Source organism: Primulina huaijiensis, chromosome 6, assembly GCF_012295235.1.
Source record: "Primulina huaijiensis isolate GDHJ02 chromosome 6, ASM1229523v2, whole genome shotgun sequence".
Taxonomy (NCBI): Eukaryota; Viridiplantae; Streptophyta; class Magnoliopsida; order Lamiales; family Gesneriaceae; genus Primulina; species Primulina huaijiensis.
This window is the reverse complement of record NC_133311.1, coordinates 11,739,416-11,811,036: the sequence shown is the minus strand read 5'-3', so window position 1 is coordinate 11,811,036 and position 71,621 is coordinate 11,739,416. Positions and strand designations below refer to the sequence as shown.

Below are 71,621 nucleotides of genomic sequence, written 5' to 3'. Positions count from 1 at the left end.
TTTTGCAGATCTGTGCTGTCCTGTATCCGGGGGATGCTACAGAAGATGGAAAACTATTAAGACTCAAGCAACAGTTTTTCCTGTGCAGTGCGTCACTTCAGGTTTCTTTATCTTGTTCTCAATTTAGTCTGAACTTCCCTCTCTTCACTGCACTAGTCATTCATCTGATGTTTAAATAATCAAAAATTTCCCCCGTTCACTTCAAGAAACTTGAAAAACAAATTTAGATGGGCTCTTTGTGATTATGAAAGAAAGTTATAGTTTAGAAAATTTTTACTAGCTGGGTGCTTCCTTTGATAACATGTGCTGAAAATACTAAAAAAGATCATTGTTACCATACAATTCCAGTACTGCCGTTAGGGACAAAGTTCAACTTGTTTTGTGATACTTAGGTTGGGGGGATGTGGCATCTTTGCAGACTACAGATAGACCTTTGACATTTGGTGGAAGGATTTGAGCTCTTTGATATAGCAAATCTCATCTTATTCACACAGAATGCCTGGCAATTTAGAACTCGATGATATTTATTCTGCTATTACTTCCTGTACCATAGTGTTTGGCATGTGAGTCAAAACTTACCAGTTATATTTTTGTACCAAAATTCCAGGATATTATATCCAGATTCAAGGAGAGGGAAAACGAAAAGAGTGAGATTCAGTGGTCTGAATTTCCGGCTAAGGTTGCAGTACAACTGAATGATACACATCCCACTCTTGCGATACCGGAGCTGATGCGTCTGTTAATGGATGATGAAGGGCTTGGATGGGATGAATCTTGGGATATCACCACAAGGTGCTCTCTTTGCTAGATTACTACAGATTTTCTCTGTGACGATGATTTTATTTCTTGCTGTGTGGATTAGCCAATTTGAAGATTTGATGTTCATTCTACCAGGACCATAGCTTATACAAACCACACGGTCCTTCCTGAAGCCCTGGAAAAATGGTCACAAGCTGTCATGTGGAAGCTCCTTCCACGTCATATGGAAATCATTACAGAAATCGACAAGAGGGTAAACTCGCCCACTTACTTTGGTTTTCATATACTTTGCATTAAAAGAACTCCACACGATTAATTGTCCAGCACTGTGCAGTTCATTGCAATGATAAATTCCACAAAACCTGATCTTGAGGGAAACCTTCCTGCCCTGCGCATTTTGGATGATAACCCACAAAAGGCAGTAGTACGGATGGCCAATCTGTGTGTAGTGTCCTCTCACACGGTAAAAAATTTCTGCAAATTCAAGCATGTTAAATGTTGATCGTTGTTGACTACATGGGAAACAGTTTCAGAGAGTTGAATGATAGATTTCATTTATACAAAAAAATTGTTCTGTCAGATTCTAATGGCCCCTTAAATGCATTAAGAGAGCAAGAAGATAACCTTTCTGTTCATTCAGAACTCATTTAAAAACTTCCAGTTCAGTTTTCATAGAACTGATAGCATTCTGAAGTTAGTAACTGATGAAGTTTGACATTTTATTTGTTGCTGTTGTTTGCTCGTAGTGACATTTTTAGCAAATTCAAAATTTGCCAATTATCTGTGACGACGAAACTGTTATCTGCATAAAAATTTATACGATAACTCATCTTCCACGCTCATATTCACTCATGACGTAAAATCCGTCGTCGTATTTTGCCAGCAATTTTTATAGTTTGATCTAGAGCTGGTTAAGAATATCTATTACATTGAACCTCTAGCATCTGTGTAGTTCACTTCATTGTCTGATTTCTTTACTTCAGATTTTCGATTGAGAAGATTTTAGAAAGCTAACATTCTTCACCTTTTTCCTGCAGGTCAATGGTGTTGCTCAGCTACACAGTGATATCTTGAAGGCTGAGTTATTCTCTGATTATGTCTCTATATGGCCTGCCAAATTTCAAAACAAGACCAATGGCATAACCCCTCGTCGATGGCTCAGGTTTTGCAATCCTGATCTTAGTCAGATTATATCCAAATGGTTAAAAACAGATCAATGGGTGACTAATCTCGACTTACTCACAAATCTTCGCCAAGTATGTATGATGTTTTTTTTATTGACACAATCTCTATTGTTTACCCGGAGTAATAGACTCTATTCCCCCCTAGTTTGCTGATAATGCAGATTTCCATGCTGAGTGGGAATCAGCGAAGTTTGCCAGCAAAGAGCGTTTGGCACAATATGTACTGCAGGTTACTGGCGTGAGCATTGACCCAAATACACTCTTTGATATACAAGTCAAACGAATCCATGAATACAAAAGGCAGCTATTAAACATTTTGGGTGTTGTCTACAGGTACAAGAAATTGAAGGTGAGGAAAACTATATTTGTGGTACTTATCTAATGCTGTTTAATCAATTTGATTCTATGTTTCTCCTTGTCAAAACCTCAGCACATTGCAACTGTATCTCATTGATTAGTTTTCACATCATAAAGTATGGCTTCATCTTCAACGATAACCTTGTAATTGTGATAACATTGTAATTGTGTTGTTATTGTCCCTTTTAGATAAGAAACAATAGTAATTGGTGATAATATGAATGCATTGTAAATACTTCATGGGCATCCCATCTATTGGTCCTATACATAACCCATAAACTGTCAATGAAATATTTATTTAAAACTAATATAGGTCATCATCCAATTAACAATGATTTAAACTTGGTTCATTTAAGGTTTTCGTTCACTGGCCTTGCGACTTACTACTTCATATTCTGACATAATCGGTTCTCTTTTTCTTGTACTCCTTCAAAAGCTCTTACTTTCTCTTCATATCATCCAATAGCTTGCAGTAACACTGTCCTTCATAATTTTCTGCTTTTTCTATCTTCCAAACATTTAGTTTTGATTTCCCCTTTTTGAGTTGCTCATTCTTTATTTTCTCTGGATAATAATGCAGGCGATGAAGCCTGAGGATCGTAAAAATACGACATCTCGCACCATCATGATCGGAGGAAAAGCGTTTGCTACGTATACAAATGCTAAAAGAATAGTTAAGCTTGTAAATGATGTAGGTGCTGTTGTAAACACCGATCCTGAGGTCAATAGCTTCTTAAAGGTAAAGTATAGATATAGCTTACCTTTTTTGAGTCTGTGATTCCAATCTCAACTTCTAAATGACTGAACCACGAACAAGGTTTTCTAGTGCCCAATTAGCCATTGGCGAAATTTTAGCTCATATATCCTTAGCCATAAAGTGAGTTATGCTAACTGGCGCAACCAGTTGTTTGCAATATTTACAAAGTGAAGAAAAGAAAAAAGGAAAATTTTTCTTGTTTTTGAATATCTGTTTTCTCAGCAGGTCCTGTTAATTTAATGAATACTGTATAGCAGTTTTGGGTTTAACTATCATATAGGTAGATTTCCAAAAAAGAATCAACTATGCTATGACTATCCTTGGAAAAAAATAGGGAAACTCGATTACTATTAAATGCATACCTCTGTTAATATAACCTTTTCTTTTATCCCTGCTACTGACATAAGTCAACTGTCAAATTTTTCTTCACCACCAAACAAAAAATGATGCCATTATTTAACATATCAGGATTTCATATCAACTTCATTGTTATTTTCCAATGTTTCAGGTTGTTTTTGTCCCCAATTATAATGTGTCTGTGGCAGAGATTCTTATTCCTGGAAGTGAGTTGTCACAGCATATCAGTACGGCAGGCATGGAGGCAAGTGGCACGAGTAACATGAAGTTTGCACTTAATGGATGCCTCATTATTGGAACACTAGATGGGGCAAATGTTGAGATCAGAGAAGAAATTGGGGAAACAAATTTCTTTCTTTTTGGAGCTACAGCAGATGAAGTTCCTGGCTTGCGTAAAGATAGAGAGAAAGGACTGGTAAATCCTGCTATTTACAATAAACTTAATCTTATAAATCTAGGTAGGTCATTTGTTACCTCAATTACAAAGCATAATCCTCTAGCACGTGATTCAGTCATAAGTTCTGTCTAAACCACTAAGCATCGTGAACTTTTATAGCATGATACCTGTTCAGCTTTCATACTTGACCGTGCATCTTGAGTAAAAAGTGAAGGACTTCTAGGTATGGTGCAGGAGTTCAATTTAAAAAAAAAAAAAACTGAAAGTGTACCTAACTTGAGGTATTGTAACCAAATGCCTAAGCAAAAGAAACTGTTGGTTTAGGTTTTGATTACATCTTTTAGTAATTTAATTAATTAAAATATCTGTTTCATCGGATTTGTGAAGGAAAAGAATGTGGATAGACAGGGAGCTAGAAATTTACCTGCATTCAATCTGTTATTGATAATTAGGAAGTTAAAAGCTTAAATAATTGTTAGTTGTTGAAAATGGAACAGGCAGTCTTCACTTTCTCTGGACTCGTTTATGATTCTAAATAACAATGAAAAGAAAAATATTCCTTTGTCTCAGAAATGAAAAGTTTGGTGAAGAACCAGATCATTCGTGGTCCACTGGACTAAATTCATTTTCAAATTTGAATATCATGTTTCATGTATCCAAATGAGTACATATCCCCATTTTAACATGTGTCATTGACATGCACTTGAGGGAATTTTGTGTCATTTACGGATTTACCTACATATATGGAACTTAAAAGATATGGAGTTATAAATAAAGTAGGAGGATAAACAACTGCAGTGAATATGCAAATGTAATACCATTTACCCATCCACAAGACTTGTTTAGTGTGGCATCGTACTAGGCATACTGAATTCATTTCTCTATGTTCGTTCCTCTTCTGAGCTATTTCTGGTTATACATAGAAATAGCTTTCTTCTAAGATAGCAGAATTTTAATTTTCTGTTATTATGCAGTTTAAACCTGACCCTCGGTTTGAAGAGGCCAAACAATTTATAAGATCTGGGGCTTTTGGAAGCTATGATTATAATCCACTTCTTGAGTCACTCGAGGGAAATTCTGGCTATGGACGTGGCGATTATTTTCTTGTTGGTCATGACTTCCCAAGCTACATGGATGCTCAAGAAAAAGTGGATGAAGCATACAAGTAAGTCTACAGCATCCTCAATTTTCCCACCCTTGGTACTGCAGTTACTATACTCTACACTGTAATATAAACTGGAAAATTTTCCTTTGTCATCTCCCTATTGATTTTTTTTTGGTGACACATTATATATGTCAAAAACCCAAAAGATTGATGCCTTTCTTGTCAAACAAGCTGAGTTTGGCCTTTCATGGAAGTTGCTACAGTATGTAATAAGTAATAACAGTTTCTGAGCTAATTTGACCCTACAAGTCTGATTATTTTTGTTTCCATAGAAATTCAATTTGGCTGGGCATTGTTATTCAGTGTTATGGAATTAAAAACGTGAGTACTAAATATTGTAAAATATACAATTATTTGCTCATATTTTGGTCGATTACATGAAGATATTTTAGGCACTTATTCATGATTTGATCTCAGGCATATTTTTGTATAGAGATCTTTTTTGATGTCACGTTTATCAAAATCTAGCACATTTTCACATCTCTTAGAACATGAAATTAATGGAATGGGAAATAGACTATTCTTCACTACCCTCGGAGATGTTGGTTGCCTGGAACCTTTTTCCCCCCTTTGCATAACATTCTTTTCTTTTGTAATTTCTCAACTGTTTACTCGGTTATGCACTCTTTATCAATCCTGCTTTATACTTCTAATACTAGAGCCCCTGAGACAATGGTATGTCTTCTCCGTCTATCCAAGTACCAGTTTATGAATTCATTTACTACTTCATGCTTATTACACCAACAGAATTATGCTAATTTTATTAACTTACATTGGTTCAATTTACTTGGTTTATCTTTCCTGAGTTTAATCTCACAAAGCCTCATGGTATAGCATTTGCGACCACTAATTCTCGTGTTATTATTATGCAAGAATACACATTGAAAAACACACTAAATGGCGATTGACATTTATTCTAATGATATACTTTCAGGGACAGGAAGAGATGGATAAAGATGTCCATTCTTAGCACCGCTGGTAGTGGAAAATTTAGCAGCGACCGCACAATTTCCCAGTATGCAACTGAAATTTGGAACATAAAGGAGTGCCCATGCCCGGGATCAGTAGCCTAAAATCTTTATCAGATTTCTGTACTTCTCAGTGAGCATGATAAAGCAAGTACTTCTATCATGTATGTAGGATATGAATATAGCTTCCATGCCATTGTAATAAGCATTCTACTAATAAAAGATCGGTATGTCTCCTATACAATTATCGATCTATCTATCCACAGCATACTTTCCTCCTTTACATGTTATTTCAGGACTGTGTTCTGTAATGAGAATTGAAGACCCATACACTTAATGCTAATGTGATTGTTAAAAGTAGCATTTTGCATTTTGTATATAATTTCTTGTAGTGGATGTGATTATGGATGTAAAGGAACCAAAATTTTTAGACCCCGTATTGGCTTGGCTCTAATTCGGTTTGAAAGTTGAGCTTGAAATATTTGAACATGAGATGCTTATACAGTTAAACTGATCGTTTTTGCTCGGCCGATCACACGATCCTTTTTTCAATTTTGATATTTCATTATTTCTTTCCCACTTTTTCTCGACCGGCCCATCATTTTAATTACAAGAAATCTTAAATTTAAAAATTTTATTTTGTAAAAAAAATCAAAATTAAACCAATAATTTAAAAAATAAAAATATATTATGTATAAACACAAAACCAGTACACGTAAAAAACGTCAATCTGTAGTACACAAAAATCAGTATACTTAAATTTCATGTATGGTTGAAATAAATTTTTTTTTAATTAATATTTTAGGTGATGCATGCCATGTGTTGAATTATTTTTAAGGCATATATATTTATTTTATCTTTATGCAAATTAAAAATTTTCTCGAGTTTTATTTTTCAGGAGAATATTCGATGTCGAACCGAGCAAAGAGACCGGAGACGATTAAGGCGTTTAATTTTAGGGATGTATGAATTTTAGCATTTAAGGGTTACGTTTAATTTATCGGGAGAAATAAAAGTGTTGGAACATTTCATTTCGCAATCTTGATTTTGATGTTAACAAAACTTGTTTTTTTGTTTCTAACATGTTTACCTAAGTGCGAAGAAAGTTGAAACTAATCAGACTTCAAACTGATTGGTTTACGAGCCAAAACTGAAGCTATCAAGACGCAAACTGAAAGTACCAACTGATTGTCCGAACTGAACCAGTTCAACTGATTGTTCAGATGATAGGTGACTCAGCAGAAGACCTTCAGAAGCCCGACCAGCTGATGAAGAGTTCAACTGATCAATAGACGAAACCCAACTACCAGCTCAAAATGCTGGATGGTTAAATGCTTAATCATCAGCAGTAAATCGCCGCTTCATTGCCATATCAGATCAAAGTAGATGATCAATGCGTTTCAGCATCAGTTGAGTCCAGTTTGCATCAGCTAGACCAGTTAGCCAGCACAGAGATCAAGTTCAAGGCAATTAACTGTATAAACTGACTGATATTAGATGTTGTTTAAAATTTGTTATTGTAGTAGCAATTCCATTATACGTGTTGGTATGCTTGAATGAATGATACAAGGAACAATTATTTGATTAAATAGACATCATGTTTATCCAGGTTTTTTCTATGTGACTGAACTGCTTCAATGTTAAAAGTTGTTAAAAACTGTTTTAATCGCTTAATTGATTATATTTTTAAGGAGGAGCTTTTAATTCAGTTCTTGAGGGGGATTTTAAAATTATTTTTAACAGTATATCTCTCGAAATTGAAAATTTCCTTTTAGCTTAAATCTTTTAAATATTTTTTATTCTCACAAAAGAGGAGAATTAATAAATGTTTAAAGGCTTTATTTTAATCCTTTTAATTGCTCAAGTTTTGTGATAATAAAAAAAGAAAGATTGTTGGAACATTTCATATTCGCAATCTTGATTTTGATGTTAACAAAACTTGTTATTTTGTTTCCAACAAGTTTACCTAAGTGCGCAGAAAGCTGATACTAATCACAATTCGAACTGATCAGTATACGAGCCAAAACCGAAGCTATCGAGACGCAAACTGAAAGTACCAACTGATTGTCCAAAATTAGTTTAACTGATTGTTCAGCTGATAGGTGGCTCAGCAGAAGACCTTCAGAAGTCCGGCCAACTGATGAAGCGTTCAACTGATGAAAAGCCCAACTGACTCAATGAAATCAGTTCAACTGACGAGCCAACTGATTTCACCGCACCATTTCAAAACCAGTTCAATTGACCAGTTTAGAGCATTATTTAGGAGCCGACCAGTTTGCAGAATAAGACAAGTTTATCTAAGTGGAATCCAGTTGTGCGCATTAGGGAAAGCAAATGTCCGATCAAAGGACAATAAATAAGCGTTGCACCAGAGCTTAAAGTCAATATGTTCTAGAACGAATGTCATAAAGTACAAGACACAAATTTTGAGGAACAGATTCAAACTGCAACGAACATATTTGATGAGTCTTGATTTACGGTTACATTGCCCCTATATATACAAGATCAAGATCATCAACAAACAAGTGTGGAAGAAGATAGGGCACGCATAATACATATCAGCTTACAAGAAGCAACCAGATCAGTTTTGAGGGAACACTTCATAGTGTTATCAGCTTAGATTAGAAGCACAATTCCTTCAGTATGTGAGAACACTTTCGTGTTGTATTAATATATCAGTTCTCACACACGCACACACAATCACTCACATATACACAGAGAATTGAGCTTATTGAATAGTTGAGTGAGTCTTGCACAAAGACATTAAACTTGTGTATGTTGTTTTTAACACATAGACGTTAAATAAGTGTTGGCTGGAAGGTACTGCCTTTAGTATAGACTAGGAGTTCAGTTAGGCACTAGCGTAAGTACTAAGCTGAGTGGGTTTGTACAATGTGTTGTATAAATCAAAGTTTTCTAGTGAATCCTTCCCAAGGTGGAAGAAAGAGTGACGTAATAGCATTTGAAGTCTCCTAACATCCATAAACATATCTCGTGTCTTTAACTGTTTAACTATTGCTTTGAAACTGATTTGATCAGTTAAGCTGATATCAGTTCAGTTCTCAACATAACTGAACTGATACAAGCTCGAACTGATCTCCTTTATTTCAGTTATTCAGTTCACACAAGTTAAAAGTTTTAAGTTGTTCAGTTTTCTTAACGAAGGATTATTTTGAGTATTTTTTCGATTGGTTTAAAACCAAACCCGATTTAATTCATCGGTGTTTACATTCTTAGAACACGAGTTATTGCAGCTCATTGAGAATATTGTGTTTGAAACACATTGGCTGGTGTCAAAACCGATCCTATCAAAAAGTATGTTAAGCATTTAATTAGCAAATTTCGAAAAAAAAATAAGAAATTTAAATAGTTCCACTCGAAATACAATATTTTAATAATTATTTTATGTCATAATTAATTAAATTAGGTAATAATTAACTTATGGGTAGAATTAAAATTTTAAGGACACTTAATTTGATAAATTTCAAAAGTTAGAGGACATAATTATAATTTAAAACTTTGATTAATTTAACCTAAACACCTATCTAATGTTTTATTAAATATAAGAAGAAGAGTCCTACCATAGAATCCTTACACATCATGCCACACACACATACATACCAAGAACACACACTAAACTCACATACACATATCTCGGTCGAATTTTTCAACTAGGGTTGGAGGATTTTTTTCGATTCTTCTTCAAATAGCAGCTTTAGCTGATCATCACACTACGTTTCTTGAATATTTTAGTCACTTTAAATATTCACTTTTTAAGCAATAAAATGCAACAAACCGTCTCTAGCCTCCGTTTTTCCTCACATTCGTTGTTGATATTTCACGTGTTTATAACATGAAGGTATGTCTAAACCTTTCTTGAACCATCGATCATGTTATAAACTATATTTTGATACAAATTATGCATGAAAACTCGTTGGTTTGATGGCATGAATGCTAGAACGTTACAGGAAATTTTTTTCGATATATATTACGCAAGTAACTTCCACGTTTTTCTCGAGTTTGGATCGTAGGCTTCGCTCGACAGAACCTATGGCTTGCTGCTACATATAGTTATGTTATAGAGTGTTTTTAGATGTTATTAGGTGGTCTGGGATAGGGTAAGAGGCTGCTGGTGCAGTAGAAAATGAAAAGAGCGTAGTCGCGCGCATGAGGGACAGTTGTGGCTTGGCGGCGTGCAGTTGGTGGGGTAGGTTGGACCAGGGCTCGTGGCTAGGGTCTAGGCGGGGTCTTAGGGTCCCTGGGTAAGCCTGGTATGGGTTGTTTAGGGACTGGTTGGGCAGCAAGAGGGCTGGAGCAGAATCCTTGTGTTGCACGTGTGGGGGACGCCGTGCGATTTAGGGCTTATGGGTTTGGTGGTTTAAGGGGCTGTGCATATGTCTTGCGCTAGAACGGGTCAAACCAGGGGCTTAAGCGATGTCTAAGAGTCGATTCTAGGTCTTGGTTTGAGTTGGAATCGATAGGAAGTCGTATGGAACGCATAAGTGCTATAGTGTCGTTCTTTGGGCAGCTTATGTCTTCATGGTTCATTGTGCATGGTACGGGTTCGGGCATGGTTTGGGGCTGGTTTAGGGCCTTGGGCAGTAGGTTGGGATGTGTTTTACGTGTAGGTTGAGTCCCGAGTCGATTGGTATGTCCTAAGTGGTTCTATTAATTCGGGAGTCATATGTGTCTGAATGCACTTTAGGGGCTGTTTTGGGTTATTATTTTAGGATGTGGTGGCAGCATGTCCGAGGATGATCCAACGAGGTTCACGATGTTCGTAAGTATGTATGACGTGCAAAATAATTATTTTTAAAGTATGTGATTTATCTTGTGGCCAATTATGTTACGCGTTTGGAGGCCAGCGAATGTGTCCGGGGACCTCTCCAACTTCTTCAGAGGAATTATCTTATGTTAGGGAGTGGACATCCAGTCCAAGGGCTGTGATGATCCCTGTCAGCCTAGTACTGTGGTTAGTTTGATCAAACGATTTATGTTATGGTCATTTGCATTGAACAGAACTCTTCGCAAAATGATTTACAATTACGATTACTATGATGAGCATGAAAATGTGATTTTATGAAAATGTTTATGCAGAAAAGTCGTGTGATACATATTTATGTTTATATTATGCTATGTACGATCTATGTTTAATTTGCATGAATTTTTATTACGTATTATTTTTTATTCACGGTTTATGCATGCTGAGTCATTAGACTCACTAGACTTGATCAATGCAGATGGTGTAGATAAGGAGGCTGGAGTTGGTGACCCGTGAACAGACTCGGACTAGTGGCTGTGCAAACCCTAGGATCTTGTAGTTCACGAGATTATTATGCACGTTTAAAAACTATTTACTCTGATGTTAATGCATTTTTTTGGTGACTAGTAAGTTGAGAATTTTTATATTATGTTAGACTTTTTCAAATTATGATGATTGTTTTTAACTTGGAATTTTATGGGTGTGGTATTTAAAATTGTGGAGTTTTAATATTAACTTTATTTTAGCATGAGTGGCCTTTATTTTATTTTATGAGTTATGTTTATAATAAATTATTTAATAATAAAATTTCAAATTTTTCCGCAAATATTAAAGTAATAGTATTTTAAGTAACGAGTCGTCACAATTGGTATCAGAGCGCAAGGTGTCCTGATAGAGGGTTGTGCCTACTGCCCGTTGCGAGAAGCTCAAAAAGTCACGGTTCAAGTCTGTAAGTTTTTACGATTTTAAATGCATTAAGTTTTAAGTACGAGTGTCTTTAACTGCATATTTAAGTTTTGAAATCATTTTTAGCATGTTATATGAGTAGTTCGGTTATTCATGTTGGTTATGTGTTGGGTTAAATTGTGAAACAATATGCCTTCTAGACGTTTGGCTGACCGTGAGGGCCGCGAGGCTCATGAGGAGGGGAGAGCTTCCCCTCCACGTCCACCACCAGACCTTCAAGCTCAGATACTTGCGGGCATGATCCAGTTCTTTGCGTATTTTTCCAGGAACAATGCTTAGGTGGATATGAAGACATGACTTGAGGCAGTATATGAGCGATTCCGTAAATGAACCCTAAGGATTTTGGGGGTACGATTGATCCTGTGGTGGCTGAAGGATGGATTAAGTCAATAGAGATTATATTTACCTTTATGGATTTGCAAGATACTGATAGAGTTAGGTGCGTCACTTATTTACTGAAGGACGATGCTCAGTTATGGTGGGAAAGAGTATCAGTATCAGTGAACCTGCAGACCCTTACTTGGGAAGGCTTCAAGGAGGTATTCTAATCCAAGTACTTCACTGATGTGGTACGATCCCGACTGACTAGGGAGTTTATGACGTCGAGGCAGGGAGACAGCAATGTGACGGAGTTCGTGAGGAATTTTGAGTAGGGGTGTCACTTCATGCCCTTGATAGCTAATGACACCAAGGAGAAATTGAGTCACTTTATTGATGGTTTACGGCCGATCTTACGCCATGATGTTCACATAGTTGGCTCTACTACTTATGCAGTTGTAGTGACCAAAGCTTTGGCAGCTGAGCAGGATCAGAAAGATACCGAGAATGACAGGCATGGCAAGAGGCCCTTCCTTGCGCGTCATCGACATTTTCAGCAGCCATCTAAGAAGTTATTTCAAGGAAATAACAAAGGCAAGGGATGGCAACCACAGAAGAAGGCTACTCAGAAGCCTACTGACTATCCGGTGTGCCCAAAGTGCAGTCGCAGACATGAAGGAGAGTGTTTATAGGGTTCTGGCAAGTGCTTCAAGTGTGGATCCACTAATCACATGCTAAAGAATTTTCCACATTGGAAGCAGCTGACTCAGGGCATAGTCTTTGTGATGCATGCTGAGGAGGCGGACCCAGATACTACACTCTTGACAGGTAATATAATTTATTCTGCACCGTATTATTTATTAGAATTTATTATGCATGGTTCGAAATTTTGGATATATTGGTAGGCTAATTTTTGAAATTTATTAGGATAATGGATTCATCATGTGCATGAGATTAAGTTTAATATTTTTTTAGAATTGTTGAGTTGAGTGTATGTTAATAGTATCTCAGTGAGGATCTATATAGCAGGAGTAACCACAAATGCTCTATTAGATTATCTGAGGCTACTCATTCTTTTATGTCAGACGGATTTGTGAGTTATTTGGGCGTCAATCCCACTAGGTTGGATGTGAGTTATTCTGTGATTGTTCCATCTGGGGAGGAACTGTCTACTTCTAGTGTGGTCAGAAACTTGAGTCTCGAGCTACAGGGCCACACAGGCTACACTGACCTTATTGTACTGCCCATGCCCGAGTTTTACATCATTCTGAGAATGGATTGGTTGTCAAAGAATGGAGTGTCAATCGATTTCCAACAAAAATCAGTGAGGGTCAGACCATTAGGCGAGGAGGAATTTGTTTCGAGCCAAGTGGACGCAACAGCGCACCTCAGATGATATCATGCCTTCAAGCGAGGAATCTCATACATAAGGGGTGCCAGACGTTTTTGGCAAGTATTATTTCAGCCCCTGTTACTATCAATCATACAGTAACAAACGTTCCGGTTGTCAGATATTTTCCGGACATATTTCCTGACGACATTCCGAACTAAGCGCAAGGTGGAGTTTTTTATTGATCTTATGCCAGGTACCGTGCCAATCTCCAAGACATCATATCGTTTAGCGCCTAAAGAGATAAAAGAGCTCAAATAGTAGATTCAAGAGCTACTAGATAAAAGATTCATACGCCTTAGTTGTTCACCTTGGGGCGCACCAGTACTCTTCGTGAAGAATAAAGATGGCAGCATGAGACTTTGCATCGACTATTGAGAGTTGAATAAAGTTACCATGAATAATAAGTACTCGTTGCCAAAGATCGAGGACCTATTCGATCAATTTCAAGGAGCTTATGTGTTTTCCAATATAAACTCCGGGTATCATCATCTGAGAGTGAAGGAAGAAGATATGCACAAGACAGCCTTTAGAACTCATTATGGGCATTATGAGTTCCTAGTGATGCTGTTTTGATTGACAAATGGTCCAAAGATCTTCATGGATCTCATAAATTGCGTATTTCAGCCTTACTTAGATCATTTTGTCATCGTATTCATAGATGTCATCCTCATTTATTCGAAGAACCAAGAGGAGCATAGCCAGCATCTTCGTACATTGTTGCAAGTATTGCAGGATCGTAAGTTGTTCGCAGAGTTCAACAAGTGTGAATTTTGATTGGAGAAAATAGTATTTTTGGGACATGTTATCTCTAGCAGTGACATTGAGGTTGACCTGTCCAAAGTAGAAACAGTTAAGGAATGGGTTGAGCTGAAGAATGCATCTGAGATCCCTAGTTTCTTGTGCTAAGCGAGTTACTACAGAAAATTCATTCAAGAATTTTCTTCAATTTCAGTGCCACTCATCTCGTTGACGAAGACGAATGCCAAGTTTGTATGAAGTGCTGACTGCCAGAAGAGCTTCAACATTTTGAAGCAAGATCTCATAACGTTGCCAGTATTAGCCATGACATCAGGGCAAGGCAACTTTGTGCTGTACACCGATGCTTCTAAGCTCAGATTAGGCACCGTATTAATGCAGCATGGCCAAGTCATCGTGTATGCCTCCAGACAGTGGAAGGTGCATGAAAAGAATTATCCAACTCATGATCTAGAGTTTGATGCCACAGTTTTTGCCTTGGAGATATGGAGACATTACTTGTATGGTGAGAAATGTCAACTATTTACCGACTAAAAGAGTCTCAAATATTTCTTTACTCAGAAGGAGTTGAACATGCGACAGAGACGGTGGCTAGAGTTGGTGAAGGATTGTGATTGTGATATCAGCTATCATCCGAGAAAAACCAATGTAGTCACGGATGTCTTGAGTAGGAATGTAGGAGTTATGTCGCAGCTGTAAGTACAGAGACTTCTAAAGCTAGAGATGCAGTAGTTCGATCTCGAGGTTTATCCTAGGGGTAGAGCTCCTAGATTATCTACCTTGACAATGCAGTCCAATTTGATAGACCGTACCCGTAGTGGATAGTCATCTGATGAGAAATTGTAGAAATGATGATCGAAATATGAATATAAGGATCGAAAGTTTATACATTGAGTGATGGGATTGTAAGGTATAGACGGAGAATTTGGGTGCCTAGAGACGATTCGATTCGAGAAGATATATTTTCAGAAGCGCATACAACACCACATTCTATTCATCTATGGGTACCAAGATGTATAAAGATTCGCAGATGTTATATTGGTGGACAGGAATGAAACGAGACATTCGACGCTTTGTATTTGAATGTCTAACTTGCCAGCAGGTGAAAGCAAAGTATCAGAGACCAGCAGGGATGCTCAAGCCTCTTCCTATCCCCGAGAGGAAATGAGAGAATGTTACTATGGACTTCGTACTTGGAATTCCGAGGTCAGTCAGAGGATCTAACGTCATCTGGCTAATTGTTGATCGTTTCACTAATTCGGCGCACTTCTTGATAATAAAGACGACCTTTTCTATGACGCAATATGCAGATCCGTGAGATAGTCAGATTGCAAGGAATCCCAGTTACCATCGTTTCTGACAAAGACCCGAGATTCATGTCGTCCTTTTGGGAGACCTTGCATTCCGCAATGGGGATGAAATTGCTATTCAATACATCATTCCATCCTCAGACAAATGGTCAGTCTGAGAGGGTTATACAAATTTCGAAATAATTACTGCGTGCATGCGTGAACGATTTCCATGAGAATTGGGAATGGAAGTTACCTCTAGTAGAGTTCACATATAACAACAGCTTTCAGTCATCTATATGTATGGCTCCCTACGAGGCATTGTATAGAAGGAAATGCAGATCACCAATATATTGGGATGAGGTTGGCGAGATATCAGAACTTGGTCCAAAAATTGTTCAGCAGACCGTGGATGTAGTAGACAAAATTTGGGATAGGATGAAGACTGCTCATATTTGTCAGAAGAGCTACGCTTGCAAGAGAAGGAGGGACCTTGAGTTTGCCGTAACATATGAAGGGTGTTATGAGATTTGAGAAAAAAAAAATTAAGCCCGAGATTCATAGAACCATTCGAGATCCTCGAGAAGGTGGGAACACTTGCCTATCATGTAACACTGCTGCCTAATCTAGCAGGAGTACACAATGTGTTCCACGTTTCTATGGTGATAGGATCGATTTGGGGGAAAATCGTTAAGCTACAATAGCTCGATTCATGAAAAATTAAACACCGGTGAATTAAATTGAGTTTGTTTTTCAAACCAAGAGGAAGACACTCAAAATAATCCTTTATAGAAATCGATTATACATTTTGTAAAGCATTGAAAATATATGCAAGTTGAATGAGTAAAAATATTTTGGTTTGAATCATTTTGTCAAACACTTGATATGCAATATTTTGATATCTGAAGAACACATAAGTGCTTCAACAATGCATTTTTAAAACATTAGAAATGATAGTTAAATGCAATAAATAAATTGACACAAATTTGTTTATGGATGTTCGGAGATTAATAGCTCATACGTCACTCCTTCTTTCCCTTGGGAAGATTCAATAAAAGACTTTGATTCATACAACTTTTTGTACAAACCCGATCTAGAAGGGTAGCACCCAACTAGAACTCCTAGCACTCAATATTGCATGTAGAACCTCACAATCAGCATATTGTTTAATGTCTCAAATGCAAAGACTACAAACACATTGATTTACATCTTTGTATGAAGACTCACTCAACTAATCTATGAAGTTCAACTCTCTCGTATACGTATGAGTGATTGTGTGCGAGAAATTTATCTTTTACAGTGTACATCTCAAATGTATCCTCACACAAGGTCTAGTACTCTCATCTACCAGATTTATTCATGCTAACTGCCTATACTTTGAATCTCCTTCAGAAGATTTTGTTTGATCTTCAAGATGTTATCCAACAATGATATATACGTTAGACACAAGAATATGATCATTTAAAAAGTTTTTGTAGTGTTTCTGAAATTGCAACGGTCAAATTTTTCTTTCTAGAGATTTTCCCGAGCCTAAACCAGCCAACTGGTTCAGTTTGGTCAACGGGTCAACTGGTTCAATTCAGTTCCGGTCTGCTCAATTGATCCAGTTCATTTCTGGTCTGCACAACTAGTCGCTCAACTGGTTTAGTTCTGGTCTGCTCAATTGGTTTAGTTCAGTTCTGGTCTGCTCAATTGAACTAAACTAATGGGGTATGCTGAAATCAATCTGGCTGATTTCAGCCTAAGCAGAACCAGTATTTTCGTCATCATTTATCAGCATCTTAAACTCAGATTCAGACTTTGACTTGTGAATATGATTTCTAGATCTTCATCTTAGCTTTGTAACGCATATTGAATCGTTTCATTTAGATAACCGAGCTGATCAGGCTGACCAAAATACCGCAACTGCTCATGTCCAACTGATTGATGTTTTCGTGCAATCAGTTTGGTTTTTCAACTATCAGTTTGGCTTAGATAAAATTCGATTTAGCCCAACTGACGTGAAATACGACTTGTCCCAAATTTAGTTTTCTATCCAGCCATTTTAATAACTAGTCATTTGGATTAAGGAGCTGTGAGATATTACCAAAATACCAAAGCTTGCCAGATTTTCAGTTTGGCTAATTTCGAGTTTCGGCTTCTATTTTCAGTTAATAATTTCACACTTGAGTAAATATATTAGAAACACAATAACAAGTTTTGTTATCATCAAAATCAAGATTGTTAGAGTTCCTATACCCAACATATGCTAACAAAGTACATGCGAATCCTTCACATGTACTAAGATTTGAGCCGCTACATCTATCATCGAAACTGTCATACTAGGAAAGGCCTACTCAGATTCTAGACCGACTGGAGAGGAGACTACGAAACAAAGTTACCAAGTTGGTCAAGTTCAAGTTGTTGAACCATTCCGATGAGGAAGCTACTTGGAAAACCGAAGCCGACATGAGGAGTTGCTACCCAAAGTTGCTTGGTAAGCCTTAATTTCGAGGACGAAATTTATTTAAGGGAGGAAGGAAGTGTAGTGTCCAAAAACCAATACACGTAAATCTCATGCATGGTTGAAATAATTTATTTATTTAATTAATAATTTAGGATATGCATGCTATGTGTTAAATTATTTTAAAAGCATATATATTTATTTTATCTTTATGAAAATTAAAATAGTTTCTCGAGTTTTAGTTTTCAAGTGAATATTCGACGATGAACCGGAAAAAAAGACCGAAAACTATTAAGCCTCTTAAAACTTAAAGTTATATTTTATTTTAAATCAAGGAATTACGCATTTTAGGGATGTATAAATTTTAGAATTTAAGGGCTGAGTTTAATTTATCGGGTGAAATAAAAGTATGTTAAGCATTTAATTAGCAAATTTCAAAAAAATAAGAAATTTAAAAGCTTTCACTCGAAATACAATATTTTAATAACTATTTTATATAATTAATTAAATTAGGTAATAAGTAACTTATGGATTGAATTAAAATTTTAAAGACTCTTAATTTGACAATTTTCAAAAGTTGGAGGACGTAATTATGATTTAAAACTTTGATTAATTTATCCTAAGCACCTAGCTAATGTTTTATTAAATATAAGAGGAAGATTCTTGCCATAAAATCCTCACACATCACGTCACACACACAAACACACCAAGAACACACACTAAACTCACACACACATATCTCGGACGAATTCTTCAACTAGAGTTGGAGGATTTTTTTTATTCTTCGTCCAACAGTAGCTTTAGCCGATCATCACACTACGTTTCCTGAATATTTTAGTCACTTTTGAAGTAATAAAACGCAGCAAACCGTCTCCGGCCTCCGTTTTCCCTCGCGTTCGTTTTCGATATTTCGTGTGTTTATAACGTAAATGCATGTCTAAACCTTTTTTTGACGCATCGATCATGTTATATAATGTATTTTGATACAAATTATGCATGAAAATTTGTTTGATTGTATGAATGCTAGAACGTTAAAAAAAAAATTTTGATATATATTACGTAAGTAACTTCCATGTTTTTCTCGAGTTTGGATCGTAGCCTTCGCTGGACAGAACCTAGGGCTTGCTGCTACATATGTTTACATTATAGGATGTTTTTAGACATTAGGTGGTCCGGATAGGGTAAGAGAATGTTGGTGCAACAAAAATGAAAAGAGCGCAGTCGCGCGCATGAGGGACGGTCGCGGCTTGGTGGCGTGCGGCTGGTGAGGTAGGCTGGACCAAGGCTCATGGCTAGGGTCTATGTGACACCCTAAACACAAAGGTGCATAAATGCATTTTAAAGTTTATTAGTATAATTAAATCTTATTATTTTCATTTTAGAATTTTTACCACATTATTTTTTGGTACAAATTTTATTTGTCCAAAATAACTAGAAATACATTAAAATACATCACAATACACTTAAAAATTCATCAAGTACTATAATGTTCTCATTCCAAGACCAAATACCCAAAATATTATAATTAAGCTCAACATATATGTTAAGTAATTAAGTACAATGTATATAATCATTAGGTTCAATGTAAGATAATTTATAATTAGATTCAATATATATAATCATCAAGTACAATGTATTCTAACTAAATACAAAGTATTTAAATGTATGTAAGTATATAATAATATTAAGTTTTGGATAAACATCAACTTTTCCATTTAATAAATAATAAAATAAATATGGATAATTATGAATTCCTAGGCTATATATACCTAAACTCCTCTCTCATTTTCAATTCACAATCAACCGAGAGAGAGAAGAAATGAACGAAAGAGGGAAGAAGAAAGGAAGGAGGAAAAGAGAAAAATATAGAAGAAAAATCTATAACCCTTTCCAAAAAATTCCAATAAATCACCAACTATTCACCTCATATCTTAAAGCAATGTAGCACTGGAGGTGATGTAAAAGGATCAATCAAGAACAAGAAAATCAAACCAAGATATTCCGAAAAACGGCAACGGAATCCCGTTTCAAGCTAAGTAATCTACGCTCATCTTTCTTATAGCTACACACCAAACTAGAGGTTGACTTGAACACAAAAGTTGTACCCCTTGTTGCATATTAAGGTACATACCGTCCGTCGTCCCAAAATATTGACGGAATTAACATTTTCGGAAAGCCGAAATACCTTAATTCTTCATAAGACGATATTTAAATCTGATATTGATCGGACAGGAATTTGAAAATACTTTCAACATAAGAAATTAAGGTCTTACAAAGTTACATAAGCTAGAAAAAACCCGACCGCGCATGGCCTCCGGAAGGCCAGCCACGCGCCGGAACCGTCGGCGCGTGTACCTCACGCACCGCCGTATCACCGTTTTTCCGGTGGCCGAACTTTCCTGGTGATGTTTCCGACTTTTTGGCCAACTTTCGTAATGTTTAGAGATATTTTCTAATTAATGTGAATTTTATGAACTTAAATAAAATCAACAAGGTTAAATTTTGAACAAAAAATAATCTGGAAATGATCATCTATTTACTTAAAACTCTAACATATAAATATTATTCATAATATATTTTTAGGACTTGCTCCGACAATTCGGATTACTAATCAAGCCTAAGCTGTAAGTTATCAGGTGAGAAAATTACTATTCATTCTTCCATTAAAGCCTTGGGCATTTGGCCTGGAAATTTCAATAGCATTTATTTAATATTCAAATATCATCCACAGTTCATTTCGATTACTGATATATTTTCTTGCATATTTATGAATGGATTGATATATCATTAATGAATAGAGTCATGGACAACGGATTTCGGTCCGGAAATTGAGTCCACTGGACAACGTGGCTTCGGCCCGGAAAGTGAGCCCAATGAACAATGGGTCAAAAGTCCCGGGTATATGGTTCATCTAAACAACGCGCACCGAATATTTCGGTCCGGAGTATGGTTCACCCGGCTCTAGGGGTGTCAAAATGCGACACGATCCGTCAACCCGACACGACCCAACACGAAAAAAATCAGGTTCAGGTTGGGGTTTTTCGGGTTCGGGTTGGGTGGATTCGGGTTAGTGCCATGTTAGGCGGGTTTCGGGTTGGGTCGACCCGCAAACTTTTTTTTTTGAAAATATTACCTATATTTTTATATANCGGGTTAGGCGGATTAGACGGGTTGAGTCGGGTTACACGGGTTCGTGTTCGGGTTGGGGGTTTTCGGGTTGCTTCGGGTTCGGGTTCGGGTTCGGGTTGAAAAAAAAATCCGCGGGTTGACCCGAAACCCGACCCAACCCACCCGATTGACACCCCTACCCGGCTCGTAAAAAGATCTTATAAGTGCTCAATTAGAGCCACCAATTTTAATTTATGAAATTTTCATTTATCTATTATTCTTAGTAATTTTAACATTGCATAGCTTTCATAACATCTAATTTGTTATGCCTATTACTTCATGCATAATTATGATGAAGCGCTATTTTAACTTATTTAAAAGTTATATACTAATTTAAACTCACTAAGTTCTCAAAAACTTAACCCTCTGTTTCTTTTCGTCTACTGTAATTTCCAGACACATGAATTCCAGAATTGGAACAGGAGGAAAATAACTGAAGCTGAAATAAGAGCATTTGAAAGTTGTGATGATCTGTTTATAAATAAATGTTAAACTTCCGCTGTAAAATAATTGTACATATTTGAAATAAGAATGTAAATATTTGTATATAATCTTTTAATAATAGTAGAAAATATTTTAATTTTTATCTACAATATTTTTTTTATAATGACAAAAATAAAGATAGCAGTTCAATAAAAAAATATTGTTAAAATGTGGCACTTAGTAAGGAAATAATTATGAATTCCTAAACCGGGCGCCACAGTCTAGGTAGGGTCTTAGGTCTCGAGGTAAGCTTGGTATGGGTTGGTTATGGACTGGTTGGGCAGCAAGAGGGCTAGAGCCTAATCCTTGTGCTGCACGCATGGGAGAGGCCGCACGATTTAGGGCTTACGGGTTTGGTGGTTTAAGGGGCTGTGCATGTGTCTTATGCTAGAATGGGTCAAACCAGGGGCTTAAGCGATGTCTAAGGGTTGAGTCTATGGCTTGGTTTGGGCTTGGTTCAAGTTGGAATCGATAAAAAGTGGTACGGAACACATAAGTGTCATAGTGTCGTTCTTTGGGCAGCTTTTGTCTTCATGATTCGTTTTGCATGGTACAGGATTCGAGCAGGGTTCGGGGCTGGTTTATGGCCTTGGCGAGTAGGTTGGGATGTGTTTTACTTGTGGGATGAGTCCCGAGTTGATCGGTACGTCCTGAGTGGTTCTATTTAATTCGGGAGTCGTAATTGTCTAAATGCACTTTAGGGGCTGTTTTGGGTTATTATTTTAGGATGTGGTGGCAACATGTTCTAGGACGATCCAACGAGGTTCACGATGTTCGTAAGTATGTATGACGTGCAAAATATTTATTTTTGAGGTATGCAATTTGTCTTGTGGCCAATTGCGTTACGGGTTTGGAAGCAGGAGAATGTGTCTGAGGATCTCTCCAACCTTTTCGGAGGAATTATGTTATGTTAGGGAGTGGACATCTATTCCAAGAGCTGTGGCGATCTCTGTCAGCCCAGTACTATGGTTAGTTTAATCAAATTATTTATGGTATGAGCCATTTACATTGAACAGAACTCTACGCAAAATGATTTACGATTACTTTGTTGAGCATGAAAATGTGATTTTATGAAAATGATTATGCAGGAAAGTCACGTGATACATATTTATGCTTATATTATGCTATGTCCGAGCTATGTTTAAATTGCACGAATTTTTATTACGTATTATTTTTTATTCACGGTTTATCCATGCCGAGTCATTAGACTCACTAGACTTGATCGATGCAGATGGTGTAGATGAGGAGGCTGGAGTTGGTGACCAGTGAACAGGCTCGGACTAGTGGCACTGCAAACTCGAGAACCTTGTAGTTCACGAGATTTATTATGCACATTTAAAAACTATTACCTCTGACGTTAATGCACTGGTTTTGGTGACTAGTAAGTTGAGACTTTTTATATTATGTTAGACTTTTTCAAATTATGGTGATTGTTTTTAACTTAGAATTTTATAGGTGTGGTATTTAATTGATGTAGTTTTAATATTAACTTTATTTTAATTTGAGTGATGACCGTTATTTTATTTTATTTTATTTTATAATAAATTATTTTATAAGAAAATTTCAAATTTTTCCGTAAATATTAAAGTAGTAGTATTTTAAGTAATGGATCATCACAGAACCACTTTAAACAACTTTGATATTTGGTAAAACTCTTTTCCCATCTAAGTTTATTGTTTAGAGCGGGAAATATATTTTTTTTTCTACAGCTTTTTTTGTTAAATACTTCACTCTTATCACGTCATCCTCGTATGATAGCATCAACCATGAGCTTTAAAATTTGTTGTTCTCTTCAGTCATCTATATATTATACTTTGCTTGTGAATCTCTCATTAATAGCATTACTTTAATAAACATAAGATAGACAATAAATACATTATATTAAGAAGAAAACAAGCATGTAAATTTTACGAATCATTGACTAAAAAGATAAGAAACATAGTATGGTAAGAGTTGATGAAAATTAAAGATCATGAAAAGTTTCACACTTCACAAAGAAATAAAACCAATACTACACTTAAATACCAAGGTAAAGTTACTAGTGAAGGTATGTTGTCGTAACATGTACGAGGGTGGTCGTGTGTCTTTTGGGAAAGGTGGTGATTGAAAATAATTAAAAATTGAGACCGGGCTTGTAGTCCAGTGGTCTCACCTCCTGTCGGAATAGCTGGTTTTATCGGGTTCGATCCTCCTTCCTCGCGTGAGTTGTAATAAAAAAAAATCATTAAAAATCTTTTTAAAAAAAATCACTACTATTTGTCTATTTTCAAATCGGAAGACCAAAGAGAATTGGCTCTATTTTCAAGAAGCAAGAGTCAGTTTTCAAAACCAAGTGGTTGTATTTCGACATGTAACTTGTTTGGGTGATGTCATTTTTCTCCAGTAGCTCACCTATATTATGTCTATTCTATTTTATTAAAATTGAGGATATGATAGTAATCATCTAGGAAGAACACTAATTTTTTCTTCTAACTTTACTCTTATATGATATTAATATTATATTTTTTTAAAAAAATTTCAACTCACACTTTTATTTTTATTTTTTTATTTCAATAATTCAAATATCAATTTAGTCTCTCCATAATTTATCAAATTTTATTTTAGTCCATCGATAATGATAAAAAAAGCCTACACACGCATCGCGTGTGCAAAGTAAATAGTGTATAGAAAGTAGGGAAAGGTCAGCAAGAAATTATTTGTTAAATCAAATAATAGGGTAATAATTAGAAATTAGAAACAAAAAATATAGAACACGCATAAACATAATATTTTATTGAAAAATAAACCAATCATACCTAAAATTGATCGGAGAAAAAAAGCCTTCAATTTCACTGTGCCGTCCTTTGAGTGAAAATGTGAGGTTTGGGCTAAAAGAATATTAATTAATTAATTAAAATTCACCGCAAATCTCTAGGTTGGGAGGAAGACGGTTTTCTCCTTTCATATTTGTACCTATGGCTTTATTGTTTGTACATAAAGAATTCCATACGAATCATGTAGGAATATATCATTATATTGGAATTTTGAAGATTTATAGATTTCTATAGAGTTCAAAAAATCAAGTTTGAATATCATTTTATTTTTAAAAAAAATTACAAAAATTTATTTTTTGGGTACCACTAGATTTCCATGGAGTAAATAAAAGTATAGATTAGGTATCTCTAAATTTTTACAAACTATAAAAATCACTAAGGTTGCATTTGGGGAGAAAAATTTGAAATTCATGGATTTCGATTATAGTTTTATTGCTAACAATGAAATATCAGATGAAATCTTAAATTCATACATTACTTATTTACACATTTATTACACAAAATAGAATAAATTTCGGATGTTTCTATTATTACGTGAACTTGAAATACATCCTAATTAACATGAAACGATATATAAATATACAAGAAGTGAATTTGAAATTTTTGGTATTGTTTATCTAAAACATCAAAAATATATTTGAAATCCATAAATTTCAAATTGACTCTTCCAGATTTATATAGTGTTTTATATGAATTACGATAGATTTCAAATTCACCCAATAATAAACTCAATTAAAATTGAGTAGGTCTCTTGTGAAACGGTCTCATGAATTTTTATCTGTGATACGGGTCAACCCTACCAATATTCACAACAAAAAGTAATACTCTTAGCATAAAAAGTAATATTGTTTCATGGATGACCCGAATAAGATATTCGTCTCATAAAAACGACCCGTGAGATCTTCTCACACAAGTTTTTGTCATTAAAATTCATTATATTTTGTGTGATTAATATATAAATAAATACGTTATGTATTTGAAATTGTATTTATTATTTTATTATTAACTATAAAAATATAATCGAAAGGATTTTAAATCTATATGTCAAATGCAACAAAGTAGTTGATTTTCCTAGATTGAATATAAACCTCGCAAGTTTTTATAAGGTTTTGTTTGATCACGAGTGGCCTTTAGAAGAAGAGGTTGCCTAACCCTAATTTCGTGGGATCGATTTATATGAAATACCCTGAATTCGCGATTTATTGCTCTCATTTACTCGCCGATAGTAACAAGATCTTTTAATCGTGGAATTAATGCCCAAAACTACGTCCTTCTCGACCGATGTCTTGAAGTCAAGCCTCAAATTACATGCTGGAGATTGTTGAGTAACTTAATGCGGGGAAAATCATTCTCGAGTTTATCGTCGGGTAAATTATGCTGCTTGTGTTTCGTGTTTTGAGGTATAATTACGAATCCTATATATCGATCTTGGGTTGTTCTGAATTTTGATTTCTGTTATATACTCTGAGCAAAAGAATTAGTTAACAAAGGAAATAGTTTAACTTGTGGTATGTTTTTTCTAACAGCGTTGGAATTTGATAAAATGGGAAAAAGGTTGGATCTTTTAGGTACATTCTTGCAAATGAGAATATGAGAACTCCAGGAAAGAGTGTTTTGGGCTAAAAAAGTACCAACTTCAGAACCCTTGTCCTGAAACCCTATAGAAGCCTTACTCTGTTTTGATGGGTGATTTGAGCGATAATTCTTCTGTGGAAGGGGATCTGAAGGCTTGTGGTAATAATGGCATTCTGGCTGACAAGGCCGAGGAGGAGGACGTGGATAAGAAGGCCGACTTGAACCCTCACATGTCGGATTCACCGGCAAAGATAGAGGTTTCCGAGAATTGTATCAATTTATTTGTGGAAGTTTTTGGTCCCTTGGACGAAATTGATGAAGGTTATGATGATTTGAACAGCAGAAGGGAACTTTTAATCACAGGGTCGCGTGAATCTGACCAAGAAAGTGAACGGAAAGAAAATGGAACTATGTCAGATGATGATATAATGGCAAGCTTCAAGAACGAAGATGAATGTTCGTTTAACGTGAGTGATTTGGTTTGGGTTAAAGCTAGGACACAGACATGGTGGCCAGGAACAGTATGCGATCCTTCTTCTGATGCTGCTAAGGATGCAACAAAGGCAGATAAAAAAGGTCCTCTTCTTGTCAAATATTTTGGGAATCCGTATTTTACTTGGTGTTCCAATTCGGACTTGCGGCCTTTTGTGGAGTACTTTGAACAGCTGTCCCGGCAAAATGACTCGAGAAACTTTCTTGGCTCGGTGGATAAGGCTGTAGGTGAGATTGGTCGGCAGGTAAAGTCAAAGATGACCTGCAGTTGTTTTCTGAAAGAAAGTCACACGCATCCTGCCCATTTTTCTTCAGAAGACGCTGAAAAATGTCAAAGACCAATGGATAACAAAAGTAAATTTGACGATCTTAACCTGTCTCAGTTCAAACCCGTAAGTTTTTGCTCATACATCAGAAATATTGCTAGTGGCTCTTCTGTACCAAATAAAGTTGAGTTAATAGTGGCCAAGAATCGTCTGTCAGCATTTTATTGTTCTATCGGGCATTGCCAGTTGCCTTTGCAGTTACTCAGGCAGAGTTGTGATACTCCCCAGAATACCCAGGATAAATTAAAGTCAAAAGCAATTACTGAAGGCCAAAATACTTCTGGAAGTGTCGAAGGATTTGAGAAAATTGAATGTGACAATGATTTAATGTCAACTGGGAGGAAGAGGAGGAAGAATCGTAGTGATGGTAAATTAACTTCATCTGGTAAAGAATCTGAATTAAGGGAAAGGAAGAAGAGCAAGTATTTATCCTATCCTTATGTAGAAGGTGATCAGAATGGTGCAGTTTCATCAATCGGGGGAGAAAGTACAAGTGATGATCCGAAGAACCTCTCCTGTGGATCTGGACAATCCACTCCGTCGAGTAAACTAACAGGAAAGAATTTGCGAGGAAAGGGATCAAGAAACTCATTCAAGGGGCGCCTCATAGTTAGTAAAGCTGACAATAGCGTTGCATGTTCTGCTCAATTGCTATCCGAACTCAATTCATTTGCTCGTGGTTGTTTTTATCCCAGCAGAAGTAAGTATTCTGATTCCCTGAAGCAATTTTATTGTAGTTTTAGAACATTTGCATTTTTAGATTTTGAGATGGCCCATGGGATTCTTAAGAGTCAGAAAGTGCCTACTGGTGCTGTGGCCAAAGTGCAGAAGAAAGGAAAGGGAAATGTGAAAGAATCTGGTAAAAATCAGGGAATCAACGGCGAATCTGTTATAGATATTGCAAGTAAAAAAGCACCCGAAAAAGATAATCAACACGAAAAAGGGCGCAGTAAACATGTGAAGGTTAAAAAGGAGGAAGTATCATTGTCAGCAGGCATGGAGCCTCCTGGTAATCTATCGAACATAAGTGACACCACCACTGTAAATAAAACTGCCAAGAAGAGAAAGAAAGGGGAAGCAAGTCCAACGCATCTTCAGTTAGAAACCGATGGCAAAGATATCCTGAAAAATAAAACTCCCAAGAAGAGAAAGAAAGGGGGAGCAAGTCCAACGCTTCTTCAGTTGGAAATCGAGGGCTCTGATATCCCGAAAAATGAAACTCCTGAGAAGAAAAAGAAAGGGGAAGCTAGTCCAACAAATCTTTTCTTAGAAACGCAGTGCTCTGATATCCCAAAAAATATAACTGCCGAGAAGAGAGAGGAAGAGGGAGCAAGTCCAACGTGTCTTGAGTTAGAAACTCAGGGCGCTGAAATTCCGAAAAATAACACTCCGGAGAAGAAAAAGAAAGGAGAGGCAGGTCCAACGCTTCTTCTGTTTGAAGTGCAGGACTCTGATATCCAGAAAAGTTTAACTCCTGAGAAGGAAAAGACAGAGGAAGCAAGTCCAACACATCTTCAGTTTGAAACACAGGACTCTGATATCCAGAAAAATACAACTCTGGAGGAGGAAAAGAAAGGGGAAGCAAGTTCAACGCATCTTCGGTTTGAAACAACTGCTAGATTACCTGACTTGAATGGAAACATTTTAAGCATTTCAGTTGGAAATATGTCGTTTGGAATATCTGCTATGATCCAAGATACACAAAACACAAAAGGCACAGAGCAATCTTCGAGTTCAGGATATACAGCTACAGAATCGACCCCAAATTTGATACATAATGCAGTAGACTTGTCTTTCCATAACTCGCTGCAGAAGATACTTCTACCTTCTAACAGAAAGCCAGAGCGCAAGAAATGGAAAAGAAAGAAGGAGACTAGTCAAGTTACTTCTGTCATACCAGACTTGAATGGAACAGCGTTGGATTCCCCATCATTGGAAAAGATTCCACCTGTAGAAGACCATATATCTCCAGAAGGTGACCATCCTCGAAAGAAGAGGAGAATATCACGTCCAAATGAAGATCTTGGTGCCATGCTTCTCTTGAACTTTGCTCTGGAACACGCTCTGCCTTCCAAAGAGACGTTGGTTGCGACTTTCTCTAGATTTGGGTTGTTGAAGGAGTCAGAAACTCAATTTCTGGATGATTCAAGTGTCCAGATTTTCTATGAAAGGACTACTGATGCTCAATTTGCAATCAGAAGATTGGAGAAAAACAACCCTTTCGGAGAATCACTTATCAGTTTCAAATTCCATCCAGTGGCAGTTGCTTCGACTATGGAGATGAAGGAATCAACTACAGAAAAGGTCACTTCAACCGCAGGCAAAAATCATAAGAAACTACATTTGCCACAGCCCTTTCCACCTGCAGATAAAATCAAGATTCCTTCACCCCAAAGAGGCGACACACCAAATCTTACGTTCATAAAGAAGAATGTGGAGATGATGCAAATGACACTGGAAAAGGCAGGTGACAATCTTTCGCCAGAGATGAGAGCCAAGTTGGAGAATGAGATCAAAGGTCTTTTAAACAAAATTGCCTCGATGGAAAGCACCTTTTCGTCTTAGTCACAGGCCGAACTATCTTTTGCTGGTGCTGGTGCTGGTGCTGGTGCTGGTGCTGGTGCTTGTGAGGGTATCCTAACTCCAAGTTCATTTTTCTGTATTTTGCTGCTTTCCTCCATTCATAAACCGGATGAAAACTGATCTACTATTGATCACTTCATCCCATTGAGACCGTGTCTTTTGCTGGTCTTGCAGAACTTGGACCCTCTTTGGTGCAATTCTTTTTTTCTTTGGTGCAATTCTTGGGTCTAAATTTTCTATCTAGTTATTTTGAAAATTACTTTGGGAATACTTTTTTCACCTTTTGATAAATTCATCGAAGTAATTTTACCTGTAGATGCTATGAGTGAAATTTGTTTTTACTTCTTTGAAGGAGAGCAAAGGTCCAAATGCTTCCATTTTATATTTTAAAGCTTTTTTAAGCCTTCTTTAAAAGTTCTTTTTAACACAATATTAACTCTTCTGTAAAATTATGTGAAAATTACACTAGTATGTACATCCCAAAATTGATACGTGAAATTCGACAAAAGAATATTTTGGGATTTGTGAAATTCGACCAAAAAAAATTTTCTTCGGTTACTTTTTCGATTTGAATTCGACAGAAAATATCCGTTATATAGTGTTTGCAAATTTCCAAAAACCCATTTTATTATTCTTCTTTTTCCTGATAGAAACTATAATTTAAAATTTTAAAACACCAAAAAATGCTCCGTCAGTTTGAAATTCGGTAATCTTTCTTCAGTCACTTCAAATTTGACATTTTTTGTTTCGATTTAAACCAATCTAAGCATCTCTCAAATTGTGACGATAATGGAAATTCGGATTTTTTTTTGGAGGTTGCAAACATTCAGCGTAACTAATTTTATGATGATTGTTTGGAACCTTATAGGATGGCAACTTTCCCCACGGGTTTGGGGTCTCACGGAAAAAACTCTAAATGGGGATGAGAATCTTCGATTTTTTCGGGTTTGGGGCCTCACGTGAAAAACCCGAAATAGGGATGAGAATCCTCGATTTTTTCGGGTTCGGGGATTTTTTTAAATCCCCGATGTAGTTCTGGCGGATATGGGATTACTATCCCCATCCCCGAACCCGCCCCGAAAATAATATCAATAATAAAATAATAGTATTATTAGTATTAATAATATTATTATTTTTTAAAATATTAATAATATTATTATTATTAATATTATCACTAATAATAATAATAGATAATAATATGTTTTGGTTTGAAAAAATCTCCGAATCCGTCATCGTCTTGCCATATTAATATTTTTGAAACGGAGATGGAGACGGGGATGAGAATTTGATCCCCGAAATTTCAGGTTTGGGGATTCCCCGAACCCGAAAAAAGGGATCGGGACAGGTATGGGGATGGTGATCTTACGGTAATTTTGGGCTGATCAACCGAGATTAGCTTTCTTTTAAAAATAATCGAAAATACTGAAAATTTCCCTCAATAGCACTCAAATGGTGTGAAAAATCTATCTCATTCTAGATTATTACAAGTTGTCAAAACTAGACTCTACCAACGGTAACTAAATTGCATCAACACTCTTCATAAAAACTAGCAAAAAATAGCACGCGTTGCGTGTGTTATTATTATTTTTAATTTGATCAAATAATACTAAACAATTAACACGAAATTATTTTCAATTTAGGAGGGTATATTCAAGTAGGGTATTTATTGACTTTTAATGAGTTTTGTAGATTTTAAAAGTCTAGATGTATTTAATTAAGACTTTTGCATACTCTATAGAAATTTAGTGGTATTCGAAATAGACTTTCATAGAGTTTTAAAAAGTCAAGTGGTATTCAACATTGACTTTTAAAAACTCTATAAAAGTATTTTCAATAGACTTTTAATAACTTTATGGAATTCATTAATATACAAACATTAAAGTCTAAGATACAACTATAAATTGTCAAAAATTGTATTTGGTTCAACCCAAAGATTTTGATGGATTTTTAAAACTTTTAACTCATACACAAACTATTTATTTCTCTCTGTAGAGCCCAAAATCAGTACGCCTAAATCGCATGCATTTATTTAATTGTTAAATCATTTATTTAATTTTAAGATGATTTAGCAATGCATGTTTTATGAAATTACATTATTTTAAATTATTGATGTTTATGTGATGTACGTTAAAATATTTTCTTGAGTTTCATGTTTCAGGCGATTATTCGATGTGGGATCGAGGAAAAGAAACCGGCGACGATATTGGCAATTTTTAAAGTGTGGTATTTTATTTTAAGTTAGAATTGTGGCATTTTAAATGATTTATTAATTTAAGTATTTTTAAAACCTAATTTAATTTATTAGGTGGTTTTGAGATTTTTAAACTTTTAAAGTTTAAAGCGTGTGCATTTTATTCCAAATTTAGGAATGCTAGTAATTTAGTGGAGAATGTGTAATGCCCGAGATTTTTAGCCTGTTAATCTGAGATGATTAATTGATATGAGTATAGACGGACCACTTCGCGATTGGATTTTGAATTATGTGAGTTGGCATGTGGGTGCTTAAAAAGTGAGGCCAGAGATTCTGGCGCATATGCGCGGAAGTGGTGCGCGCATATGCGCCAGTTGCTCGGGAAAAGTATGTGCGAGACAGAACTTCTCGCACATATGTGCAAGAGGCTGGATTTCAGAATGTTGATTCCAGAGATTGTGGCGTATGTGCGCCGAGAGAGTGCGCGCATATGCGCGAGTGGATAAATTCAGAACTGCCGGGCAGAAAGCCAGGCGCATATGCGCAGACCTTGTGCGCGCGGCATGCAGCATGGGAATGACCACTTGTCTTCAGCATGCAACGTGTAAGTATATATATATATATATATATCACAAGCCTTCATTCTTCAGAATTAGAAGAAGGAAAGAAACGAGAAAGCTCCAAAACCTTACGCCTTTTCCTACTTTAGAATTCGATTTGTTCAAGATCCGCACGTCCGATTGTAAATCCGACTTCAGTACCGTGCCCCTATTGACGACAGCTACAACAGGACGTAAGTTGTATCGAATTCTGATATCGTTTGAATTTATGATATTGAGGGAATTGTGATTTGACTGATGTTATGTGTTCTAGACATACTGATCAGTATATAATCGAAGTCAGATTGAAGAACAGATTGTTTATGTAATTGTTATGATTTTCGGAGTTGATTTGATCGAGATTCGATATCAGATTTGTATTATCTTTGAGATTATGAGTTCTGGTATTATATGTGTGATGTTGAGATTGACAGGGTTATTGAAATTGTATTATTATGCCGTCGAAACATCAGTAGATTGTTATTGATCAGATTCAGTATTGATTGAGATTATATTGTTGTACTGTATGTCGGTTGACATTGATCAGATCGTGTTTGATTTGAGTATTGATCAGAACAGGCCTTAAATTGAGTTGTACATTGATATTGTGCATATTGATATTGTCATTGTCAGATTTGGGTATGGACAGATTGGAGTGCAAGACTTCGTCTTCGTCAGACCGAGAAGACAAAGGTATAAATCAATGTGAATCGGCAGATCGACTTAAGTCAGATTGGACTTGAGTTTCCCTAAATCACATACTTGTATGTTATCGCTTTTCATACATTTATATCGTTTGAATGAATATGCTTTGTTTATTGATTTATAGAAAATCATAGAGTAGTAGATAGCTATTGAGTGAGAGTCACTGACAGAAGGGCCAGATTAGGACAGAGTTGTTAATGGCTCATTGCACATTGTCATAGTTAGAGTTCATGTAGATATACCTAGTCTTTGGCAGAACAGCCAAGACACCGGACGTTTGGTCATATCGATGTGCTTAGAAGAAGAGCGACTTCTATTGTAGATAATCGATATAGAGAGGACCAAAGTCCGTAAATAAGGACGTACCACCACCACGATCGGGAGAGTAGGTGGGAGATTGTTGCGTTCTTATTCAGATCGGGATCCCTAGATTAGAAATTTGTCGAGTTTGAGTCTGAGAGTCACAGAGTGTGATTCCTTATTTGATATTGAATTATATTCCTGATTTTGGTATTTGTTTAGAGTATTGATTCATGTCTTGATTGAGATACATGTATGTATATCTGATGCATGCTTTTATATTGTTTATATGAATGCATGTATACTTGGTTTATACTGGGAATTTAATTCTCACCAGAGTTATCCGACTGTTGTCTTGTTTGTATGTGTGCGTGACAACAGGTGGGACAGGATCAGGGTCATGAAGAGAACGAGACAGGACTAGTTAGCGTGGAGATCCGGGCTCAGAAGTAAATTAGGATTCATCACTGATATGTCGTTGAACCTAGTTGAATTATTATAGACAATACAAGATTTGTAGGTTTATGTTTAATATGTCTTTCGGATTGATTTACATTACGTTTCCGCTTTGTATTTTAAAAAAAAAATTTAGACCATGTTTATTAGAATTGATTAAATTGTCCCAATGATGATTAAGAACATGATTAGCGTCCGGTTCCCACAGAATGAGTATTTTAATTATCATGAAAATTACTTAATATTTATTTAATTAAGCTAATTATCCCCTTAATTAATCACACACACACAAGTTACACACACTCACACACAATTACATGTTTTTACACATACCATCAGCACATACATGTCATTCCATCTTCTTTCAATTCCTTGAGAGCAAAATTTAGGGTTCTAAGAACCAAGAGCAGCCGTCACACTCTCTGAAAATTTTCCTGCAAGTTTTCGTCGCTTTTCTTCAAGGAAAATAGTGCCACGTTCGTCTCGGATCAACCTCACATCTTTCCCCACTTCGGTATCGCCGGTTCGATAAATTTTATCATCAAAAGGCATGTATATTCTTTCATTTATGCATCGATCTCGTCATCATATTTGTTTCTATGTTTATTATACGTAAAAATCCATGTATGTTGTAAAAATTTTGAGCAAAAATTTGTTGGATCGGTTTTGAAACGATTTTAGATCTGAAAACTCAAAATTTGCTGTCATTTTAAATAATGCGACTTTTTGGTCAATTTTCTGGAAAAACTTTCAACATATAAAACGTATAACTTTTTGATATCTTCGATTTGACAGTAAATTCAAAATATTTGGATAAGAATTGAGTGAGTTATGATTGTTTTTGAGGGACTGCTCAAACGGCGTTTTTCTGAAAATGCGTTCTTGATGTGTTCTTGATGTTTTTGAGTTGCAGGCTTCGTTGGGCACTGTCGAGCTTGTGCTACTGCATTTATATATGTTATGGGATGAGTTTAGGTGTTATTTGGTGGTTCGTTTGGGTCGGGATTGGCTTGAGAGGTAATAAAAGTCGTAGGAAGAGAAATGATGTCGAATTACGGGTTATTGTTGTATTGAAGTTGCTTGTCGATTCTTGGGGACGATTGGGGTGTTTGTCCGGGTTTGAATCAATGTAATAGCATCTTAGGATGAGTCTCGAGGTGTTGGTTCATGGTCCTTAGGCTTGGATTGAAAGAAAGAATGAATAAGATAGCGAATTTTCGTGAGTTTCCAAGTCCAGAGAATACCCGGACCCCGACACGGAGTCCGTATCCTTTTTCCTTCAAAAATGTGAATTTCCTGAGCCTACCCGGACCCCTACTAACACGGGGTCCGTGTACCCCCTTTTAAATTTTTTTTTATTTTTTTACTTTTTTTATATGAGTATAAAATATAGTATTTGCTTTGTGATTATGAATATAAAATATAGGATTTGTTCAATTTCATGGTTTAGTACGATGATTAAACGAGGCTAAGTCCCGAGTGATCTAGAATTGTGATAAGATATTTATTTAATTCGGTGGTGAGCACGAATATCTACGTCTAAGTTATGCAACTTAAGTGTTTGAATTCATGTTAATATGCGCAGCAGTGGCCCCAAGCGAGATCCAACGAATCCCTCAACGCCAAGTAAGTATGTTCGACGTGCAAGAAAATACTTTAAGTTTTTGAGGTATTCTAAATGTCTTGTGACCAAATTATGTATGGGATTGGAAAGCGGTATAGTATGACCAGGGACCAATCCACCCCGTTAAATTATGAACGGGTTTAGATCAAGATTGGAAAGCGGTAAAGTATGACCAGGGACCAATCCACCCATTAAGTTATGAACGGGGATCTCATGTATGTGGCTGTGGATCTTCCCTGTCAGCCCAGTACTGTGGTTTAGTCTGATGAGGAGCATTTATGTATGGGTCACTTGCTTTGAAACATGTCTCTACGCAAAATGATGAAGTTTATGTATGTACAAGTATGCAAGCATGTTTAAGAAAAGTTTTATGTTGATGGCACGTCTATGATATGTACGTAAGTTCAAGCTTTTATACGCATGTTAAAATTTCAATTTTGTACGCTCTATTTTAAAGTTGCATGTAGTTTTATTATGTATTACTTGTTACTTCCAGTGTATACATGTTGAGTCTTTAGACTCACTAGACTTGATCGGTGTAGGTGAGGATGAGTTTGAGGAGACGAGAGGTAGGGATCAGTGAGCTGGCTTGGACTGAGCAGGAGGTTAAACCCGAGGACCATCATGTTTTAAGTTTTTATGAATGTTTAAAAATACTCTGATTTATGTTACTGGTTGTGAGATTTTAAACAAATACTTTTGGCAAACTTTACTCTGAGATCTTTTGTGCAATTATTTTGGGATGAACAGTTTGTTTCATCGAATTTTGAAGGTTCACGATTTATTTATGAAAATTTTTATTTTTTCGCAAATTTTAAAGTAGTTGAAAGTACGGTACGTTACACTCTCTCTATCGTTTCACAACACCTCTTTATTATCTTCTCTCTTCTCATCTATCTCTATCACTCTCTCAAATTTTCGAAATGTATCTCTATATATATTTTCATATTTCTTTTTCAAATTTATCATTTTTTGGCTGGTTGTTCATTTAATAATTTTTTATTTTAATATCATAGGAAATTTTGCATTCTAGAATTGATTTTGTAAACTTTTTTGCCATATTTTTATAGAATTTTGTGAATTTTTTTTATAAATTTATTTTAATATCATAGGAAATTTTGCATTCTAGAATTGATTTTTTAAACTTTTTTGCCATATTTTTATAGAATTTTGTGAATTTTTTTTATAAATTTATTTTAATATCATAGGAAATTTTGAATTCTAGAATTGATTTTGTAAACTTTTTTGCCATATTTTTATAGAATTTTGTGAATTTTTTTATAGAATTTTATAAAATTTGTACTTAATTATAACATATTATTTTTTATTAATTTCTTTGAACCAATAATTAATTTACATATATAACATATTCAGTTTGAAATAGTTTTTTAATCTTTATATTATTAAATAAATTTACTTATTTAAAAGTTAAATCATTTAATCCTAACATGTGTATATATGCGGGTTTGTATGCATATTTGTAAATTTTTAAAAATTTATTAATTGATTAATCTCTGACCTTGTTTTTAATTGATAATATACATTTGAAAAGAATATTATTTATCATTGTGTTGATATAATTTTGTATAAAAATATCATAGTTTACATATTAATTGAAAATACTAAAAAGAATTTAAAAAATCATGGTTGTTGCAAGACTATTCATATTACATTAATTTGCATAAATCATAAATTAAAAATCACAAAATCAATTCTAGAATTCAAAATTTCCTATGATATTAAAATAAAAAATTATTAAATGAACAATCAGCCAAAAAATGATAAATTTGAAATAGAAATATGAAAATATATATAGAGATATGTTTCGAAAATTTGAGAGAGTGGTAGAGATAGATGAGAGGAGAGAAGATAAGAAGAGAAGTGATGTGAAGCAATAGAGAGAGAAATAAATAGCTTGTGTATGAGTTAGAAGTTTTAAAAATCCATCTAAATCTTTGGGTTGAACCAAATACAATTTTTTACAATTTATAGTAGTACCTTAGGCTTTAATGTTTGTATATTAATTAATTACATAAAGTTATTAAAAGTCTATTGAAAATTTGAATACTTCTAGACTTTTATAGAGTTTTTAAAAGTCAATGTTGAATATCATTTGACTTTTTAAAACTCTATGAAAGTCTATTTTGAATACCACTAGATTTCTATAGAGTATGCAAAAGTTTTAATTGAATACATCTAGACTTTTAAAATCTAAAAAACTCATTAAAAGTCAATTAATATCCTACATTGAACATACCCCCTAAAAGTCTTCAAAACTCTTGAATTGAATACACCCCATTTAGAATAGTTGTTCGATTTAAAAGGGAAGTTTTGTTTAGAATTTTTTATATGTAAAATATGGAGTGACTTGATGAGGTTCTTAGTAGGATAAGACAGATAATTATAAAATTAAATATTTTGGTATCCTCTAAAATACTTATGTTTTTATAGATTTTACGAGATTGTTAAATACTATTTATCCAGTTTCTAGTGTATGGAACTTTGTGAGGAAGTTGACCCANTCCCATAATGACTTTTTGTTTTTGTTTTAAAAGATACCAATTTTTTCACAAAATATATTCCTCTTCAAACTAAATTTATTTTTATAAAAAGTAAAATATAATGAAAATAAATACTCAAACATTACAGTTGATTGGAAAATTTATTCTAATATAATTTTACTTCATACAAAATTTTAAGAGTATGTCTCTTGTGAGACGGTCTCACGAATCTTTATCTGTGAGATGGGTCAACCATTCCGATATTCACAATAAAAAGTAATACTCTTAGCATAAAAAGTAATACTTTTTCATGGATGACCCAAATAAGATATCCGTCTCACAAAATACGACCTGTGAGATCGTCTCACACAAGTTTTTACCAAATTTTAATATGCTCAAAACTATACCTTCATGCCACATTATCAAATGAGATTCTCAGCATAACTATTTCTTCCCAAAAACCTACTCTTCACGTTACTCTTATTATTATTTTTTTAAAAAAGTAAAATATAATAAAGTAAAATGTCAAATACGGGAAAAAAAATATTATAACGTACTATATTTATTACTAAAATTGATATATCTATATATAGTAAAATTCAATTTGGTATATGAATTATTGATAAATTGCCAAACTGGTGCACAGACTATTGTAAATAGCTTAATTAGTACATTAACTATTTATAAATTGACAAATTAATGATCAAACTAAAAAAATAAAATTTATCCTTAATTTAAAGTGTTTTTTAAGTCTAATTACTATTCAAAATTCAATTCAGTTCACACTTCTATTTTCAAGGTTTATAAATTTTTTATTGATTATATTTTTTGTAAAAAAATATTTTATATAAAATCTATATTTGATAACTAATTATCAATTCAAACATACAATTAATTTTTTTATCATATTAATAAAAATATAACAAATAAATACCTATCATCATAATTTCTAGGCATTTTTTTCGAACTATCGAAGCAAAAATAACCACCATCTTAGTTTTTCAAAATCTAATATAGATCCGTTAGAATTTGAAAAAAGTTCAACATGAACATTATAGATTATGATAAGACAAATGTTTTGGCCTCCTCACCAAAACATAAAAATCTCACACATTTACGGTTTATAAATTTTAAATTTTATGTTGAACATTTTTTCGAATTCCAAATAATAAATACAATATTTTGAAAAACTAAAATATGATTTTTTTTTTGCTTCGATGGTCCGAAAACAAGACATTCAAGATATGATGACATATATTTAATAGTTATATTTTATTAATATAATAGTAAAAATTAGTTAATGTACTTTAGGTGATAATTTTATTTATCATCATCATATAATTTTTAAAATAATATTATATAATGGATAAGTTACGCGCCATGAAATGAGAGTGGCGACAGAGTACGCTGTTTGCAGTCTGTATCCCATTCTTAGTAGCCCTGTCACTCTACGATGCATCCCTTGATACGAACGAAAGGGACTCCACCAGATCTCTTTCTTGTTTTTGCATGTTTTCTCAAAAAACAGCAACGAAATTCTTCTCCTTCGCTCAATTTAGGCAATTCCCATATCATATTTTGTTCATTTTTCAAATATTTTCTTCTAGACGGGTAATTTAAATGGCTTTTAAAAACCAAGAAATTGATGTCTCATTATTATGTAACCGTTTGGTTAAAATCTTGATATCCCATATCCCATGTTTTTAGAAAAAGGAACGAACACTTTTTCAAATCTGCATTTTTGAATTGTTTATCGTTATTTCAGAAGGTTTGCAGGTTGTCTAACCTTTCAGCTTTCAGTATTGTTGACGCAATGGCGAACCAGAGCAGGAATCAGGACCGAAATGGCAACGTAAACACAGCCCGTGAAGAGGATTTTGATTTAAGGGAGACGAGGCCGAGCCTCGGCGGGGGCAGGGTATCTGGGAATGATACGTACGACTTGGTGGAGCAAATGGAGTATTTGTTCGTGAGAGTGGTGAAGGCAATGGGGTTGCTTGCAAAGGATGGAAACAGCGGCCCCGACCCGTTTGTGGAGGTGAAGCTTGGAGGGTTCAAGTCTGTGACGAGGCATTTCGAGAATGTGTCGAATCCCATGTGGAATCAAGTGTTTTCGATCTTAAAAGATCGAGTCCAGGTTCCCATTATTGAGATTTCAGTGAAAGATAAGGCCAGAAACGGTGATGATTTGATTGGAATGGTTGTGTTTGATGTTGTTGATGTTCCGAGAAGGGTGCCTCCTGACAGCCCATTGGCGCCTGAATGGTATAGATTGGAGAACAGGAGGGGCGAAAGGGTGGCTGGAGAGGTGATGCTTGCTTTTTGGGTCGGGTCACAGGCAGACGAGGCGTTCCCGGAAGCTTGGCACTTGGATGTATCTGCTGTTAATGGAGATGGTGTCGCGAGTATCCGGTCTAAGGTTTATCTGTCGCCTAGGCTTTGGTATGTTCGAGTTAATGTGATCGAGGCGCAAGAGTTGCACCTCGGGGATAGGAATCGGCAGCAACCGGAGATTTTTGTGAGAGTGGTGCACAGTAATATGAGCTTGAGGACTAAGATTTCTCAAAGCAAAAATGCTAATCCTTTGTGGAATGAGGATTTGATGTTTGCTGTTGCGGAGCCTTTTAACGAACAGTTGATTTTAAGTGTTGAGGATAAAGTAGGACCTAACAAGGATGAGGTTCTTGGAAAGTGTGCGATCCCGATACAGGGATTGGAGAAGAGGTTGGATTTCAAACCTCCGGTTAGCCTGTGGTATAATCTTGAGAAGAATGCAGTTTCAGAAAATGGGCAGAGAGCTGTGGGCAGAACAAACAGCAAGGTGCACTTGAGGATTAGTTTGGAGGGTGGTTACCATGTTCTTGATGAATTAACTCATTACAGTAGCGATCTCAGGCCGACGGCTAGACAGCTTTGGAAGCCAGCCATTGGTGTGCTCGAACTCGGGATCTTGAATGCTCAAAACCTTGTGCCAATGAAGGCGAAGGATGGCCGGGGTGTGACAGATGCTTTCTGTGTGGCCAAGTATGGACAGAAATGGATCAGAACCAGAACGATTCTCGACAGCTTCAGCCCGAAATGGAACGAGCAATACACATGGGAGGTTTTCGATCCTTGTACTGTTATCACGATTGGTGTGTTCGATAATTGTCAGTTGCAAGGAGTAAATGGGAGTACCAAGGATTCGAGAATTGGGAAGGTGAGGATTCGGCTGTCTACTCTCGAGACTGATCGGGTGTACACGCATTCATACCCTCTTATAGTCCTGGCACCATCCGGTGTGAAGAAAATGGGTGAAATCCAGTTAGCTGTGAGGTTCTCTTGTGCATCTTTGTTCAACATGCTGCTAATGTATTCCCAGCCATTGCTACCAAATCTTCACTACCTTCACCCCTTAAGTTGCCATCAGATCGACATTCTTAGGCACCAAGCCACACAAATAGTCTGCACGAGGCTGAGCCGGGCCGAACCACCATTGAGAAGGGAAGTAGTGGAGTACATGCTTGATGTGGGATCAAACATGTGGAGTGTGAGAAGGAGCAAAGCCAACCATTACAGGATAGCAGGGATCTTTTCTGCAATACTTAAACTTAGCAAATGTTTTGACCATATATGCTCTTGGAAAAGACCTTTCCTCACTATCATCATTCACTTCTTATTCCTTGTCCTGGTTTGCTTCCCACGGTATATTATGAGCATCATATTTATCTATCTTTTCCTCCTCGGTGCGACGAAGTTTCGCCGGAGGCCAAGGAATCCTCCTCACATGGATGTCAGGCTGTCTCAAGCTGATACGGCTCACATAGACGAACTAGATGAGGAGTTTGACACGTTCCCGACGTCGCAAAAGCAGAACGACTTGCTGAAACTGAGATACGACAGGCTAAGAGCTATCGCCTCACGTGTACAAACCGTTTTCGGTGACCTAGCCACCCAAGTGGAGAGATTCTACAATCTACTCAGCTGGAGAGATCCAAGAGCAACTGCATTATTTCTCGTCTTCTGTCTGGTTGCTTCTGTGGTACTATTTGTAACTCCTCCCAAAACCATGGTTACCATCATCGGATTTTACATGATGAGACATCCCCGGTTCCGGGATCGCCTCCCCTCGTATCCGATGAATTTCTTGAGGAGGTTGCCAGCAAGAACAGACAGCTTGTTGTGAGAATGATCTGTCTGTGATTTAGTGCCATGTTGGTATTGTTAGGATGCAAATTGAAGTAGACCTTTCTTAGTTTATTTAGTATTTTGTTCTCGAGCTTGTCTGTAGGACTGTCATTTGAAAAATATTTTTATGGTGATTGTTTGTTTCTGTATTTCTTTTTTTTTTTTAATTACAACTCATGCGAGGAGGTGGATCGAACCCGAGGAAACCGACTATTCCGGCAGGGGAGGAGACAACTTGCTTACAAGCTTGGTGTCGTTTGTTTCTGTATTTCAATTGCAACGTAAAACCTCAAATATAATATGTATTAAAAAAACAATTGATAACTCGTAGATGTTTATAGATTTATAATTTATAAATAATATCTTTGGTTTTTTTTTTTAAAGAAACGATATATGATATTTTTGATCGAGAATAAATAATTTCAGACGAAAAAAATCTAGTTAAAAAAATAAGATATTTAATTTAACTAAATAATTAATTTCGTTAAATTAATAAGATATTATTAATATTTCGAAAGATTCATATATAAATCCATGGTCTTGTCATTATTATAAATTAATAATTGTCTAAAATTACATATATAACAAAGACAATTTAGTATAATATGTTTATTTTTTATTTTTTTAAAAAAAAATTAAATGACTTTTCATAATGCATTCCAAAGATTTGGCGTAGCATTATCGATATATGTAGTCACATCATACGATGAATTTTATTTGATTAATCAACATAATGAATTTTATTTGATTATTAAAAAACAATCAATAACACTTATATATTTTTTTAAAAACATATATGTATGTGTGAATCATAATGACTTTTTATATAATCAAATTTATGATTGCTGGATAGAAAATTACTGTTTGAAATAATAAATTATAAAATTTCATGTTCTCAAAATTATTGATTTATAGATATTTATTGTATGTGGTTTTCAAATTTTTTTGATGGTCAAATTTCTATATGAAATTGGGGTTTTTTTTTAATTAAATATTATAAATTTAAAAGAACTTTACAAAATCTATAAAAAGAATATGTGGGAATTGAAACAATATGAGAATTTGTTGCTCGGATTTCTGTATATAGTAAATGTGCAGTTTCCATCTCGACTGATTCAACATTTAAAAAATAAATAAAATGTTGAAATCCGAACAATTATTTATAAAATAATAATAAAATGTTGGTCCAAGAAAATCGGATTACTTAATAAAATATTAGTAAAATAATAAAAGTTATTTAATTAGATTTATTTTAATCAATAATTCCATTTTAAATTGCTAAATCCTACAAATGCATGCCTTTAATTTTTGTGAGATATAAATGTTTAAATTTAGGATGTATTAATGCATTATCAATACATTTGACATAAATTATTAGTGATTTTTTAATATGTAAGGATTACAATAATAAATATTATTTAAATGTATTTATTTTTTTATATTTTTAATTACATGTATAATCAAAATTGATTACTAATTTTACATAAAGTTTTAACATAATAAAAATCTCAAAGAATATGATTCGATTCAACTTTATAACTAAAATTTTAACTAATTGATGCATTTAATTTTATCACTTTTTCATAGAAACATACATTTAAATTTTCTTAAGTATTAATATTAAAATTTAGCATTTCTTTTTTGAAATTCAATTATTTCAAAATAACTCGAAAAGTTTATTTTACGAAATAAAAATTAAGCGTTTTCTATTTTGGATTTTTAACATTAAAATGAAATAATTGATTAAAATATAAAATAAAAATTATGGATATAAAGCTTTTTTTTGCCCGAAAACGTGTTGATTAATTATTTATATACTATCTTATATTGAATTTTTAAATTTTGATGATAACAAATAAGATCGAGTTATTTCAGAATTCATCTTTTATTTCTTTGTAATTAGCTGAGATTTCAAGTTATATGTCTTTTGTAATTAGAGATTTCGAGTTGTATATCCTGAACTCAAGCCGGACCACCTAATCCTTCAAGAATCGGATAAAAAATCAAATCCTAAAGTAATAAAACTATAAAAACCCTAAAAACATAAAAAAATTAAAAAATATTTTTCATGAATTTAATTTAAAATTATACCAAAAAAATTATTTTAAAAATATTAATTAGAATGTAAAGTCTAGAAATTCAAACAACGTAACCTGACCGCATACAAATATAAGGTATTATTGAAAATACTTGATTAAATGTTTTAAATACATTTAATGCATGGTTATGACATGATTTTATGATTATATGGCATGGTTTAATAGAATTGCATAAATTAGGGTTTTTTTTGCAGTATTCGATGCTCGAACGAGGAACGTAGACCGAAGACAGTTTAAGGAAAATGTTTTTATTAAATAATTATTTTTAATTATTTAATATATGGTGTATTTATTATGTAATTTTCGAAAATGGGCTCTTTGTGGTATTTTTACTCGATGAGCCATATTTTAAACCGGTAGTCAATTTTTAGCAAAACAGAGAACTTTTTGAGGGTTTTGGTAATATTTTTGAAAACATACCAAAATGAAATATTTTACATGCGTGTTATTGAGCCTAATGGGTTTGTGTTAGAAGATTTTTGGGTCAAGCCCAATACACCTCACTATTTTAAAAATCTAAGCCCAAATACTCACTCATTTTATTATCAAATATTCACTCAAACCCTAGCCTCCCTCCCCCACTCCTCTCTCTAGGTCGCACACCTCCATCTTCAGCAGGTTGTCACGTTTTCTTCCGAGAAAAATCGCTAGCGTTGTGATCTCGTCCCTCCGGTGTTCGTCCCTCACTCTGTTAGTTGGATTTTTCGAACATTTCATCACCTAGGCACACCCGAAAACCTTCGTTTCATCATCTTTCACATCCTATTACATATTTTGATCGATCTTGCATGTCATGTTATAGATTTATTGATATACAATTGTTCCACATGGTTTATACATTAAAATATTGAATTTTTCCCACTTGCCTCTCACATTTCTTTGACATGGTTGAAGGCTGCCAGGTTGTCAGTTATGGGACGATCTACTGCAGGTTTATCATGGATTTTAGATGGAAACATCCGAGATGGAACACATTCTTGTAGGTGGAAGATCGGATCTTCATGTTTTGGGAAAAGAGTCGGCTCGATCGAATTATATGAGGGGTGCAGCGGTGCCTTGGATTAGACCTTGGTGGGTCTGAGACGTGGCCGGTGGCTCGTGCACAGCTGGTCATGGGCTAGGAGCGAATCGAGGAAGCTATGCGTGGTTGTGGCGCGGTTTTGGGGTGTTCGAGTGACTCGCGCACGACCACATGCATGAGGATAGGGGCCACGACTAGGTCAGTCCAGGAGGGTCCAGTGGTGGGCTAGGAAGGGCTGGTGGGGGTCTGGTCCAAGCTGGTTTGGTCTAGGGTCGAGAGTTTGAGGCTAGGACAATGCTAGGGTTTCAGCCCTTTAAGTACAGAAAATTCCAGCAACTTTCAGGTGCATTTTGAGGGTCTTAAAAGGTTTGGTCTAGGTGTTTTAAGGTCTGGTATGGTGTGGTTAAGTCATGGTTTAAGTTTGAAAAATTTTGGTTGCGTTTCTGTTTGATTCCGATTAAAACCACGACTTCGGTCCAAGTTTTAAAACAAATTATTGAATTTAGTGCATGTGCTCGAATTTACGTCTAAGAAATGATTATAAGTATATTTTGAGGTGTTTTGATAAGTTTGGATGGCTTCGGGTAGAAGTTTTAAGATCTAAGAGTATAATGTCAAGTTATGGTTTCATGGGCAAAATGATCATTTTGCATCCGAATCGAGTTAGCCGTCCTGTCAGTGCCCTGACAACTGTAAATGCAGGTTTAAAATGTTTATTTGAAATGAAAATGGAATTTTTTTTATGAAAATGCTAAAATATGTTTCATGCATGTTTTCAAGAAAAAAATTATGTATATGTAAGAAATTTTATTAAGTGATGAATATGAGGACATGTTTGAAGGAGATGACTTGGTTGTGACTAATACGAACACGAACACGAACCCGAAACATGTAAGGCCAAGGCTCAGTTGATAGGTGGAAGTGTCGCTGATGTCTCTACTGCCTGGTACCATGGTTTTACGTAGATGGATCCATAGAACAACAGCTGATACGAAATTCACAACTCATGATCTGAAGTCAATAAAATAAAAACGAATACGTATGTGATTACATGATTTGATTATGTTTATGTTTATGTTCATGGTTATGTTTAAGTTCATGCTTTTGAAGATCATGAAAGTATTTTAATTACAGTACTTTTCACTGCTGCATGACAGAAAATTGAGACTCAGAAAATCTCAGTGTTCTCTACTTACAAGTAACACATATGTCATCAACAGTTTTTTTTTTTCAAAACTGTTAATGATATCGTAAGAGTTAAGCGATCAGACATTCTGATTTGGATGTTATATGTTGGAAATTATTTACACAATCGTGTTCTTGCATACTTAAATCATATTTAATTTTATGGGGTTTTTACAATGTGATTTTTGAGTGTTTGACAATCATTCGATTACTGCTCTTGTTGAACGATGGGCGACCCGAGACACACACATTTCAATTTAAATGTGGTGAAGCAATTGTGACATTACGAGATGTTTCGATAATTTAGGATCTTACAATTTATGGTTATCTGGTGATTGGAATAGATGTTTCACATACAGTTGATCAATGACAACATATATGTTTTGACTTGTTGGGATTTATGACATCATCATGGCATTTTAAAGATGGTCATTTGTCTATGACTGTACTAGACGATCACTGTATTTATTCCTTTGTTGATGATAATAGTTCGGAAGTAAATGTCGTGAAATACATCCGTTGTGTAACATTGATAATTAGTGGAGGAATATTGTTCTCGGATTATCAAGGAGGATTGGCTAGGCTCATGTTTTTATAATGCTGCATGATATTGATAGTGTAAAATCTTATAGTTGGAGAAGTGTCGTTTTAGCATTCTTATACTGCGAGCTGTGCAATGCAACACATATAGAAAAATCTATCTTTATATATCTTGTAGATATAAATAATGTATTTTCATTATTGAATAAAACATATGTTTTTTAATTGTTTCTATTATTATTAGTATATATGGGTATGAAGCAAGATTAAATTGGTTAAGTCCGACCGAGATGGTTAATAGCTGCTGCACCTCCAAGTCAACCCGATGATATTTTTCCAGTTGCTCCATATGGTTCAGTACTAGCTGTTGCGCCAACAAATCTTATTAATGTTGGTTTGCAACAACTTGTTCGTGATATGCGACCTGAGATAAATATTATCTCACCTTTCATTTTTCCAGGTTATTTAGATGAGAAAAATGTTATTAATCAAGATATTAGATTGCGTAGAGGGAAGGGTAAACGTAATCCACCTGAGTGTAGAATTAGAAGTCATATGTACCATTGTAATTTTGATGATGATTCTTCTGGTTGAAACTTTACAATTGAGATTTTTCTGATTGGAACTGAAATTCATTTGTATCATTGTACCAATTAAATTTTATGTTGCACTAAAAGTTCATAATTAAGATTTTTATATTTTCGAATTATATAAAATATTGATTTTATTTTTAAAAAGTCAAATACAATATTTTTGTATATCAACAACAAAAAATTTATATTTGACATGAATATTCATTATAAATAACTTTAAACCAACATAAATACAAAATACATATTCATTGATAATAAGTTAATTTTGTTGTCAATTCTGTATTCTTCAATTATTGATATTATTATGTTATTACATTCATCTTGTTCATGAAATAAAATAATGAATTAAACAATTATTTCGTAATAAAAAATAGAACAAGCAAAAATGTACATGATAAATTAAAATTAAAGGTATTTTACATATGCATAGTTCGTTGTTGTCTTTCCCTAACTACTGGCATGTCAATCTCGTTTCTCAATCGAGTTGTTCTGTCCCTACCAACTCTTCTTCTTTCATGTCTAACCAGGTTTTAGTGCAACTTAAACATGGATGGATCCTAGTATTGTCATCTGCAAGAGATTGGAATCTTCTTTCTTACGTTGCTAGGTACTCAAATATGTTGTACCACGGATGCACAAGTGTTGTGAGATCTAACGAGTACCATTTAATGGTGCAAATAACATGAGAATATGGGATGCCAAAAATCGTCCATTTACCACATGTACAATCGCCCCACATGTACAATCGCTGGTTGATAATTTTACCACCTGCATATTTTGGCCACGAATTGGCCTTCATCCAGTCGCAACCGAAGAAGTTTGCTCTCGTATATCATATTTGGCAACATGATGCTCACTACATTTTCTCGCTCATTCCTCATACTTCCGAGATGTATTAACCGACCATAGCTGATTTTTCTGAATCATACGACTACATCTTGTGAATACGTTCAATGAAGTATTGTACGTACATCAGAAGGGTCAAGTGTACTATTGCAGATATAGGAAGTCTACAAGCTCCCTTTAACACAATGTTTAAACACTGCGACATATTGGTTGTCATCACCCCACGACGCCGGCCATCGTCATGGGTCATGCTCCATTTATATTTCGTAATTCCAGCCAAATACTTGTGTGCGCCAAAATGTTATCGATTTTGATTGTCACCATTGTTGCTTCAAACTTACAAATTTGATGTTTTGTGCCTGCTTTCCATCATAAATATTTCAAATGCACATATTTTAATTTAGAATTAAAATTTGAGCATACATGTCTCAAACAAAAAACAACGTGCACCATGAAGAAGTTGAAAATATGGTAGATCCTAAGCTGCTCGCACAATTCCTTTATGCATGTTAGAAATTAAACACACTATTTGCACCACAAACAATATGTCAGCCAAGATTTTCCAAGAACCATTTCCAGGAATAAGATGTTTCTTCATACACAATGGAGAATGCTAGTGGTAGAACCTGATTGTTCACATCGAGTGACAACGATCAACATTTTATGCTTGTATTTGTGTATAAATGTGTACCCTCGACATTAATATTTTTTCAACAGTGTCAAATCTCATTTATGCACGGCTTGAATTCTCAGAAACATAATTCAATGTCTTCATCGCTTCGGTGTTTGATCTGAGATGCTTCCACTCCACATTTGTTCTCTTATTAAATTTGTACATGACACGCATATATTTTGGAAGTAATTGCACCGAGCTCTCCCATGTACTGTAAGAAATTTCCAATGTACGTTTCAAATTTCGCCATGCTTTGGTATACGAGATTTGATATCAATATTTATCTTTCACATTTTCCATTATATAATTAATTTCGTACAAAAGATCACATCGTACAACTCTCAATAGCGTTTGTGCCGCCATTTCATTGTTCAAGTTGTGGTGATCTATACCGACAGAAGGTACATTGACAGAATCAAGAGGCTCTTCCTCGAAAAATTTATGGAAAAATGATGGCATTTCAGAAGTATTAGAAATAAATGATACGACTTGTCTCTGCAACGTTTCACAATGTGGTTGACGAGATGCAATTCTAGCATGTATCAGTTCAGTTATGGTGAGAACTGAATTTATAACAGCTCGAACTGATCAAATCAGTTTGAAAACGATAGTTAAACAGTTAAGTACACAAGATATGTTTACGGATATTCGGAGACTTCAAATACTCCTACGTCACCCCTTCTACCTCCTCGGGTAGGATCCACTAGAAGATGTTGATTTATACAACACATTGTACAAACCTACTCAGCTTAGGACTTACGCTACTGTCTAATCTGAACTCCTAGCCTAGACTGAAGGCAACATATTCTAGTCAACACTTTTTTATATCTGTGTGTTAAAGATTACATACACAAGTTTATTGTCTTTGTGCAAAACTCACTCAATTTATTAATACGCTCTTTTCTCTTGTATATATGTGAGTGATGATGTGTGTATATGTGTGAAAACGGATGCGAAAGTGTTCTCACATACTGAAGGAAAATGTGCTTCTGATTTAAGCTGATAACACTTTGAAGTTCTCCCTCAATTCTGGGCTGATTGCTTCTTGAAAGCTGATACTAGTTGAGCGTGCTCTTCTTCTTCTTCTTTTTCACACACTTGTATTCCTTCTCTCCAATTTTCTACATCTTTTATTGATGGTCTTGGTCTCTATTTATAGAGGCTACGAGACCGTTAATCAAGTCTCATCAAATATGTCTATTGCAATTGAATTCATTCCTCGATATTTGTTTTGTCCTTTCTGATAGTCATTCTGGAACGTCTTGACTTTAAGCTTTGCTGCAACGTCCATTATTGTCCTTTGACTGGACAATTGCTTTCCTTAATGTGCACAAGCTGAATTCCATTTAGATAAGCTTGTCGTGTTCTGCAAACTGGTCGATTCCTAACTGATGTTCTGAATTGGTCTTGAACTGGTTCGGTGAAATCAGTTGGCTCGTTAGCTGAACTGATTTCACTGCTTCAATTGAACTGGTCAGCTGGGTTCTTCATCAGTTGAGCTCTTCATTAGTTGGCCGGGCTTTTGAAGGTCTTCTGCTAAGCTACCTATCAGTTGGACAATCAGTTGAACTGGTATTTGATAAGTTGTACTGGTTCAGTTTGGACAATCAGTTGAGGCTTTCAGTTTGCGTCTTGATAGCTTCAGTTTAGGCTTGGTAACTGATCAGTTTGAAGCTTGATCGGTTTCAGCTTTCCGCGCACTTAGGTAAATTCATTAGAAACAAAATAACAAGTTTTGTTAACATCAAAATCAAGATTGCGAACATGAAGTGTTCCAACAAGAACCCTCATATGAAGAAGTGCCTGGTTGATTATTGAACCCTGAATCGGAGATGTGTGGAACGTATGATTCAGGTTTACCAAAACCAACATGATGATTAATTGGATTTGTTTCCACGTATAAATGTAATATATGCATATTGGGACATTGCATTGTAGAATCTAAAGAGTCATCATCAACGAGATTGAATTGAACTTCATGCCAAGACGATCTCTCCATAAATGAATATTTTGTTGACAACTTCATTAGATTGATTCCTGATATTTTATGCATAACTTGAACAAACTCCAACAAAATAATAGATCGTAATACGTTGGTCTAATATAAGAAATACTATATTTGACCTATCAATTTTCGACAATAATCTGACCACCAAAATATAAAAGTACATTGATAGTCTCCATTTGGAAGAAGAAATTTCGGATACAAGGAAAATTTAAATAAACTAACGGAATAATTTTAGATTGAAGAAGTGTAAGGAAAAGAAAAACGAGACAAATAAGTTCGTAAATTGTGAATATTTTGAATATAAGAAACAAACTAAGAATATATTATTTATAGATGAATAATACATTTGGTTTTGGATTCGCGCTAGCGGACGCTGCCCATGCTACCACATAGGTAGCATATTGGCAGCGGACGTTGCAAAATACTTTTGCAACGTCTGCTATTACCCATGGTGTTTTGCAGTATTATTGTAAAATATCACCACCTACACTATTTTTAAAATTATTAATTAAAATAACCCATATACATAATTTATTTCCGATAACTTGAAATTCGAGAAATATTTTCTCGGATACAGCTATTTTATTTTTTTCGTTGAATCGGTCAAATTTGAACCGTGACCGATTCACCCATAAAATGAAGAAATTATTTTCTCTTCAAAATCCGACAAATGTCTCGGATTTTTTCGAGCTTTTATTCCTCAAATTCTCTCAATCTGTCACATTTTGATAAATCATTTTGATAATATTTAATAAAAAAACCATGAAATCGGGAATTTTAAATTTTTTTAAAAATAAAATTATGAAAATTTGAGATAATGAGCTTTTTTTTATGGCAACATAATATATGTTTTAGTAAGAAGTGGCTTTAACTAAGTTACAAGCAAATCGAGCATGTTCACGAATTTTTTAAGCTGATTTGAAAAATATTTAATTCGTATTCGTATTTTTCGAGGTCGAGTTAAACGTGAAATGTTCGAATTTTTTTCGAGCCGGATTCAATTCAAAATTATGCTTAATTCGCAAGCCGTCCGCAAACCTTAATATTTCATTAATATAATATAAATATATATTAAACAAATATATTTGGACACTTTTAAATATTTATTTTCACGGAATAGTTCGAATAGCTTGCGAATATGTTTGAATCTTTCGAGCCAAATTCTAACCCGAACCCTGGTTTGATCCAGACTCGAATAGTGTTTTTTTTTTTTACATCTTTCGAGCTTCGAATCAAGATCGAGCTTGATTATATCTATCTTGACCTGAACTCAACCTTAAAATTTTAATCATATTTGGCCAAATTTGATTGGTTTACACACGTAGTTTAACCAAATGATAAAAATATGCAATACTATTTTAATTCTATTCTAACATTTATGCAATGTGAAACTATTTTGTTTTTCGTTTATTATATTATTGAGGTGATGTAGTTGGGCTTTTCCTTTACTTTTACGTCGTTTTTGTTTTATTTTATAATTTTTTTTGAGTTAGTTTTATTATATAATTGAGGGTGATTTATGTCATTTTACAATATTCTTTTCATTTTTATTCTATTTCATAAGAAATGTTTTTTTTTTATTCAAAATAAATATATTTTTTAACCATGACAAGAAATCTTTTTACGTCATATATAATATAGTGTGAAATTATTGTTTTGATTTTCCATTAAAAAAAATATTATTCTTCTCCAAAATACACATCAATTACTAATATTTTATTTTGAATTTTATCATTCTCCAAAATTTCGAATGAAAAATAAATTAAAAGATTTTTTTTAATTGCATATTATTGATGTTTTTTCGATATCATCCGAAATCGAACTTAAATATCTCCTCAGATAAAAAAAGAGGTTTATGCACGTACACGACGTGAGTAACCAAAACTAAAAAAAATTTCAATGTTAAGAATTTATAAATTTTACTATATTTTATATTTTTATGCAAACACAAAAAAAAATATAATTGTTTTGCATTTAAAAAATATTGGCGGGAATTAAAATATTTTTAATTTCGCATTTCCCTCCAATTACAAGCCCTAGTTTCTCCAGCACACCTCAATCCATTCCCACCTGCTGGACTTCTATATATACGGATTATATAAACCCTAATTACCAAACTTATATTTCTATTTCAATTCCCCGCACGAATTTGGTCGGGAAGTTCATTTCCTACTCCCAACGGTTATAAGAATTCGGAAGGGATTTTTCATATTGATTTCCTTAAGATGTTGGAGCTCAGACTGGTTCAGGGGAGCTTGCTGAAGAAGGTGATGGAGGCGATTAAAGATCTGGTCACGGAAGCGAATTTCGACTGCTCCGCAACTGGGTTCTCTCTGCAAGCCATGGATTCGAGTCACGTGGCGCTGGTGGCGCTTCTGCTTAGATCCGAGGGCTTCGAGCACTACCGATGCGACCGCAACCTGTCCATGGGGATGAACCTCAATAACATGGGAAAGATGTTGAAGTGCGCCGGGAATGATGACATCATAACCATAAAAGCTGATGACGGTAGCGATACCGTCACCTTCATGTTTGAGAGTCCCAGTATGTTTCCTTTCTTCTTCTTCTTCTTGAGGTTTTAATGTGCTGCAGTTTTATTGCAGATTTTGTTGGTGAACAGTTTGAGAATTTTTATTTTATTTTTTTACTTTTTCTGGTATATTTTGGTGACTGAGGTTGCGTTCTTTCTCCTTTTTTGGTAAATGAATATATGAAGACCAGATCAGGTTTTTATATCTTATAACATTTGAAGCTCAAAAACTGATGTATGTTTGGTAAGATCTTGTAATACAACATATGCGTTAATTCATTGACAGTCGAGCCTTGAATACGGGTTTTGATTTTATTGATAATTTAGTGATGGGAGGCCAGAATCTAATAAAAAATCAAGGTAAAGTCTCCTTGACATATTTGTACAAAGGACATAAAGATGAATATACGAATATTATAAATTTTTTATTGGCTATGGCAACCCAAATCATTGACTTGTTGAATGTTGGAGGATGAAATGAAAGGGGAACTATAAGTAAGACATGGGTGACACAATAAAGTCCACAGTTTCTGGTGTAATTCTGAGGTATCATTGTTGGGTTTGAGTGAAGGGATCTGGTTTTATTCAGGTCGACTACGGTGAGTAGCCTTTGGATAGTAGAAGCTCTTAAATTATACGCCTTGTCCAATTTTAAATCACATTTAACACTGTTTTCTTCTCTGCTTTCTGATTTCCTCGTTCAACTTTTTAAGTTAAATCCTTTTTAGTATGTTGTCCCTTTTGTTTTTTTCCATCGCAGCACAAGATAAAATTTCAGATTTTGAGATGAAGCTTATGGACATTGACAGTGAGCATCTTGGAATCCCTGAAGCTGAGTACCATGCTATAGTTCGGATGCCATCTTCTGAGTTTGCGAGAATTTGTAAAGATCTTAGTAGCATTGGTGACACAGGTTTGTTGTTTACGTTCTCCAACGCAATAACAAATATTAGATTGTAAGCTACTGGTACTTAAATATGACCTTTTGTTTGACTGCTGAATGCAGTTGTGATCTCTGTCACAAAGGAAGGTGTAAAATTCTCAACAAGAGGTGACATCGGAACTGCAAATGTTGTTTGCAGGCAGAACACGACTGTTGATAAGGTTAGTTCTATCTTTTTCTCCTTAGAGTAAAATAACTAGCTTAACACCCTTTCAGCCATCTTTAGAAAATAGATTAATTTCCCTTATTTTTTCTCCTATGTCATGCACAGCCTGAAGATGCAACGGTTATTGAGATGAACGAGCCAGTTTCATTAACGTTTGCTCTTAGGTATTTCAATTCTTTTACCAAGGCAACTCCATTGTCCAGCACTGTCACAATAAGCTTATCTTCGGAGCTTCCTGTTGTTGTGGAGTACAAGATAGCAGAGATGGGCTATATACGGTTCTACTTGGCTCCCAAAATAGAGGAGGATGAAGAGAACAACACCTAGTTTTATCAGCATGAACTTTTATTATTTTATTAGGCTACTAGTTACTTTCCAAGCCACAGATGGAGATTTCTCTCCTTACTCTCTTTTCTTGTTAATGACTGAAATTATGTGAATTTTCTTCTCCTTTCTCATTGCATCTTGTTTTGAATCCATGTATGCGCATCATTTTAAGTACTAACTTTTACCTTCTTGACTTGACATCATATCTTCCCATGTTCTTTAATTCAAATTGTAACGATGTTTTGTTGAATGGCAATTTCGAGAGGATGGAAATGGGGGCACAGCTGTTACAGTAAGTTCTTTATTATAAAAACTTTCTGTTGAATACATATGTGATCCAGTGTAGATTAAGAATAGATCAAGGATTTGATTATTTGACCATGAGGTGATGGTACTTTCTATGTAGCACCTTGTATTTGTTGCATTTGGTGCAAAGGTGAGTTAAAGTTTGTTAACACCAGCCTCTCGTTGTATGTTTTACGTGCTTGTACACGCTCTTCGTTCACATGCTTTAGGTGCTTGTACGAACTTTTTTTTTTCTTTCAAAGTTTATCTATCAGGTAATATTGCAAAAGGTTAAAAATATAATTACTTAAAATTGCTTTAGTGGTATTTGTTAAAATTGTTTAGGGGTGAAAGGAGAATTGAGGTGATTTTGCAAATAAAAATAAATTAATTCCAAACCTCCCAAAATTCTCTTTAAGGCTATTACTTTATATATAGTAATAGATTTTACGGGAAATTGGCCTTCAGTCACCCGTCGTCGTTTTTTTTGTGTTCAGTCTCTGGGTATTTTTTTAGTATCACATTTCTACATGAAGTGTATCACATTTCCACATGAAGTGTACCATAATTTGTATGACCTAGTACCACAATTTTGTGGGTAGGGAGTGAACCCAAAGAAATGTTTTGATTGAGGATTTTTCACCAACTTTCCCTAGATTTTATGCTTGAATTTGACAGGATTGATTTAAAACTTGGATGTCAGTTTGATTTTGTTTTTTTTTTTTTGATATTATATTGTTTTTGAGTTGTATTTTGTAAATGTTTTAAAAAAAATGACAGCAAGTTTTTGCTTCACAAAATTTTTCAATTTTTTTAAAGGAAATGTTCATACGTTTTTTAAAATATATTTGTAAACATACATTATATAAATATATATGTTTTAATTGTTTCTGCCATGCCAAGTTAAAAGAGTCGAGATCAATAAATAGATTGATAATCATGCCGTACACTCACTACTACCATTCAAGATTTCGGTAGGGATGGGGTGTCGACATAACAAGTGTCCTACATTATAAGAAAAATGGCAAATTCTTTGCTACCCCCTTCTCCCAATGTATAAGAAAAACGGCGAATTCTGTTTTCTCGAAGCATTTCGAACCCACCTCAATCCAATGACTATCTTACTTGCACAGGCTATTTCTCCAATGTAGGATAGAAGAAACCAAGAACAATATGTAAAGATTCCTTTATATAATTTAGGGAGTACGTAACAAACTGGAAGGTCTTTAAATATCACGTCCTATTAAATAGTCTCATGCTACGGCAAAAGCACGAGATGAGCCTGTAAAATGTTCAATTGATCCTAGAACTCCCTTTGCAGCACCAAAATGTGTGATTCTATATACGCCGGAAGCAGCTGTTTCTGGTATTCTCCATTCTAAGGTTGCATGACTTTGAGGGCTAAGTTTAGCTGGTCGAGACCATATAAACCGGAGGCAGAAATCATCATCGTCATAAGCTGATTCCCATGTATTGTTCCCTTTCAGAATCTCTATAAGAGCAAATGTACCTTCTGTCATAAGGTCGTTTCTTGGACACGCCGACCAGAAAACTGCTGTCACTTTGTCGCCTTTCTTGAAAGTGGAGTTCTGTGGTATGTCTGAGCTGACATCACCGAATTTTACACCGATAGGAGTTGTATCGAATACGACAGGTGGTAGCAAGCTTATCTGTTTTTGTAGCATATCTGGGGGTGGTGGACCTGGTTCGACTGATGTCCCTTGAACAAGGGCTTCTGCAAGCTTACCGAATTCCTGAATGTAGCCGCTCAGGGTGTGTGGGCCGAACAGCGTCGATGCACCCTGAGATCAATGAAACAAGTCGTAAGTTACACACATTAGGAAAACAAAATCATTTGTAGTCTACACCTCTAAGGAGGGAGAAGTGTGTTCCAAAACATATGGTTAAATGAACATAAGACTAAATGCAGCATCCTTTAAATGCCATGGTGAAGTAACTGACCTCGTATCGCTGTATCTCATACTCCTCAAAGGTTGCCACATATTGTGAATATGTATTTGTCAACCCAGCTATCACTACATGGACATTGCCACCAAACTCGTTGCTAACTCCGCTTAGCAGGATTGATTTCACCGCATCTCGGAGCCGTCTTCCCGCCATTGTGGTGAATTCTGGCACAAGAAAGCACGGATATCTGTAACTCTTAATCCTCTCAAAACAAGTTAACAAAGATTCAAGCCCCCTCCAACCACAAGGTAAAAAAATAAGGGGAAAACAATTTGTTTGGAAAAGTTTTTCCTTGAATTCACGAAATACAGAAAACAAATGGGATAAAAAGATCTCAATTACAAAAAGTAAACTGTCTAAATAAAAATGAACTTAAAGATGATTGAAATTTCATGATTTATTATCGCATTTTCAAAATCTCGATGTGATGAGATTTATAAGCGAATGTAATTATCTTGAAAAGAGAAGAGAAGCCGAGCCATTACCTCCAGGTACACTTAATATGATCAGCTGCCCTATTCTCAGAATCTGGATTGGAAGTATTGAAGGCTGTAAACATGGAGACACAAGATTACCGTTGTTCAGTTCATTATAAACTGCTCCATCACCAAAAGATATACATGCGTGATTTGTGAAGGGGAGTGAATGTTAATGGGTTGGAAACACGAAATTGATTTCATTGAAATCTTTAGAATTCGAGTTGGACAATCGAATCTCCGATGCCTTACTTGTTTACGTGATAATAGAACAATAGTTTCTAAGGAATCTTATCACGAAGAACCAGACTACTCATCTCTACTCAAATCAAAAGAAAATGGCTCCATTCCCTTGCTCTATTGTCAAGTGAACATTTTTGGTATGAATCAGAGGCACAACTCACTATTTCTAGAAGATGTAGAATACAGATGTTTGATCAATCTATACTACTTTCTTCATATAAGTACTTGAAAACCAAGAAAATATTTCGAGGTCATAATCATATAAACAAATACAGTTGAAACTTTATCACTAACCGCCCAATCATAAGGTTCCTTCATTTCACCAGTATCAAGCAGAACAGGCTTTGGTTCATGACAGTCAACTTGTTCCTTTGATGGTGTTTTAAGTAAGTTGCGAACCAATCTCCAGAATGGATTCCCCTAAATACAGAACATTAGTATGCAACGAATGAGAACATTAACTACTCAAAACAAATTCAATTGCATTACCTGGTTGTCCCCTTGTTTAAAGTTAAAAGCGCCGGGTCCATCCGTTGTACCAGCAGCAAATCCGAACCCCAATGCTGCAGGGCAGGTTTTTACAATAGTGGTGCCTCCTCCTTGTTTAGGAATTGCCACCTCAAGATTGGAAAAATTTACGTAAGTGTGGCGATAGTCAATCATCCCATTCAATTGTTCTGAATCCAAATTCAAAAGTTCTACTGCTTTTCTGAATTGTCTTTCTCCAATAATGCGGGTGGATTCAAATTCATCTGGATAGCTGACAATACGTTGAAAGATCATATTTTAGTCTAGACCTGAATCATGGCAACATGCTCACATAGTCATAAGTACCAAATGTGGAATTATAGATACCCTGGTCCTCGTCCATAGCATAACTCATTCTTTCCACCACAGGTGCTATGATTAAAATCACAAGGTAAGCCTGTATCTATGCAAAAGGCTCCAAGAACATTTGGACTAACATCACCACAGTTGGTTTGGCAAAATGCAGATACAAATCTAGGCCTATCACCCTGACTGCGAGCACCTCTTACACGTCTCGCATTGCTCATAAACTTGGTGGTTGATCTACCCGAACCCACATGAGAAGCAGCAAGTTCTTGTAAATCATGGTCTGCATAGGATCAAGAAAACAAAAGGTTAACCTCTAGGAGAATATGCAGAGCTTTTTTTAGTTACCAAAGAACTAGTCCGTAGAGCTGTAGACCCAGAATATGAGTTTAGGTAGCAGAGGAGTCTCTGATAAATCTCTCCTAACGCACTGAGGCAATGACTTCAGGCTCACAAAAGAGCATCCTCAATGACTTCAGGCTCACAAAAGAGCACAATAAAATGCTAACTTCCCAGCACACAATCAGTTACGATAACAGCCTTGCGATGACGGTGTTGAAACCTACTCCATGAGCTTCTTAGAAAGCTGCCATGATTTTTCTAACAAGCAAACTGTTCTTTTTTATCATGATGCAGTGGCTAAATATGGACCGGTCATATTTTTAAGGCAGGTAGTAGAAAAGCTTGGGGAAACAAAACCCTGATTCTATAAAAAACCAACAACTTTTTTTAACAACTAATAATATCATTATTATCATTTCTAATGATACGATAGCATGGTAAGGTTCAGTCATATTTCATCCCTTTATGTTGAAAAGTGAAAGAAAGCCAGGAACAAAGATCCCCAATTATAATTCTTCTACTTGAAGAACACGCATCCAAAAGAAATTCATGTTTTTCTTAGGAGTGCTGCAAAATAATAAACAGAGTACTTACAGCTATCTTCCACTGCTGGTATCATGTTTGAGACTCTTCGAGGAACCTCATTTGCCTCTGCGTTGTCAGAAGACAAACTTCCCTTGCTATTCTGATCAAACCAGTCTTCCGTAAAACGTGCCGCAGCTCCTTTGTTGTCACCACTTATCAAACCATTTGTACGACTCATAGAAGTTCCATGAGTTGCAAACCAATTGAAGCTCCCGACCATGCCCCATTCATCATCAACAAACTTTAAGAGGGTCATATCTTTATCAACATCGTACACATATTTACTGCGTTCTGCTGCTGGATTGTTGATATAAGCACTTGGACTGCGATTAACGGAAGCATCTAAAAGCTCCCCTGTAATTTAGTGCTACATATGGTGAATAAGATATTCCTATTCTCTTAAAGCAACAGCAGACCACGAACTAAAACATTTAATTGTGGAGACTCAAGGAAGAGATACAGAACCTTATTCTGTTACTGCCATACAATTTTTTACTTTTGCTTAACAACTACAAGGGTTAAGTCGAGCTCAATTACCTTTGTTCACAAATAATGACCCAGGTCGAAGATTGTTGTGAGCTTGAATGATAGTCTGCTCGATACCATCAACAATGGCATCAAACGATTGCCGCACAAAACCAAGAGAAGTTACAAGATACACAACATATTGAAGATAACCTGCTGGACCAGCATGGGTGTGAATGCCACTAATAGCAACATTCTTTTCAGTATAGAGATCTCCGTACCTGGAGAAGCAAAAGAACCTCATATTAGATCGATCCGATAGCACGACATTAACCGAACTACCAGTACAGGAGCCATAAGTAACAATATGAAACCGCAAGTTACAAATAACATTTGGCTTCCACAGTCTACAATTATTAAAGAGCAATACTTGATTAGGAAGTGATAACTACCTGGTCTTCAATCTCTCAAGAACTTTTATTGTCACAAGTTGGGATGCCATCCCGGCATCAAGATTTACAAAAGCAACTCTTTTCCCCTGCGGCTGCGCCACGATGAAGGCACGAGCCCGCAACCTAAAGTGGACACCAGAAGCAGTTTGGTCTATATTAGCATATCCCATCATGTTGACGTCAGCTGCTGGTCCGGTCATGTCATAACTTCCAAGCCCAATCAAATAACTAGAAGTTGGTTTCACCCCTTTAAGATCCCCTACCAAGAGGCACAACAAAATAGGCAAGCAAATCACCGAGGCGAATGTCGCCATAGTCAGTCTACCAGCTGTCCAGCCGCTACTGTATTCTTTAATCACTTCTCAACATTTCCTACACCAGAGACATAATATTGTTGCTATAAGAAGAATTCACACACACACACACACACACACACACATTGAGAAAGCAAGATCACATTTCATTTGTATTATTCTCTCTAAGAAATCATACCACCAAAAAGAATGGGAAAACACGATTAAATCAAGTTCAATGATAGCAATCTCGTTAACCGCCATGAAAAATGTTCAAAACTCACAAGATCATAATCACTGCTGAACTATCCTCGAACCAGTTCATGTACGAAAACACTCTTTGATAATAAACAGTCCACTCATAGAATTAAAGCAAAAAAAAAAAAAAACAGTATAATCCATAAGACTTACAGCCAAAAAACAAAACCCAGAAATCTTCCAACGATGAGGTGAAATCTGAGGCAGGGAATAGCTTTAATTGAGGTTGAGTGAGAAAATGCCAAAATCGGAGAGGCAGGCTGGGTCGAGTTCACACAGGGAATTCCACATATTTGAGGTGAAGGAAATACATAATACATACAAATTAAAAGCCATGAAAGATTGGTTCTATTTTGTTCGGCTTGTGTATATATTATTATATTTACAAACAAAGATCGTATTCACATGCATGGATTGTTTATAATAATATCTTTTAATAGATTATTAATAGGAGAAAACAATATAAATTTAATATTATTGTTGCCACTATTACATCGACAAGAGTCCTTTACTGTTCAATATATATAGTTTTGATATGCTGCACAAAAATGTGAGTACCGATGAGGTGTCACTCACCCATTGGATGTGATGAAATATAGNACAGATCTTTATTCGTGATACATAAATTAATATATTTGACATAAATATTAATACTTGTTCGTGGTTGACCAATATAGAATATCTGTTTCACAAAATTGACCTGTGAGACCGTCCAACATGAGTTTTTGTGTTAAATAAAATATGTATATTATTTCAAATTCACTCGAGTTTGAATATTTTTGTTTCTTTTATGAAGTTTATTTTGTTTTTATTTAGTGGAAATTTTATATGAGCTCTATATATTATTATATTGTGTGTTAACCCGAAAATTTATCGATAGACACGGTAGTGGATTCCACCATAAAAAATAAAAATAATAATAATAATTATTATTGATTGGTAAAATTTGGCATACTTCAAATATATACCTGAATGCTAACGAATAGATCAATGTTAGATCCGAAATAGCTCCGTGTCGATCGGAGATGATATTTTGAATATTGCCAAGGACGTGTAATTTAGTGGACTCATCATCATGGGTATTAATTACCCAACAAAAATTATTAAATATTTACACATCTTATGTTTTTTTTTTCCCTTTTTTTGGAAGCTGACCAAACCAAAATTTTTAATATTTGTGAAAATAGAGCAGGTTTTTCATAAGACGGTCTCACATATCTTTATTCGTGAGACGGATCAATCATGTCCATATTTACAATAAAAATTGACATAAAAAAGTAATATTTTTTCGTGGGTGACCCATATAGAGTATCTGTTTCACAAAATTGTAGTCTTTTTCATGTTAGCAATTAATTTACATGCACCTACATTTATTTTCCTATATATACTTGGACGATTTGAAAACTTTTTTATAATATTCTTGGGGAGATGCTATTTTTAGATTCTTGTGTGACCCGAGTTTTGTTTTAGGTAATTAAATACTAAAACATGATTAAAAGATCATTAATTAAGAAAATAAGTAATCAAGCCCCAACATGATCAGAACCACCAAAGTAAGTTCAGACCATCAGAAGAGTTCAGTTTTTTGAAGTGGGTTCAGACCGTCCAAAGTCAGAGTGACATACATGTTTATGTGTCAAATGTGCATCAGTTTGGACCTTCTGAATCCATTCATCCAGATAGATGGCAAGCATGGCACGTCGTAGCATGTAAAGTTCGGACCATCCGAACTAGAGTTCGGACCGTCTGAGCTCCGCTAGGTCATTTGGATTTCAGAATTTGGTAAGAATTTGTAGAAGATTCTCTTGATTTAGTTGAGTTTTTAGGTTTTTTGAATCACATTTATCAGCCAGTTCAGTTACAAAAGGCTTCTGGGGAAGACACCAGCTCAAGGACTGAGCACCGAGGACCTCATCCCTAGCAGGCTAACGACGGAAGCAGTTATAACTCCGTAGCATTAGTTATGATTAGGATTGACGATGGTATGTTCGGATAGTAACAAGAGTGTGTCGATCTTGTTGCCTAGGACCAGAGATTAGGATTCCTAGACCAAAATTAGATGCACATAAATACGGACTGAGATAGCCAGTGAATATGAATTCTTATGTGTTGCATTTTACTTGCCATTGTATGCATGTTTCAGTGTTATACATATGTTGCATGTACATGTATCATGTTTAGCCAGTATCTCTTTTGAAGTAGCCTTTCAACTAGGGTCGCTCAACCTTATATGTTTATGATATTTGATCGGGCACTGGGAGTCATCGTTATGATGGAGATCGAGACTACGATGGTCGAGCTACCCAGCAGATTTGACCTAGATGGTACTATTCACTCTTGGCACCTAGATTGAGCATGATGTTCTATGTTGACCCAGTTACCTAGTTCAAGTAATTTGCATGCACATATAGGTTTGTATACTCATATTTATGTACTTGGTGATTTGTTGCTCATGTCATTGGTTTTATCTTGGACACCCTATTCGAAGGGGCATGTCTCAGTTTGGACGAGATCAGAGGTTCATGGCGTGGTTAGTCGAGTAGCTGACGAGGAACCAGGGCATGAGTACCACTGTGCGTCCTCTTTTAATTTTTGGATTAAAACTTTACATAGTTTAATTTATTTCAACTCTCGTGTATTATTTAACTCAAATAGAGTGTGTTATTTAAATCAAATAAATATTTTAATATAGTCTATAATCTGAAATTTGCTAATACCAGATGGTGACTCATTTTTTAAATTTTGATTGGGATCCTGATAGGTTCTGTGACTTTTCTTCATAAATCTTGAGAATTTCTCAATAAATAATGACATGTCATCGTAGCTGATTTGTTCAGCAGTCCTCTCAGATATCATCTCAGTAACAATAGTAGTTGAGACATTTTTGAATAGTATCAACAGCAGTAAGAGCTTTACTTGGCTGACTTGATGAAGGCACTTAGCAATTTCTTACTTTCAGTTCAAATTTGTAGGTCTTCAAGTCCGCAGACAGGTTATGTAGTTCCACTTTGTTCAAATACTTTGATTCTCCCATTGTCATGGTTTTAACATCTCATTATCTGGACAATGCTCTCATGACCTTGAAAGCAATTTCTCTGTTACCATACTCCTTGCCAAGAGTTAGTAACTCATTGATAATGATGCTAAATGAAACGTCCACTACTCGTTTTTCTTTAAAATATGCTAGAATTTTTTTTTCTTCCTTTATACTACTCGGTCGAACCACATATATATTTTTGACACTATTTAAAATAAACTCACAATCTAATTTTTTGAAAATCCAAAAGAAAGTATTCAAAACATGAAATAGCAAATCGTCAACCAAACCTAAATATAACATTTTTCAAAATAAAGCATAAACATCCTAATATCTCAAAATTCCTCAAAAGCATAAAGTACTAAACGTCATAAAATTCTTAAAGTAGCTTAAATCATAAACTTAATTTTATTTGCGAAAAACTAGCGACGGTCCTCGGGTTGTGTGCATTTTCAGTCCAGCTAGTTCAACCATCAAGTCCTCTATTAATATCAACATCATGCTCACCTGCATCGATCACACCTAGTGAGTCTAATGACTCAGCAAACCTTAACCATGATAGCAAATAATACATATACATCCACATGCAACAGTAAAAATACTTTTAATAAAATAGCTTTTCATGAATATGCCTAAACTTAAATATTTTCCTTTCATCATATACTTTTTCTTTTTCATCATATACGTATTACGTTTTCCTTTTTATTGAATTCGGATCCTTAATTGTGAATTTCATATTAGCTATAGGTCGATGGATCCATCTACGTAATACCACGGTACCGGGTTATGGGAACATCAGCGACACTCTCACATGTCAACTGAGTCTTGGCCTTATATATCATCATATCATTTCGATGGAAATACGATCGTCGAGCTCTCTCTGGGGCCTTCTCCTGTAAACAGGATCCCTCTGGGCCTTTTCCCTCACGATATCCCCAATTATATCATTGTATTAGTCGCTATCAATTCACCTCTTTCAACTTTTCAAATTTCCATCACTTATAAAAATTCATGCATATATAAATCATTTTTCTTTTAAACCAAGCATGCAACATGTCTTTTAGCATTAACGTTTCATCATAAAATTCCATAAACATTTGAAATAAACATTTTAACATTTATTATAGCATTCAGAGCACTTCCAGGACGTTTAAAATTTTCAGGTATAAAATGACCGTTTTGCCCCTAAAACCCTAACTTTCCTTATTTATCCTGACCTTAAAACGACGATCCAAATCCATTCAAACTTAATATGACACCTTCAAATACACCCATAAACATTTCTTGGGCGTAAAATTAAGCTTCTCGACTAATTTTCTAATTCTTATTTAAAATAGACGTACATCCCGATTTTGACTCGTATTGACTCGAAACTTAACCAAACTTGAACCATAGCTTAATATATACAACCCAAATCAAGCCAATTAAGACCATCGAACAAGCCTAGACCAGTCGCCAAATTTCTGCCTTATCTTATTCGAGCCATAGCTTAACCATCCTATGCAACCTTCGACCCTAGCCCTTAGCCAACCCATCCAGACCCTAGCTGACTATCCTAGGACCATGAACAACCCCTATGGACCCTATTGGATTGAACCTAACCAGCCTAGAAGCTGCAACCCTCAAGCTGTGACATAAAGGCCATGAGCGACTTCATGCTTGCGTCTCCTTCCTAAGCTTCGCACCAGCCTTCCCTTGAGCCGTCTAAGACCATGACTAGATCCTAATAGGACCCATGATCACGTCTTTACAGTAGCTAACAGCCTGCTTCTTCTTAAGGCAAAAAACGCAAGCCTTTGTCCCATGAAAACCCTATTTTCGTTCATCCTCTTACCCTAACTTTTCCAGCCTTTAGACGTACACCTAGGGACCTTTAATCATGTGGAAAAACATCCCTTCAAGTACCCCTACCATGGCAGCCCCTTTGTGCATCCTTAGCAAGAGTTTTAGAAAATGAAAACTCTAGTTTATGCATATTTAGTCATAAAAACGAAAATACAAGTGGTGCATCTTATTTTTCATGCAAACATAATTAAATATACATAATATGGTGTGAAATATGTTTGAAGGAAGATTAAGGCGTGCTTTTGCATTTATTACGCTCGAAAATCAACTTGCAATGTGAAGAATGTTGACGGAGAGACGCGGGGTGAAACCTTGCTGAATTTTTTCTTCAATATTCACGTGTAGCAGCCTTGTGGTGTGGCTTGTGATCGTGTGGGATGAGGGGAGAAAGAATCCTAGTTCCTCTAGGTGGTGTGCGTGAGTTGTAGTGTATAGGTTTTAGGGTTTTAGGCCTTATTTGACATATATTAGGCCCATTAAGCCCATTATATAATAATTAAAATATTTTGTTTAGGTTGGTTTTCGAAAATAATAACCGAACCTCCAAAAAGTTCTTATTTTCGTCAAAGATTGATTGCCGATTTAAAATACGATTCGGCGCGTAAAAACACTTCAAAATACCCCATTTTCAAAAATAACTAATAAAATATATCATATATTAAATAATTAAAATAATCATTGAGGAATCGCGTCTCGAATAACCTTTAAAACATGATTTTATGCCTTATAATATAAAACCACATTTTAAACATGTAAACATGCCTACCACATTTAATTAATGCAATTAAAATAAATTGATTAAAACACATAAGAAATTTGATAACTTGCAAGCATGTGGTTCACGTGGACATTCAAATTTCAGGACGTTACATTAAATCTTTCATCAAAATAATTTAGCGACTCTCCAATCTTATTTTTAACATTCTCAAACTTCTGCATCGGTACTTAAATTTTATTCTCATTTGTCTGGTAATTTCTTTCACATATCTGGATCAACTTTTCTCATATTTATTTTGCAGAAGAACACATCTTGATTTCACTGAAGGTGTTCTTGTCAAGAGTCTTTTATAGAACATCATTGGCTACATTATCTCAGTTTGCTTTCTTTTTATCATATGTGCACCTTCAGTCCAATAAGATCAACAATCAACTCCCTCAACATCAACATCATGCTCACCTGTATTGATCACACCTAGTGAGTCTATTGACCCAACAAACCATAACCATAATAACGAGTAATACATATACAATCACATGCAACAATGAATACTTTTACTCAATATAACATTTCATGAACATGCATAAACATAAACATTTGTCCTTTCACCATAAACATATTTCATTTCATCATATACGTATACATTTTCCTTTTCGTTGAATTCACCATAAACATATTCCATTTCATGAACTTCCTTGCTTATGAAGCACCTAAAAGTTCCCCTCATGCACTTTCCATAATGTAAGCGATTGCACTCCTTGCACAGTGGTCCCTCTGTAGGTTTCAGTGCTCCATGTTGTGGTGGTTTTGGTGGTTCTGGTTTCTTTACTTGTCCTTGGGGCTTTTGCTACCCTTCAGGTCTAGGAGGTCCCATATATGACTTCTTATTCGGCTGAGAATTCTGCTGCTGGTGCTGACTTTTGCGTTGCATCTCAAAATCAATATCTTTCAAAGCTTGCTCGGCTTGAAATGCATAGGCAGTGGCGGCTGCATAATCCATGGGTTGCATCATCATCACATCACGTTATACTTGTCAAATTGGGTTAGGCCCGTCGGGCCAGCCCGCCCCGCTATAAAAATTGAGCGGGTTGGGTTGATAATATGCAAGCCCGTTTGAAGGCCGGCCAAATGGGCTCAGCCCGTTTGGGTTGCGGGCCAAGACGGGGCGGGCCTAAACGGGACGGGCTGGCCCACCAAATTAGGGTAGAATATGAATATGTTATGTAATTTCTCCCTTATTTTTCTGCGCCTCCATCCATCACTCTCTCCTGCGCCTTCTTACTTATTTTTCTCCTGCACCTTCTTCCTTATTTTTCATCATTATTTTTATCCAGCGGCGCCCCTCCATCATTCTGGTAATTTCTGAATCTCTGCACCTTCTTCCTTATTTTTCTTCTTAACTTCTGTTCCTGCACTTATCGATTTGATCTCTGAAATATGATGGAAATTTTTTATTTATTAATTTTTTTAATTTCTCTTCTTTTTTGTTGTTATTATCCATCTTGAAAGCGAAAGGCTACGAAGGCTGTAGTAATAGCACCTTCTCCTAATTTTTCCCCTCTATTTCTTTTGTCAATGGTCGGAATATACAAACTAAATATAATTCGTATTCAGAATCGGTTTCCATCATATTTCTGAACATTATTCTTGCTTTAGGTAAAAACCCTAAGAAAGCACTTTCAATCTTTATGCATATTTTAAATAATTTCCTCGGAAAAATATTTTTGTAATTTGCTTAGAAAAGTATATTAATTGTTGATATAATCACGATGAATTAGTACTTCCCCTATAGGAAAATCAATATTTAATTAATTGGAAATTTTCCAATCGGAATATGAAGAAAGAAAAAAAAATGAAGATATATTTTTTTTTCCCCTAGAAAAAAGACACACACAAAGAAAGAAAGGAAGACTAGACAGTAAATGAAGATATCTTTATGACATTAGCATTATTTCTAAATATGCAGAGTAGTTGGACTGATACCCACGAATGTGCACATTGTGATATTGTATTATTGTTATGGAAATGTATTTGAGATTGAAGATTTGGTATATGGACTATTTATATTTTTCTTTTGTATTATTGTTATGGAAATGTATTTGTGATTGAAATGACTAAAGTTACTAATATTTTTCACTATTGTATTTGTAGATTATGGATTCTACCATTAACCAAAGTATTAACATAGATGAATATGAGGAAATTGGAAACAACAAGCATGGTCAGGAGGAAGCTACATCAAAAAAGCCTAAAGAATATTCTGATGTTTGGAATTATTTTACGAAAAAAGAGATTGGTCAAGATGGTATACAAAGAGCCGAATGTAAGGCATGCAAGAAAGAGTATAAATGTGGGGGAAAACAATACCGGACTTCTACATTAAGGCGTCATCTTCAAAATTGCAAAATGGTAAAATTTCATGATGTTGGACAAACGATTATTGATCATGATGGGAACATGAGGTAAAAAAAATAGATCAAAAAATTTCACGTGAGTTATTAGCTACTGCCGTTATTAAGCATGATTTGCCATTTTCTTTTATCGAGTATGATGGTATTAGAGCTTGGGTTAAATATATAAATCCTGACGTGCTTTGTATTTCCAGAAATACTCTTGTTTCTGACATTTCAAGAATCTACATGAGAGAGAAAGAGAAACTTAGACAAACTTTGGCTAACATAAAAAATAGAATTTGTTTAACTTCAGATGTATGGACTGCATGCACTAGTGAGTGCTACATTTGCTTGAGTGCCCACTTTGTTGATGATGATTGGAAATTGAATAGTAAAATACTTAGCTTTGCTCATATGCCTCCTCCACACTCAGGAGTCGAATTGGCATCAAAATTGTTTGGATTTTTGAAGGAATGGAGGATTGAGAAAAATGTTTTCTCTTTGACATTGGATAATGTATCAAGTAATGATAATATGCAAGCCATTTTGAAAGAACGACTCTCGTTGCATGATAGCTTGTTGTGTGATGGTGAATTTTTTCATGTTCGTTGTTCTGCTCATATATTGAATCTCATTGTCCAAGAAGGTGTCAAAATAGCAAGTGTAGCTTTGAATAAAATTAGAGAATCTGTCAAGTATGTGAAAGGCTCAGATGGTAGGATGAGAAAATTTGAAGAATGTGTGAGAGCAGTTGCTAACATTGACAGTGGTACTGGTTTGAGATTAGATGTGCTTACTCGTTGGAATTCAACATATTTGATGTTAGATAGTGCCATCAAACATAAAAAGGCCTTTCTTTCTCTTCAATTGAATGATAATAATTATAAATATTGTCCTTCAATTGAAGAGTGGAAAAGAGGAGAAAAAATTCGTGAATTTCTTGAGCCATTTTATGATACTACTAATTTGATCTCGGGTTCTTCTTATCCTACATCAAATTTGTACTTCATGCAAGTTTGGAAGATCGAGGTTTTGTTAAATGAGAACTTGTCATATGAAGATTTGGTGATAAGTGATATGTGTAAAAGGATGAAAGAGAAGTTTGATAAGTATTGGAATCAATATAGCGTGGTGCTTGCATTTGGGGCTATTCTTGACCCACGAATAAAGCTTTCTATGTGAGAGTTTTTTTATTCGAAACTTGATGATGATCCTATCAAATGCCAAGAGAAGATGTTGATTGTGAAGACAAAGCTGTATAAGCTTTTTGAGCATTATTATAACACCAATCAGACAAGTTCTTCACAACCAAGATCATCTTCTGTTACAATTTCACATACTCAAAGTGGAGGAGAAATTAAAAATAAAGGCAAAAGAATCTATGATGTAAGTATTAAAATGATTTATTTCTTTTTCTATTTCTTATATTCAATCTTTGGTTTGTTTATATATATATATTGTTTTACCATAAGTTAATTGATGTAGGAAATCATGGCATATGAGAGTCAAACCATTAGAAGTACAGGAAAATCTGAATTAGATCTTTATTTGGAGGAGCCAAAGCTCGAATTTGTATATTATCAAAATTTAGATGTTTTGGAGCATTGGAAGAATCATAAGCATCGATACCCTTCACTTTCATTGATGGCATGCGATATTTTGTCTATCCCCATAACTACGGTTGCATCAGAGTCAACTTTTTCCATTGGTGCTCATGTGCTCACCAAGTATAGAAGTCGCATCCTTCCTGAAAAAGTGCAAGCTCTTATTTGCACGCGTAACTGGTTGCGTGGTTATGTTTATGGTAATTACACACACACACACACACACACACACACACACACACACACACATATATATATAACTTTTCTTAAATTGATATATTGGCTTACTTCGTGTTTTTTAAATGCAGACGATGATGAATGTGCAAATTTCAAAACAACTTTATCCCGAGAAGGATCTAATGTTGTTGAAATTTTTGATGAAGAAATAGTGGAGGGAGCTATTGTAGAAGATGAAGATTGAATGAAGTTTAATGAGAATAGACTTTATAGTATTTGTTTAGTTTCTTCATGTTTAGTTTAAACACTTTACTTTTTATGGATTATGTTGTATGCTTTCTTAATTTTTTATTTTAATGTTTGCATGTATTTTATGAAACTATTTGACCGAAGTATATTTTTCTTATATGTTTACTATAATAATATTTAGTACTTTTTCTTAAAAAAACAAGCGGGTCGGCCCGCGTAACCCGCAGCCCAAGGTGGGTTGGGCTGGGTTGGCCATTTAGAGGCCCGCCAAAATGGCGGGCTGGCCCGCCCCGCCCCGCCTAATGGCGGGTTAGGGCGGGTGGCGGGATGGCCCGTTCCGTCAGCCCGTTTTGACAAGTCTACATCACGTCGTATAGTAGGTCGTAGACTATCCAGAAAGTGCTTAAGTTTCTCAGCAGCATCCCTGGCAATGAGGGGCACAAAGTGACAACCTCTATCAAACTTTCTCACAAACTCAGCCACAGTAGTGTCTCTCTGACGGAGAGTCATGAATTCTCTCTTCAAGCGTCCTCGGACGTCAGCAGTAAAGTACTTCTCATAGAATATTTCCTTGAATCGAGCCCAATTAAGAGTAGCAAGATTAATACCATG

At 35.2% G+C, this 71,621-nt stretch overlaps 6 protein-coding genes across 9 annotated transcripts in view; 5 read left to right on the top strand and 1 right to left on the bottom strand.

Moving 5' to 3' along the window:
• LOC140979437 (alpha-glucan phosphorylase, H isozyme) overlaps positions 1–6,301 on the top strand; it is a 10,299-nt gene extending 3,998 nt beyond the window's left edge. For both annotated transcript variants that reach the window (XM_073444828.1, XM_073444827.1), the window contains exons 7-16: positions 9–101; positions 608–792; positions 895–1,012; positions 1,094–1,222; positions 1,797–2,015; positions 2,089–2,292; positions 2,881–3,039; positions 3,566–3,829; positions 4,786–4,976; positions 5,911–6,301. In XM_073444828.1, coding sequence (XP_073300929.1) covers positions 9–101; positions 608–792; positions 895–1,012; positions 1,094–1,222; positions 1,797–2,015; positions 2,089–2,292; positions 2,881–3,039; positions 3,566–3,829; positions 4,786–4,976; positions 5,911–6,049 — 1,701 coding nt within the window. In that variant the 3' untranslated portion in view covers positions 6,050–6,301. The remainder of the gene's footprint in view (positions 1–8; positions 102–607; positions 793–894; positions 1,013–1,093; positions 1,223–1,796; positions 2,016–2,088; positions 2,293–2,880; positions 3,040–3,565; positions 3,830–4,785; positions 4,977–5,910) is intronic.
• A 19,115-nt stretch (positions 6,302–25,416) lies between these two features.
• LOC140979435 (uncharacterized) lies at positions 25,417–29,624 on the top strand. Its single transcript, XM_073444825.1, has 2 exons — positions 25,417–25,735; positions 25,862–29,624. The coding sequence occupies exon 2, from the start codon at positions 26,018–26,020 to the stop codon at positions 29,291–29,293; it is 3,276 nt and encodes a 1,091-aa protein (XP_073300926.1). The 5' UTR covers positions 25,417–25,735; positions 25,862–26,017; the 3' UTR covers positions 29,294–29,624.
• A 9,557-nt stretch (positions 29,625–39,181) lies between these two features.
• LOC140978874 (FT-interacting protein 4-like) lies at positions 39,182–41,950 on the top strand. The gene has a single exon (XM_073444112.1). The coding sequence runs from the start codon at positions 39,501–39,503 to the stop codon at positions 41,850–41,852; it is 2,352 nt and encodes a 783-aa protein (XP_073300213.1). The 5' UTR covers positions 39,182–39,500; the 3' UTR covers positions 41,853–41,950.
• Positions 41,951–52,910: 10,960 nt separating this feature from the next.
• On the top strand, positions 52,911–55,112 carry LOC140978615 (proliferating cell nuclear antigen-like). Its single transcript, XM_073443795.1, has 4 exons — positions 52,911–53,363; positions 54,110–54,262; positions 54,356–54,453; positions 54,564–55,112. The coding sequence occupies exons 1-4, from the start codon at positions 53,045–53,047 to the stop codon at positions 54,783–54,785; spliced, it is 792 nt and encodes a 263-aa protein (XP_073299896.1). The 5' UTR covers positions 52,911–53,044; the 3' UTR covers positions 54,786–55,112.
• A 1,141-nt stretch (positions 55,113–56,253) lies between these two features.
• Positions 56,254–61,324, bottom strand: LOC140979434 (neutral ceramidase 2-like). 2 transcript variants are annotated; one of them, XM_073444824.1, is made up of 10 exons: positions 60,436–60,674; positions 60,197–60,264; positions 60,056–60,110; positions 59,528–59,872; positions 58,613–58,874; positions 58,247–58,517; positions 58,052–58,177; positions 57,524–57,587; positions 57,033–57,202; positions 56,254–56,872 (listed from the first exon to the last, which is right to left on the bottom strand). In XM_073444824.1, the coding sequence occupies exons 2-10, from the start codon at positions 60,236–60,238 to the stop codon at positions 56,324–56,326; spliced, it is 1,884 nt and encodes a 627-aa protein (XP_073300925.1). In that variant the 5' UTR covers positions 60,239–60,264; positions 60,436–60,674; the 3' UTR covers positions 56,254–56,323. The 2 variants fall into 2 exon arrangements, with proteins under 2 accessions (XP_073300925.1, XP_073300924.1); XM_073444823.1 differs by adding an exon at positions 61,140–61,324 and having other exon boundaries at positions 56,256–56,872; positions 60,056–60,264; positions 60,436–60,807.
• A 7,388-nt stretch (positions 61,325–68,712) lies between these two features.
• Positions 68,713–71,147, top strand: LOC140979464 (zinc finger BED domain-containing protein DAYSLEEPER-like). 2 transcript variants are annotated; one of them, XM_073444868.1, is made up of 3 exons: positions 68,713–68,995; positions 70,465–70,783; positions 70,892–71,147. In XM_073444868.1, exons 1-3 carry the CDS (start codon positions 68,741–68,743, stop codon positions 71,002–71,004), a joined length of 687 nt encoding a protein of 228 aa, XP_073300969.1. In that variant the 5' UTR covers positions 68,713–68,740; the 3' UTR covers positions 71,005–71,147. The 2 variants fall into 2 exon arrangements, with proteins under 2 accessions (XP_073300969.1, XP_073300971.1); XM_073444870.1 differs by lacking the exon at positions 68,713–68,995 and adding an exon at positions 69,829–70,365.
• Positions 71,148–71,621: the final 474 nt, after the last annotated feature.

Excerpts from the sequence above, each read along its gene's own strand:
- LOC140978615 (XM_073443795.1), top strand. The coding sequence starts at position 53,045 with ATGTTGGAGCTCAGACTGGTTCAGGGGAGCTTGCTGAAGAAGGTGATG. Across the intron at positions 53,364-54,109 it reads CTTCATGTTTGAGAGTCCCA|CACAAGATAAAATTTCAGAT; the intron begins GTATGTTTCCTT and ends TTTCCATCGCAG. Across the intron at positions 54,454-54,563 it reads AGAACACGACTGTTGATAAG|CCTGAAGATGCAACGGTTAT; the intron begins GTTAGTTCTATC and ends TGTCATGCACAG.
- LOC140979464 (XM_073444868.1), top strand. The coding sequence starts at position 68,741 with ATGGATTCTACCATTAACCAAAGTATTAACATAGATGAATATGAGGAA. Across the intron at positions 68,996-70,464 it reads ATCTTCAAAATTGCAAAATG|GAAATCATGGCATATGAGAG; the intron begins GTAAAATTTCAT and ends TAATTGATGTAG. Across the intron at positions 70,784-70,891 it reads GTTGCGTGGTTATGTTTATG|ACGATGATGAATGTGCAAAT; the intron begins GTAATTACACAC and ends TTTTAAATGCAG.
- LOC140979435 (XM_073444825.1), top strand. The coding sequence starts at position 26,018 with ATGGGTGATTTGAGCGATAATTCTTCTGTGGAAGGGGATCTGAAGGCT.
- LOC140978874 (XM_073444112.1), top strand. The coding sequence starts at position 39,501 with ATGGCGAACCAGAGCAGGAATCAGGACCGAAATGGCAACGTAAACACA.
- LOC140979434 (XM_073444823.1), bottom strand. The coding sequence starts at position 60,749 with ATGGCGACATTCGCCTCGGTGATTTGCTTGCCTATTTTGTTGTGCCTC. Across the intron at positions 57,588-58,051 it reads AGGAACCTTATGATTGGGCG|CCTTCAATACTTCCAATCCA; the intron begins GTTAGTGATAAA and ends CCATGTTTACAG. Across the intron at positions 56,873-57,032 it reads ATGAGATACAGCGATACGAG|GGTGCATCGACGCTGTTCGG; the intron begins GTCAGTTACTTC and ends CATTGATCTCAG.